Source organism: Schistocerca serialis, chromosome 4, assembly GCF_023864345.2.
Source record: "Schistocerca serialis cubense isolate TAMUIC-IGC-003099 chromosome 4, iqSchSeri2.2, whole genome shotgun sequence".
Taxonomy (NCBI): domain Eukaryota; kingdom Metazoa; phylum Arthropoda; class Insecta; order Orthoptera; family Acrididae; genus Schistocerca; species Schistocerca serialis.
In genome coordinates, this window is record NC_064641.1 from 663,224,580 (window position 1) to 663,296,668 (window position 72,089).

General features: G+C 41.3%; 1 protein-coding gene across 2 annotated transcripts; it reads left to right on the forward strand.

The window, feature by feature from the left end:
- Nucleotides 1-16,026: 16,026 nt before the first annotated feature.
- On the forward strand, nucleotides 16,027-53,162 carry LOC126473135 (tRNA methyltransferase 10 homolog A). 2 transcript variants are annotated; one of them, XM_050099992.1, is made up of 7 exons: nucleotides 16,027-16,545; nucleotides 16,880-17,045; nucleotides 29,562-29,702; nucleotides 36,502-36,645; nucleotides 47,831-47,977; nucleotides 51,259-51,364; nucleotides 51,448-53,162. In XM_050099992.1, the coding sequence occupies exons 1-7, from the start codon at nucleotides 16,241-16,243 to the stop codon at nucleotides 51,990-51,992; spliced, it is 1,554 nt and encodes a 517-aa protein (XP_049955949.1). In that variant the 5' UTR covers nucleotides 16,027-16,240; the 3' UTR covers nucleotides 51,993-53,162. The 2 variants fall into 2 exon arrangements, with proteins under 2 accessions (XP_049955949.1, XP_049955951.1); XM_050099994.1 differs by lacking the exon at nucleotides 29,562-29,702 and having other exon boundaries at nucleotides 16,039-16,545.
- The last annotated feature ends 18,927 nt before the right edge of the window (nucleotides 53,163-72,089 follow it).

Sequence of the window (72,089 nt, forward strand, 5' to 3'; positions counted from 1 at the left end):
GAGATGGCTGGCCGAGAACAGGAAACAATTTCACTTCCGGTACCTCTAATCACAGAGCTTCCACGACATTATACAGCAACGTCAACAGATATGGCTGCAGCAACCATACAGTAAATATCTCTGGAGTGAGCATTCACATGCGCAGAACAGATTTTGTGTTGTCAACACACATTGCCGGCCTGGTCACGTGTTCTCGGGACGTCGTGTGTTTGTCCGTACGTCGACAGATATGTCCGCAGCAACCGTACAGTAAATATCTCTGGAGTGAGCATTCACATGCACAGAACAGATTTTGTGTTGTCAACACACATTGCCGGCCTGGTCACGTGTTCTCGGGACGTCGTGTGTTTGTCCGTATAGCGCCCTGTATATTTCGAATGTCACTACATCCCTAGTACAGACGGATTCTTTTCGTAATGTTTCGTGGATTATTTACATATGTTGTACAGACATTTTAATAGTATACATTTGATACCGGGAATAAACCAGCTACGTAACTTTTAAGGGCAAGTGATATTGCATTCTGTTTCTTTGCGATAGGTGTCACAGTTCAGATGCACTCGATTTTTGGTAGTTTTCGGTATGATACGGCCCTTTATAGTATTACAGAGCCTGATGTACACTTTTGCAGTGATAGTCTTGCAAAACGACTTGACAGTACACTAGTACTTTTGCAAGTGTCCGAAAAACACCGAATTTACCACACATTAGCGATTATACACCTGCCAATTCGTCCTTTTTTCTGCTACTTCTGAGTATTTATTTTCTCGTTTTTGCGACCTAAAGCACAATTTTTCTTACTGCAGTGTTTATTTAACGCATTTTACGTACTCACTCCCAGTTTATTAAATAAATAGTAGACTGAGTAAGAAGGGGGGAAAAAAGGCGATCGGAGAATAAATGTACTGTAAAGCAAATACAGTTGGTTATGTAACAGTCAACCCATATAACACCATTAAGGAAAGTGGAAAGTGACAAAATGAAAGAGTTTAGGGGCATGATTACTAATATTTTACGCTTCTTAATCAAATGGCGAAGAAAATAAATTGAAGGCAAAATACATCAAAGAAGGTGAATGTGTATTTTGATTAGCTACATTATTGTGTTTTTTATTTGATTTGTGCAGAAAATGTATTTAAGCTGAAGGCAGAAAATGGTAGTAGGTGCTGTGGAAAATTAAAAATAGTTGGTATAGCATCTACCTTCAGCCACACTCGTCCAAATTTTTCTCTGTATAAACATTTCTCTTCAAAGTGTTTTGAACATACTTTGGAATATTTCGTGGGGAAAAAATTACTTCTCTTTATTTTGTTGAGCCACATCTTTACTCGTTGCTCATCCTCCGGGAGACTAAAATGTAAATCACACATAATCATTCTCTACAGAATCAAGCCTTAATTATAATGTGTCTCGAAATTTTTAAACATACTACCCATGAAAAGTTGCTATCCCTCCTTTCACATATTTTTCTTTGCATCCGTAGCAACAACAGTAATTCACCATCGCTATTACACTATCAACAAAAGGTGAAAACACAACAAAAACTCTTGATATTATAAACTTCAAACTCTGCGGAAAGCATACACGCACAGCGAAGCCCCGAAAATACGTGACAATCCTGGTTTAATGTTGACAACATGTGCAGAACGCAATGCTCACTCCAGAGATCTTTACTCTATGGCAGCAACACAGCGTACGTACCATACAGACACACAGGACGAGTTGCAACAGTTGTCAAAGGCAGTACAGCAACTGTCATGCCAAGTAGAGACGATAACAGTGCAGCATGAGCAAACGGAAGTTGACGATAAAGAAAAAAATAATCAGAGACGACGGAAAACATTTTCTCAGTCACCAGCTAGGAGCAACAGCCCGAGCCCACATTTTGTTTGTATCACGAGCGCTTTGGTGAACTTGCAACACGATGCTCACCAACGTGCAATTACCCAATCTTCTCGAGCAGCCGGCAATAGGCGAGACTGGCTGCAGGAGTTATGAGGGTGAGTCAAATGAAAACCTTAAACTTGTAATAACAAATCGAAATTTCGCGCTGTTACCCTGTAAGTTGGTAAGCGTGCTACAAACAACGTGCAGAATGGCCTGTAGGTGGCAGCATAGTGCAGATGCACACATACCGTCACAGTATCAGTATAAAGATGGCCACCCCACTTGCGATTTGCACCAGGGAAGAACAGCGTTCTGTTATTCTGTTTTTGCGCGGTGAAGGTGTAAAACCTATTGAAATTCATCGACGAATGAAGGTTCAGTACGGTGAAGCATTTTTGTCGCAGCAGCAAGTCTACAAATGGAGTAGGAAGTTCGCAAATGGTGTGACTTTGCGAGGTGCCGGGGCTATCAGTGTATTTAACACTAAATTCTAGAATCTACGTATGTAAATGATGCTCTAACCCCCCCCCCCCCCCCCCTTATTCTAACTCCGACTTTTGCTGTTGCACAAGGATTAAAAAATATACGCGAACTGACTGTAATCAACCCTGCAAGTGGAGTAGAAAAGAGTTTGGCACCTGCAATAATTTAATTTGATAAATAAGTTAAATAAACGAAGGTTTCATTAACATAGTGAGGAATGACAGGTTTGCTCTACCGATTAACAGAATGAAAGTTCTGTCCAAAATAACAATATGATTTATTAAGACTAAACACAAAATACTAAACCAAAACACATGAAACATTTACAGTACATCAAATTGGCTCAAATTGGATACTCATACAAACACTGTAAAGGTGAAGTTGTCCCTAAACTAGATTGTGAGGTTTAAGACGAAGTGGTATGTGGAGCCAATTCTTTGCTACTCAAATCATAAGAGAGACACACAACTAACACAACATTAATTGCTGGTACTCAAGACAGAACAAAGTTAGAAAAAGACAAACAGGCGCGCTCTGCTGAGCTCTGATTATCACCTAGGAAAATCCCTATCTGCTGGTGCTGCGGACATACATTACCAAACTGTCTTCTTAACTGCCAGAACACGATCTGGCGTACCGTAGGCGATGGCTGATTGCTTCGACGTCCTCGACCGAAAGGCAAGAGCCCACTGCCCACAAGAGCACCCGTACAGGCCGAACACAGAACATTCCCGCCCCCACGACAGTGGCCGTGGTTAAACGTTCCAATCAGCAACTCGAAAACCGGCGGAAAATTCCACCCCATTGCCGGAGCACTACCCTTCCACCAGTGGAGATTCTTGGCGCCAATTTCTGCGCTGATTTTGCTACGTCACGGAGCTATGCCCTGAACAAGCCAATCACAGTTACTATTTTGCAGAAAGCGCGGGAATTTTCCCGCCACAACTGCCTGGGTACACAAGTCATTCCCACGCCTCGCTGGTAGCCCGCCAGAAAGTGTTTTCGCTAAGTTTCTGCGAAGTAACGGAACCTCTAGCCCAGCCGCTACTTCAGGCCCTGGCGGGCGTGTCTCTTGACAATGTCGGCGTCTGGAAAGCATTCACTCGACTGCCTCCCACCCGTCGGCTTAACCCTCTAGAGATCAGCAGATCCCGCCTGTCACCGGACCACCTGGGTGACGAGAGACGCTGCGTGGGAAGTCCGCGTGTGAAGGAATAGCAACTTTCCACCGCATGCAATTAGAGAGGAGAATCGTAAGATAGAAATATGAGAGGGGGCTAATGCCACCTCTCATTGCCCCTACACCATTTTAGATTGTAATTGGTGAGCGGTTGGCTCACTTAGGAGCAAGGTAGTGAGTCAATCGCTCAAGAACAATCTTACAAACTGACTCCACATGCCGCACTCTATAAAAGAATCACTGCAACCGAAAAATGCAGCTCATAGAGGGAGGATTATTTATGATGCAGCCAACTTCACCTTCTTAATATGGAACACTAACACTCACATCACACATCCATACCCAGGGAGTCCCTTCCAAACACTGATTCACACAGACATTCACGCTCTAAATATGGCCCGGGCATGTGAGCCAAATATGGAGCAGTTTATTCTTTACAATCAGAGTTGGAGTGCTCCGCAATTAAATGCCCAAGATTTTACAACAATTTGAATCATGAAACTAACCTGAACTCACTCACACATGATACTATTTAAGTTAACAATCTCTTTGTGAGCTTTCAGAATCTAGTTACAACCTCCGATTCATTCTGTCTCCCTGCAGCAAGAATAACCTTTACAAAATGTTCCCTGAACTGATGGTCCATTCCCAATGACAGTGGTGGTATCTGCTTCAGTTTATGGGGACTTCAGGCACACTGTTTGCATACACACAACAATAAATACAAAATACAAAAATAACATGGTGTGGAGAACAATACAGTAATTTGTAATAAGAATTACAGTGTAAAACACAAACACATACAAGGTATAACATACATTACAAAAACAACACTAGAGAAAGAAATTTAAGAAAAAAAACAAGGTTCATGGGGCATCAAGTTGTGCATGCACATTGCACAAAGTTCACGACTGTGCTGAGAATGAGGCACTAAATCACATTGTTAGAAATATTCGAAGTACTTCACAAATTCGACAGTTCTGACATCTCATAGGGCTAAACGTCGGGTGTTGTTACTATGTTGTTGCAACGGCAATAGGGTCTTCTGGAGCATCTACAGTACTCTGTTGAGATTGCACCAAGACCTACGCATATGATCACGGGAGTACAGTAGGAAGACACAGTGATAGGCTCTCCTCACGTCGATTAATTGTCTCTGAGGTCTATTTGTTGGGATACATCACTAGTCTAGGTCTCTTCTCTCGCTGGACAGTACTTTACGTTTCCCAATATTGCAGTTCGACGAGGGATGATGGCACGTGGAGTGACTCCACAAGTGTGTGAGGTCATCCATACAGGATCGAACTAGGAGCGACGATTGCTAAAACTGCTCTCTAATAGAGAGGAGAAGTTAGAAATGAGACCATACATTTGTTAGTGTGGCACGATACTGCTTTGTGTATGCAGATCGGCCAATGCTAGTGAGTTGTAAAAACCCAAACAGGTGAGTATAGAGCGTCCCTTTCTGTCCTGAGGCACATGAGGCGCAGGTTCTGACACGATATGTGATCTTCTTCGTGTACTCACGACAACGTGGTCTGCCGCAGGGAATCCCTCCAAACGGCTGCCGCGTCTGGAGAGCTAGCAGGCTGTCGCGTGTGGGTCGCGTGTCAGGGTCAACGGCCAGCCTCACTTTCGCTTGTGGCCCGGCGAGGATCCCGCCTAATCCCTCAGGTATACGGCCCGGTGACTGTCAGCTTGCAGGACCGGACGCTCGCCCTCCTGCAGGTAGCCGAAGACCTCTTGTTTTAGCGCTGGCTGGCCTCTGCATTGCCACGATACCCGTCATCTGCACAGTTCTGACAAAAATCTTATGCCTAACTTTTTCCCATGACCTTCTATGTTATAATAAATTTACATAATGACACATTGATGGTCTGTCATTTCAGACATTCTTATTTTACTTTTATAGTTATTTATCTGTAGCTATCATTATAACACCTAATCTAGACATGGAAATAATTTATTTTGATATATGTGTAGAGACCGATCTCAGTATCGTACATGGTGTGTGATAACTGATGCTATGTAATGGATGAACAACTAAATGTGCGGGCCCGCACCAATATTACTATTACTTATATAGATCGACAGTAGACATGCTCAAGAATTAACTACCATATGCCAATGATCTACATTCTATGTCTTCGGAATAAATTATGTTATTATGCAGGCTGAAGTTTTACTGAGCTATAAAGAACATGCAACTATTCTACGTTCGCTCGCCAGTCGTCCCTCCATCTCGGGTCTGTGATTTGATGACCTGAAAAATAACATCCCAACAGGCGCGCGCCAAACACTTGTGGTAGAAAAACCCCCACAATATTAATCTAGTTATTGTTAAATCCTACAGTTTAACTTATCCTAGTATATCGTACCGTTTTTTATTTATTTATTTATTATTTTTTTTTGTTTACCTTATACAATACTCTTACATAATTCCTGTTACGTTGAGATGTCTCGCTGCTCGCCGCTATTGACGACAGTGATGTGCGCGCCATACGACATGGTCTCCGAGTTCTCACTACGCCTCACTGAAACTCCAGAGACTGGGTTAGCCATGGCTATACAGGACAATAAATTTATAGTTGCAACTTCTTTTTCTATGTTATGCAGTATTCGCGATCAAGGCACACCTTTCCAGAGGCAATGTAATATGACCAAGCCAGGACTGGTTCCTGTTGCGGATTGAGTCGCCCAACACACGCCAGCTACAGAGTATGTCACGAATCTCCAAGTATAATTCCTTGGTTATTCATCTGTGACAGTCACGAGCAGCACGCTAAATCCCCAACCTGCACATTGGCATGGTAGGCTTTATGCCCGCATTTCTATCGTCTAGGGCACCATTGGCGTCAAACGCTCACAGGTTCAGCCCGACTTGCAAGACAACGATGCTGGCGCAGCTCTGCAAAAACTATACTGCCTATATTCATCCTCGAAATCACGCAATATGCCACAATCTTGCAGTGCACTGACGCGTGCCTGCAAGCATTGGTATGAACGTCTCACGAACTGGTTGTGGCCGCTATGGAGCGTATCACGACTTCTCAGAACGCTTCTAAGAGCACGTTCTTGTATGCGCCCGTTTGTGCGACATCTCGTCACTCATCTTTATCCCTTAACATGGACACCAGATAGGAAAGGACAAAAACATTGCTCATGGAAAGGTAGAGCCTCTTATCGCAACGACAGAGGAGATCCCGAACATAGACAAAAAAAAGTTAACAGCAGTAAATTCTTATGCGAGAAAACGCAGCGTGTTAATACTTTAACAATCTTAATCTATTAATGCAACGATAATTGTTCCCCGAAGAAAGGTTCATATATTTGCCTATTCTACTATGTACACCACTTAAACTACTATTATTCCACGAACTTCTTTGTGTGAGAGATGTGGTGGAGTCCTATGGACTAGTGCCAATCCCTTGTCAGACCCCCCCTCCTCTGACGTGCCTTAGGATTTGCAGGTCTAATTTCAATCTCCTGGTTCTCCTGTGGTCCTTGATTTCGCTCTCTCCAGTTACGGTCGCTTCGCCGTTCGTTATTCCTCCTGTCCCAGATTCCTTGTCTAGATTGACCCTGTTCCCTGACGTTCTGGTTTCCGTGTCTCTGGTTTCCATAATCTTGAATTGCGTAACCTTGATTTCCGTAACCCTGGTTTCCTAACTGATGAGCGCGATTATGCGATCTGTTGTCGTCTGCCCTTGCTGGCCCGTGGTATTTGTTATTTTGCGCCTTCTTCCTGTCCTTTGCGTCTTGTTTATCGAAGACTACTTCGAGTTCGCGCAATAGACTCTTGAATGCTTCGATGTCAGATCCACACTTGCCGACAAGTGTCTGTTGATACCTAACAGGCAATTTGGAAAAACAAAATTTGATGATTTCTCCCTTGCTATATGGACTATCTAAAAACTGATTCTTCTTGAGTAAATCATCAAAAAATTTGGTTGCGCTCTTATGCCCGGACACTTCCAGTTCAGGACAAAATATTATTTCGTCTTTAATCCTGTCTTGCGTTTCCTTTGACCAGTAGATCCCCAGGAACGCATCAACAAATTCCTGATAAGTCTGACACGTCGCTGCCACACCCCGCATCTTTTCCGCGGCTTGGCCTTGGATGTGTCCACACATGAATTCTAATTTTGCCAGGGTTGGCCATGATGACGGTAATGAATTTGAAAACTGCATCACCCAGCTCTTGGGATGCATCGACCCTCCATTATCTCTGAACTTTTGGAATTTTAGTATCGACAGGAAGTGATTGTGATCAAAATCCTGTCCGATCCTCGCACTGGTGTTGTCACTCGTTTCCGATACTTGCACGTCTGCTGAGTGTCCTGATCTATCTTGCTAATAACTGTGATGTGCTACCTCTGTATCACAGTGGCAGTGGTACTCAGAATTCACTCTCCTAAGTGGGCTACAATTATTGGAGCTATGACTAGGTGTTTCTGCGTGTGCATTGTTAGTTCCGCACTCTGTCACTGGGCTAGAGCACGGCAGGCTTTTCCTCGGAGACACAATTCTGTGTACTCCATTATTGGTATTCGAACGCGCAGTGCTCTTGTGCCCGTTTCGCTCTAGTTTTGCTATCCGACTCTCTACTTCTTTCATTCGTTTCGTGATGTTCGTAACCGCAATATTACCCTGGGTTTTTAAGAACGCTAGGGATTTTGAGTGGGCTTGTGTCGCACGTCGCAAGCGACCTGCGAGTTGAGAAGTTACTTTTGCGATTTTCATTGCCCTGTTGCTGCCGTTCTGGCTAGGCCTGCTACTTTTTGTGCTACCATTGACATTTGTTTTGCTTCTCCACATTCTTTCTTTATTGTTAGTAATTCCCCAAGAATTTCTCCTATATGCGAAATTATTGCCTCAGTGTCCTTCTTACGCTGTTCGTCCGCTTCTTCCTTCTCCTTCTTACGTTGTTTCTCATCTTCTTCCTTCTCCTTCTTACGTTGTTCGTCAGCTTCTTCCTTCTCCTTCTTACGTTGTTTCTCATCTTCTTCCTTCTCCTTCTTACGTTGTTTCTCATCTTCTTCCTTCTCCTTCTTACATTGTTCGTCAGCTTCTTCTTTCATTGATCGTAGGAAGCTCAGTATTGGGTTTACGTCATCTTTTTGATCCTCTTCAAACGTGGGTGATGTAACTCTGGATACCTGGGCGCTAGAGCTCTGACGTGGCCGAGCTAGCCCCTGTCTGCTCTCGTTCGTTTGATTATAAACTTCTGCTACCGTCTCGACCTGTGTGCCTGTCTCTGTTTCATCCTCTACTTCACTATCATAATCACGGCCGCAACGCTGCTCTGAGATCGCGTCCAAATCACCTTCCTCATCAATGACCCTGTCGTCCTGTCCTGCTAAAAATGTGCCCATCTCACCTCCGAACCTATCCCCATCAGTAATGTGCCCCTTATCCATTATAGTATCCACTTTTGTTTTAGCTTCGCTCACTAATAGTCGTGCCTTACTTCTCGTGATCATTCATGAGAAACAAAATTTATCTCAAATACACAGTAAAAATAATCTACTCCCTGTATTTTTACACATAAACATAAAATTTCAACAACGCTGTTCCAACGCTGTAATCACAAACGCAATTTGATGTGGTACAGAAACCGCACACAAATCCGACAAAGTGCGATGTGGTACGGACACCACATCAACGAAACACAAAAACAATGAACAAACCAAAAATATATACACTGAAAACAAAAACTGTAATCATGCGCCGCTACTTAAAACTAAACGCGGAACTACCAGAAAAAAAACTTGGGCATTAATCAATAAAAAAATTAAGCAAAAAAAATTCTGAATGTCCCTACTACTAATAATACTTGCTTATCAACGATTCACAGGAAAGATCCGAGGCTAAGGGTCGCCATATTATGCGAGCTGCCGGGGCTAGCAGTGTATTTAACACTAAATTCTAGAATCTACATATGTAAATGATGCTCTAAACCCCCCCTCCCCCCTATTCTAACTCCGACTTTTGCTGTTGCACAAGGACTAAAAAATATACGCGAACTGACTGTAATCAACCCTGCAAGTGGAGTAGAAAAGAGTTTGGCACCTGCAATAATTTAATTTGATAAATAAGTTAAATAAACGAAGGTTTCATTAACATAGTGAGGAATGATAGGTTTGCTCTACCGATTAACAGAATGAAAGTTCTGTCCAAAATAACAATATGATTTATTAAGACTAAACACAAAATACTAAACCAAAACACATGAAACATTTACAGTACATAAAATTGGCTCAAATTGGATACTCATACAAACAATGTAAAGGTGAAGTTGTCCCTAAACTAGATTGTGAGGTTTAAGACGAAGTGGTATGTGGAGCCGATTCCTTGCTACTCAAATCACAAGAGAGACACACAACTAACACAACATTAATTGCTGGTACTCAAGACAGAACAAAGTTAGAAAAAGACGAACAGGCGCGCTCTGCTGAGCTCTGATTATCACCTAGGAAAATCCCTATCTGCCGGTGCTGCGGACATACATTACCAAACTGTCTTCTTAACTGCCAGAACACGATCTGGCGTACCGTAGGCGATGGCTGGTTGCTTCGACGTCCTCGACCGAAAGGCGAGAGCCCACTGCCCACAAGAGCACCCGTACAGGCCGAACACAGAACATTCCCGCCCCCACGACAGTGGCCGTGGTTAAACGTTCCAATCAGCAACTCGAAAACCGGCGGAAAATTCCACCCCATTGCCGGAGCACTACCATTCCACCAATGGAGATTCTTGGCGCCAATTTCTGCGCTGATTTTGCTACGTCACGGAGCTATGCCCTGAGCAAGCCAATCACAGTTACTATTTTGCAGAAAGCGCGGGAATTTTCCCGCCACAACTGCCTGGGTACACAAGTCATTCCCACGCCTCGCTGGTAGCCCGCCAGAAAGTGTTTTCGCTAAGTTTCTGCGAAGTAACGGAACCTCTAGCCCAGCCGCTACTTCAGGCCCCGGCGGGCGTGTCTCTTGACAATGTCGGCGTCTGGAAAGCATTCACTCGACTGCCTCCCACCCGTCGGCTTAACCCTCTAGAGATCAGCAGATCCCGCCTGTCACCGGACCACCTGGGTGACGAGAGACGCTGCGTGGGAAGTCCGCGTGTGAAGGAATAGCAACTTTCCACCGCATGCAATTAGAGAGGAGAATCGTAAGATAGAAATATGAGAGGGGGCTCATGCCACCTCTCAACTTCAGTGGAAGATGTTCCTCGTCCAGGTCAGGGATAACGAGTTGTGACTCCACAGAACATTGCAGCATTTAAAGCCATAGTGAAGGAAAATCGCCGAGTGACACTGCAGCATGTTTACGGATTAGTCATGGGGCAGCACACCACATTGTGCATGATGCGCTCCAGTTTCACAAAGTGTCTGCAAGATGGGTGCCATGGTAGCTGACTCCTGAAATGAGAGAACGACGTGTTGATGCTTGTGAAGAACTTCTTTGGCGCTTTGAACGAGAAGGTGAGGGCTTCCTTGCAAGAATCGTTACTGGGGACGCAATCTAGGTTCACTTTCCCCAACCGGAAACGAAGAGAGCGATCAAGGAATGGCGCCATTCCTCATCACCAAAACCAAAGAAGTTTCGAACAGAAGCATCAGCAGGGAATGTTATGGTCGCTCTCTTTTGGGATGAAAAAGGCGTCATTTTGGAGCATTATATGCCTAGAGGGACCACTGTTGGGGTGCATCATACACAGATCTCGTAAAAGACCATCTGCGGCCTGCAATCAAATCAAAGCGAGATGCAGGTGTCCTTTTGCAACATGACAATGTACGGCCCCACAGTGCCCGTACAACAGTTGCAACAATCACAGATATGGATTTTGAGTGTCTTCCTCATCCACCATACTCACCAGACCTTGCCCCAGGTGATTTCCATATGTTTGGACCACTCGAAGACGCAATGGAAGGAAAGAAGTTCCATTCTGATGAAGAGCGGTGCGGGAATGGTTGTGCAGACTACCAAAAGAATTTTTTTCTAAAGAAATTTATGCTTTTTGTAAGCACTGGAGGACTTGCATTGAGCGTGGGGGAGATTATGTTGAAAAGTGATACAGCTTTGTACCACTTCTGCACAATAAATAATATGTTAAAAATATTCAAGGTTTTCATTTGACTCACCCTCGTATTTATAGTGCCAATGAAACAATTCATTCTCGTACAGACTCTCTGTGGCAGACAAACTTTCGTGGTGCAAGCTCCTCAAAGACACAGGGTCGAATGCTTCATTATACCCGCACAAGATGTTACGCGTTCGTGTGAAGCCCATGCCCTTACAGTTTTCTGCAGCAAACATCTCGGAGATTAAGACATTTGGTGAAATAACTCTGACGTTAGATTTCGGACTGAGGAAGAGATATCAGTGGCAGTTTATTGTAGCTGATGGAGCAGCACCAATAATAGGAGCAGAGTTCCTCGCGAATTTCAGCTTTCTGCCTGATGTCAGAAATGGCTGTCTAATCGACAATACTTCCGGTTGCAGTACAAGAGGCACCAAAGCACCTTATCCCATGAAGCAGGTGCGAGTAGCATTCGTCACAAATGAGTTTACGCAACTGTTTCAGCACTTTCTCGAGATCGCTACTCCACAATACGAGACGAAAGACGTGAAACACAATACGCAACATTCCATCAAAACCACACCAGGTCCACCAGTGTCTGCATGGCCACGGAAATTACCACCTGACCGCCTAAAAATAGCAAGACAAGAATTTGAGAAATTGTTGAAGGAAAACATGATCTGTCCGTCTGACAGCCCGTGGGCTTCGCCGTTGCGTTTAGTTCCCTAGAAAGATAAAACATGGAGACCTTGTAGCGATTTCCGGCCACTAAACGCAAGGACAATACCAGATAAGTACCCGGTTCCGAATTTACAGGAGTTTAACAATTTGCTAGCGGGATCACATGTATTCAGTTTAGTGGATTGTGCGAGAGCTCATATGCAAATTCCAGTGGCGGCAAAGACGTCCAAAAGACAGCTATAACTACCCCGTTTGGCCTTTTTGAACACATTTATATGCCTTTTGTACTTAAAAATGCAGCCCAGATATGGCAAAGGTTTATCGACGAGGTTTATCGACCCCGGTGAAGGTATGTTCTCGAAACTTCAACAAAAGCCCATACCGAGCTACTGAGTGTCTCTCCTGCAGAGTCTTCCACTGGAGTTTATCTATCTTCTCCGTAACGATTTCGCGATTACTAAATGATCCTGTAATGAAGCACACTGCTCTCCATTGGATCTTCTCTATCTCTTCTATCAACCCTATCTGGTAAGGATCCCACACTAGTGAGAAATATTCAAGCAGTGGGCGAAAAAGTGTACTGTAACCTACTTCCTTTGTTTTCGGATTGCATTTCCTTAGGAATCTTCCAAAGAATCTCAGTCTGGCATCTGCTTTACCGACGATCAACTTTATATGATCCATCCAATTTTAAATCACTCCTAATGCCTACTCCCATATAATTTATGGAATTAACTTCTTCCAGTTGCTGACCTGCTGTATTGTAGCTAAATGATAATGGATCTTTCTTTCTATGTATTCGCAGCACATTACACTTGTGTACATTGAGATTCAATTGCCACTCCCTGCACCATGCTTCAATTCGTTGCAGATCCTCCTGCATTTCAGTACAATTTTCCACTGTTACAACCTCTCGATATACTACAGCATCATCCGCAAAAAGCCTGAGTGAACAAGGCCATTTGTGTATATTGTGAATAGTAACAGTCCTACGACACTCCCCTGCGGCACACCTGAAATCACTCTTACTTCGGCAGACTTCTCTCCATTGAGAATGACATGCTGCATTCTGTTATCTAGGAACTCCTATATCCAATCAAAGAATTGGTCTGATAGTCCACATGCTCTTACTTTGTTCATTAAACAACTGTGGGGAACTGTATCGAACGCCTTGTGGAAGTCAAGAAACACGGCATCTACCTGGGAAACCATGTCTGTGGCCCTCTGAGTCTCGTGGACGAATAGCGCGAGCTGGGTTTCACACAACCATCTTTTTCGAAACCCATGCTGATTCCTACAGAGTAGATTTCTAGTCTCCAGAAAAGTCATTATACTCTAACATAATACGTGTTCCAAAATTCTACAACTGATCGATGTTAGAGATATAGGTCTATAGTTCTGCGCATCTGTTCGACGTCCCTTCTTGAAAACGGGGATGACCTGTGCCCTTTTCCAATCCTTTGGAACGCTACGCTCTTTGAGAGCTACAGTATACCGCTGCAAGAAGGGGGGCAAGTTCCTTCGCGTACTCTGTGTAAAATCGAACTGGTATCCCATCAGGTCCAGTGGCCTTCCCTCTTTTGAGCGACTTTAACTGTTTTTCTATCCCTCTGTCATCTATTTCGATATCTACCATTTTGTCATCTGTGCAACAGTCTAGAGAAGGAACTACAGTGCAGTCTTCCTCTGTGAAACAGCTTTGGAAAGAGACATTTAGTATTTCAGCCTTTAGTTGTCATCCTCTGTTTCAGTACCATTTTGGTCACAGAGTGTCTGGACATTTTGTTTTGATCCACCTACCGCTTTGACATAAGACCAAAATTTCTTAGGATTTTCTGCCAAGTCAGTACATAGAACTTTACTTTCGAATTCATTGAACGCCTCTCACATAGCCCTTCACACACTGCATTTCGGTTCGCGTAATGTTTGTTTGTCTGCAAGGCTTTAGCTATGTTTATGTTTGCTGTGAAGTTCCCTTTGCTTCCGCAGCAGTTTTCTAACTCCGTTGTTGTACCACGGTTGCTCTTTTCCATCTCTTACGATCTTGCTTGGAACATACTCATCTAATGCATACTGTACGATGGTTTTGAACTTTGTCCACTGATCCTCAACGCTATCTGTACTTAAGACAAAACTTTTGTGTTGAGCCGTCAAGTACTCTGAAATCTGCTTTTTGTCACTTTTGCTAAACAGAAAAATCTTCCTACCTTTTATTAATATTTCTATTTACGGCTGAAATCATCGATGCAGTAACCGCTTTATGATCGCTGATTCCCTGTTCTGCGTTAACTGTTTCAAATACTTCAGATCTGTTTGTCACCAGAAGGTCTAATATGTTATAGCCACGAGTCGGTTCTCTGTTTAACTGCTCAAGGTAGTTTTCAGATAATGCACTTTAAAAAAATTCACTGGATTCTTTGTCCCTGCCACCCGTTACAAACGTCTGAGTCTCCCAGTCTATATCCGGCAAATTAAAATCTCCGCCCAGAACTATAACATGTTGGGGAAATCTACTCGAAATATTTTCCAAACTTTCCTTCAGGTGCTCCGCCACAACAGCTGCAGAGCCAGGGGGCCTATAGAGACATCCAATAATCATGTTTGAGACTGCTTTAACCGTGACCTTCACCGAGGATATCGGAGGAAACAGTTTCTCTTGTGCCTCCACCGTCCAGTCAGCAGACATCGCCAGAGCAAGTGCCGCATAGACACACACGAGCAGGTCGGCGGGTACGCTTCAAGTACCCATACGTCCCGGGTGCTCCGCACTTTCAGCAGGGTGGCTGTGTGACGAACAACAGTGATTTCGAGTGGTCGCGCTAAAAGCAGAGACGTTCCAACGCAGCAGAGTATGACTGCGCACAGAACCCCTTTGGTTTCCTGATTATTCTTGGTTTTTTTATTTATCTACTTCGTGTTCTTTTCTGAAATTATTTTGTTAGTTTTTGTGTGATTGATAATTTGATTATGTTTTGTGGATGTAGTGAAACAATAAAAGCCAAGTAACACTCCAAGAATTTCTGCGTTATTTCAGCAATGTATATTAGTAACTTCAATGTAATCTTCAAATTTAGTTCACATGATGTGTTTACCTAACTTCATTAACAAAAACGTTTCCCCACATGACGAAAACTCTGTAATATCGCGAGAAAATCCATCCGCAAACTGTCTGAAATCGACTTAATATCTTGCTGCACATAAAAGTAAAATCGAAACACAGTGCAACTCTTGCAAAACATACTGAGGCCAGTTCCATGTTTGTACACTGAATAGTTTGCCTGCTTGACCGAGTTGAATGAAATGTAACATTGTGCGTGCGTTCTTGTGCCGGACACGGCAGATGACACACACTGAGAATCTTCTTAAAGAAGGAGAGGAGGTAGCGAGAAGAAACTCCCTCGTCAGAGAATATGCTTCAAATTTTTTATTCATACGAAACTGAGAACTTCTTCAGAGAATGTTCTTTCGCTCTGAGAATCTTCTCCGGAGGATGCTTCCTTTTTTATTCATACTACTCTATGTTGACAATGGCCCTATACAAATTCACTTGATTGTTGGGTCCGATGTGTGTTTGCTGTCCTGTAAATATTGGCCAAAGTTGGTGCTAGAGTCGGCACCAATGCATGGACGAAGAGTAAGCACTAAGCAGCATTTTGACGTGTGGAAACGCTAACGCGCATGTAAGCTTAGTAATGGGGGAGGTTGAGCACGTGTAAGAAATGCTTGTGGACACCTGCCTTTAGACTGTGGCTTAAATGTTGATCTCCTTCGATTTTAGCATGGATTTGAGTCTCTTTGCTATCTGTGGCCAATGGAATCGATCTTACGTTTTCGATTAGCCTGAACAAATTCGCATCAACGAAAACATGTTGTGATGTTAGTAAATAATTTGTGGTAGGTGGTGAAAAAAAATAGTAATAGCAAAATATGGAAGACAATAAAAAATGCGCCGACATTCAGGATTGCGAATTCTCTGAGCAAAAATTCTCAGAAGTGGAGAATAACCAAGTAAAACGTGAAGCCAATGAAATAGATAACCATGACATTAAGAGATTCAAAATCGAGCAAGACATAAAAATAGGAGATTTAAAAGCCTATGCTCAATCTACAGCGTGTGGTAATGATTTTTCAGTGGATGAGAAAAAAATTATTTGGTCGGACGCCGTATCCAAAAAGAAAATGCGGAAACTTCTCAAGATACAGAAGTGGGAGGAAGTAAAAAAGGAGAGGAGGTAACGAAAATTAAAGAATAGAAACTTATTTATCTATAAATTTTTGCAGATTTGCTCCATTTTCTTAACATTACCTGCGGCACAATGAAAATCGCTGCGGATCTCAAGGCCTTCATGAAAATTTGTTTTTGGTGTGTTCCCTGTCGAATGGTGTTTAGAAACAAGCGATACATAAAGTATCTACTGCTGAAACTTGATTTACCGCACTGCAAGACGTGAAACAATCTAGTTTCGTGAATAATGATACAAATACAGCAGGCCTAGAGACATTTTCTATTTTGTGTCAATGATAGGCTATTTGATGTAGTGAGGACTATTTTCTTGTTGTTCGCAGGGCACAAGAGAAAGAACGTGCGAAAAGGAGAAGAATGCTGGCAAGATTAAATAATATAAGTCTAGGACCATCACGGAGCTTTCTGAAGAAATGTACAATGGCAAATAGTAAATGCAAAGTCCGTGTTGTCATAGACCTGTCATTTGATGATCTGATGTCCGATTCGGTATGTACTGTGGCGTATATTAGATTTAGTAACTAAGAAAAAATCTGTTACAAAATTTGTTGTTGCAGTTCAGAGGAAGTTCGGCAGTGATTACTTCTGTAGTCTCATGACATTGAATCGATTGGTGAATATTTTTTTGGTAATTGGGTTCAAGTGTGGCATCCCTCCCCTCTCCCCACACCAAAATTCTAATGTTTATTCTGTGCCATATTGTAAAGTTTGTAAAGTGGATTGAACATATGTATGTGGATCCGTGATGGGTAAGTGCTGTAGAGTTTAAAACAGATATTTCAATGCTCTGCAGTGTTATTCTAAGATAATTTACCTTCATGTATATTTTATGTGGTGTATTGCATCCGTTACAGGCTTAAATTTTTGTTATATCTGAAGTCTTCAGTGGGAGACCAAACTATAAAGTCCAGTATTGTAGATTTTATTCCAAATGGAACTGTTGGAGAACTTTCGTATGTGCAAAATAGTACTATTTAAAAAATGAAAAATCTCCACATATTCATGTGAGCAGAGTTGTATTGTGTTCTGTGATATGTTTGAAGGCTTACTGTGTAGATTTTTTAAAGTATGACTGTCAAGTGAGGAATGCAAATGTGGAACAGAATATGAGAAAATAAGACTTTTCCGTCCAGTTTTGATCTGTTGATTGAGTAGTGGTCTACCTTAGAAAAGGCATTTGTGTGTCATTGACATACTTTGTTAGTATTACAAAGAGCAAGAGCAAATGATTAACTCTATGGCTCTGTATGTGCCCTATCCTTTGTTATGTTAATTTCATGATCCCTATGTGAGATAAATGGTGGTGGCAGGTACAGAATGGTCCTTCACGTGTTGTCAGGTTCATTAATAAGTGTGCTCACAGAGTATGTTGAAGAAAGTAATAGTTCCATTTTCTGCTAGCAGGTGAAAATATGGTGCTGGAAGCCATCAGAATGTGAAATGTTTCCTGTTTTGATGTCAGTATACTGTTTTGTTGCTTGGCAACATGTGTTGATTTCCTTTGTGAGGTGACTTTTGGTGTACAGGTTTAAGAATGTTGAAATTTTCCATGAAAAATGCATTGCCTATTGAGAAGAAAGATTATGCACTGTTGCTAAAATTGTTCTATCAGAATGGCAGCAACAGTAGTACTGCATTGCGGGAATATCGCCGACAGAAACAACTGTGAAGAGACCCACGTGTCAATAAATGGGCTAAAGAATATGATAAAGAAAGCTGAAAAACTGGTCAATTAGATGGTTCAGCAGGGAGAGGGAGGTGGCCCATTCCCATGGCAGTTGTTGATGAAGTGGCTGTACCTATAATAGACTATATAACAGATGCCTCAAATTCTGCAGCCAGTGCTTGAGCCGTGTCATGGGAATTGCCTCTCACCTGGTCAACAGTTTGAAAGATTTTGTGATGCATTTTACTCTGGTATTTCTGTACAGGACTCAGTATTTGCACCACTGAGTGAGGTGGCGCAGTGGTTAGCACGCTGGACTTGCATTCAGGAGGGCAATGGTTCAATCCCATGTCCGGCCATTCTGATTTAGGTTTTCTGTGATTTCCCTAAATCGCTCCAGGCAAATGCCATGATGGTTCCTTTGAAAGGGCGTGGCCAACTTCCTTCCCCATCTTTCCCTGATCTGATGAGACTAATGACCTCACTGTTTGGTCTCTTCCCCCAAACGACTCAACCATCGGAATGTGCACTAAATGAAGCCCCAAGATAGGCTACAACACTGTCACTTTACCCTTTGTTTTTTGACACCCATGGAAATGGGTGACATGGTTGGGGAATATTCTTCATATGGACGAGGCACATTTTACTCTGCATGGTGCGGTGACTGCACAGAACTGTAGCATATGGGATTCTATGCTGCCACATGATGTGCAAGAACACCCACTGCATGCAGCTTATGTGTAGTGAGGTTTCACAAGCTCCTCCATATTCAGTCTGTTTTTCTTCAAGGAGATGATACCTCTCGAGCCTGTTGGGTGTACAGTGACATCTGCCCATTATAAGGACCTACTTGTATAACATGTGATTCCAGCTTTGCAAGAAGTAAATTGTGACCACGCCACTATTTTCAAGGTAGGAAGGGGTGACACCACATGTCACTTGTGAGGTGAAAGATTTACTTCAAGAAAGTTTGGTAATGACAGCATCATCTCTATGCAGTTTATAGATGTGTGGCCCTCAGGGGCTCAGCCTTCATTTGCTGCGTATGGGCTTGGTGACCCCTGGGTTCTGAACTGGGTACTGGTAAGTATTGTCCTTGATCTTAAAGTGTGCTGTGCGTCAATGGGATGCATGGCTGTTGATGTGGAACAGTTGTTAGCAAGCATTCTGTGGGGAAAGTGCTGCACCTTAGTGTTATAAGGCTTACCTAGGCCTACGGGGCTCTTTCTAGGTATACCCTTATTTCGCTAGCTGCTCGTGGGACCGAGATGGATCCTGCAAAATTTTCTCCTCCTCCTCCTCCCAGTGGAATGGTTGGGCCCCTGGTATGTACCAACAACCAATCATTCAAGAGTCCTCATTTGACAAGTATTCCAGATTCTGGAGTTGTCAAGAGTAGTTCAATAATTAACAACAGAATGCATGCTGCAGGTTATAATGCATTTTTGATAGAAGAGAGGGAACCTTTGAGAAAGTTTCCCTTTTTACATTCAAAAGGGTTTAGAGGGCATCATGGAGACGTTAACATTAGTCAAGTGGTTGCACAATGGGATACAGTTGGTTGAAACCTCCAGTTCCCAACAGTCAATGAACCTGCAGAAAGCGAAAAGCCTTTTGGGAATATGCCATTGAAACTGAGCTCCACACAGCGATTGATTACAGCAAAGGCACTATGACATGCAAAAATCTGGTGGACATTCCCAAAGAAGATAGCACACTGGACTCGCATTCGGGAGGACAACGGTTCAACCCTGTGTCCGCCCAACCTGATTTAGGTTTTCCATTATTTCCCTAAATCACTTCAGGCAAATGCCAGGATGGTTTCTTTGAAAGGGCACAGCCGACTTCCTTCCCCGTCCTTCCCGAATCTGATGAGACTGATGACCTCACAGTTGGTCTCCTCCCCCAAATCAACACAACCCAAACCAAAGAAGAACTGAAAGTTGAGTGGACCATGGATGGTGGTCTCAAAAAATTGGCTCATTTATACTGACTTTCAGCAGCTTGAATCTTCCAGAGCACATCAAAGGAGGTTTACTTCATCTCAGTTGATGCCTTTTGTCCCCAACCCATTGTGCTGTTTTAAATGGCAGCACTTTGGGCACAGTACTCTTGGTTGTAAGGGAGAAGCTCCTTGTCGCCACATTTGCTACCTCCTTTGCTTTTGTTCTCAAACAGCCAGTTCAGAAGACCAATGCTGCGACACAAATGGAGGTTGCTAGTGTCAGCAGTAGTATCTATGTTTGTCAGTGCACTTGTGCTGCTGCAGTTTCTTCAAAGCTCATATGTCCTGCCTGGAACATCAGAAAAGGCCATGGTTGCCAATGTCGTGGAGCTCTCTGCTCCTCTAAAGGTGCAGTCTGGTTAAAGGCCGTGGTTGCCAATGTCGTGGAGCTCCCTGCTCCTCTAAAGGTGCAGTCTGGCTCATTGTCCAGTGCTACCACCAACACCTCCATGATTGTGGCTACGAAACCTCCTCAAAAAAAAAAAAAAGGTCAGTCAAAGGCAAAGAATCAGTTACTGATGGAGACAGGTAGTAAGCAGGCCAACAGTGTCGACTTATCTCTCTATGATGTCTCTCATGTTTCATGTTCAGAGCCGATGGACTTTAATGTCAGCCTGGGGAACTCATTTCACCCCAAAACTGAGCCTCAAGCCACTATGGGTTCCCCTCCCTGGCGGAAAAAACAGGGCAAAAGTGCAATCCAAATGATAAATGTCTCCCATATTACAGTAGAACATTAATGGGTTCAGAACACATGCAGAGGAACTGAAACTCCTAGCACAGAAAATGCCTGCTGTGCTTGTGCTTGCAGGAAACATATTTAAAAACTTCTGGTGGCCCTGTACTATGAGGCTACGCCCTTCATCACAAGGATGTTCTGACTGGGGAAAGGGCTAAGGGACTGGTTGCTGTGTTTGTGAATAACACACCACTCCTCTGCTCCGTCGTTGGTTATTGCCCTACAAAGCGAAAGCTGTTGCAGGTCATGTGGGTCAGTAAATCACTATCTGCTCATTGTGCTTACCTCCACAGGATGTGATGGACACTGGGGCTGTCACAGACCTTATAGAACAACTCCCCTGCCCATTTCTCCTACTAGGGGATTTCATTCCCCATAATGTATTATGGGGCTCGAATTATACTTGCCCTAGGGATTGAGTCTTTGAGAACATCTTGATGTCTCAGGAGCTGTGCATCCTCACCACAGGTAGTTCCACTCATTTCTCGGCTGCTACTGGGTCATCCTTGCCATCAACGTCTCTTCAGCCCTTGCAGACTCTGCTCAGTGGGAAGCAACTGATGACCTTCATTCCAGTGACCATTTCCCACTGTGGATCCACCTACTGGATGGAGCATTACTTGAACACAAGCACTGAAATGGATGGTCAGCAGGGCTAACTGGATGCTGTTCAGCCAGGTAGCTGGCTGTGTTTGAACACGTTTGAACACCGTGACACCATCCAAGAACGGGTGGACCACTTCACACAAACAATCCATCATGTTGCTGACTTACTCATCCCAAAATCATTCGGTCACCTTAGGAGGCAACTTGTACCTTGGTGGACTGATGAGTGCCACTCAGCAATTTGGGTCAGGCATTTGGCTCTTAGAATGTTTAAAAACCACACAACAGCAGAGAACTTAAGAGTCATGAGAGCCAAGGCTCGACGCATAATTAAGGTGAGTAGGAAAAGGTCATGGCAGGTGTTCTTGGACTCCCTCAACCATTCCACTTGCTCTACAAAAGTATGGGAAACCACCAGGATGATTTCCAGTAAATACAGTTGTTTACCAGCAGCAGCAGTGCTGAAGCAAAGGTTTCTTCAGGCAATACCCAGAGACATCACTCAGATGATGGCAGAGCATTTTGCAATGACTCCTGCCAAAGCCAGCCAGGATCTGGCATTCCACCACTAACATATGACTTTTGAGAGGGGCAAGTTGGACTTCAGATTCAACTATTTTGAATCTTACAACCTCCCTCTCTCTATACTGGAGCTGTATTTGGCACTGTCTGAGACTCGTGATGCTGCACCTGGTCATGACCAAATCTGGTACTGCATGCTTCTACATTTGCTAACAGCATAATAGGAAATCCTCTTCAGCTGATTTAATTTGATAGGCAGACGGGCTAGTCCCCCAATTCAGGGAGAGAGGCAGTTCGATCTCTCTCTTCAAACCAGGAAAGGACCGCACATGTCGCCTTAACGAGCTGTGTACGAAAGACCCAGCAGTGAACAGTTAAATGTTGTCTGGTCTGGTCTGGTCTGGTCTGGTGTGGTTGTCAGATATCAGGCAACTCCTTAGCCACTCTTAGTGTGGATTCCGGAGATTTTGGTCCACTGTTGACAACGTGACCCTGCTAGAGGCAGCTATTCAGCAGGCATTTCTACATAAACATCACTGTCTTGGTATATTATTTGAATCAGTACTGCATACGACACTACTTTTAGACGCAGTATACTTGTGCAACTCCATCAATGGGGCTTTTGCGACCACCTCCACATGTTCATATGGTATTTGCTGTCTAAATGGTTGTTTTGGTCATTAGTTTCTGACACACTATTGGATCGTTTTGAGCATGAGAATGGTGTCTCTCAGGGCAGTATTTTAAGTGTTACCCTCTCTGCCATAGCCATAAACAGTATCATGTGTACTTTAAGGAGTCCTGCACAATGTTCCTTATTTGTGAACATTTTGTAATTTTCTGTTCCTCCTCTAGTGTTGCAACAGTGACTCGTCAGTTGCACATTCAGATTCTTTATTAGTCATTGGCCACATGTAGTGGAATGGGCTTTACATTGATGTACAGTAGCATATGTTATATTAACCCTTTTAGTGCCAAATACGATCTGATCGTGATCCAGATTTTCGGCGAAAAATGCCAGTAACGATCTGATCGTGATGCCTTTCTCATTCATTTTTTCCGCGCTTGAAGGCAAAGTTGTTAGTATTTCCTAGCGAATGAGAAAGGCATCACGATCAGATCGTTACTGGCATTTTTCGCCGAAAATCTGGATCATGATCACATCGTATTTGGCACTAAAAGGGTTAATTATTGTTCACATTGGATGTACAAATAATTTATCCTATATTAATCAGTGTTACAGAATTGTAATTCTAAGCTCAATTTCTACAATACAAGTATCCAAGAATCCTCTTAAACTGTAGAATGGATTGTTTACCATCTTCCTTTTAAAATTATTGAAAGGTGTATTCATTGCAGAATGTGGCAATTTATTAAAAAAATTCAAACAGCTCACTTTGTGAGAGTTACCGGTTTTGTCAGCCTACGTCTAGGAATGTCAATACTTGTTTTATTTTTGATGTGTTATGTTGTTTTTTGTTTATATTAGTGATGCATAGCTGTAAGGATTTACCACTCTCATTATTTTGGTCTTAGTGAATAAATGGTGTTAGTGTTCCCTTGGACCAACCTTAGACACTATTCTTAGTACGTTTTTGTGAATCAGTAATGTATAACTAACATGAGTGACCCCATACAACAGCCCGTAGGGTATGAAAGTTGGAAAAAATCTGAAGTGAGCTATCCTAAGATATTCATTTCTGACTATATCAGAAAATTTCCACATGAAATAGGACACCCTTGATATCTTTCCGCAGACATGATTAGTATGGAGTTGCCAGTTTTATTTGGAATCAGTATATATTTCAGCCAGTTTTATGGATTTTGCTTCCATGTCTTTAGCAGCAGGCTTTGAGTTGCCTCTGGATTGCACAGTCATTTCTTAGATGTGAACCAGTTTAGTGTTAAGAAGAGTGAGTCCTGTTATTTCTGTCGTAACCTTAGCCTAACTCAATCTGTGGTGATTAATGTCACCCTCATAGCAGAAAACTGACTGAAGCCCAACATAAAGTGGTAGATGTTAATTGCAGAGAGATCATATTCTTATTTTCAAATGCAATAAATATCTGATTAACAGTTTCAGCGACTGCAAAAAAACATGGTGAAACCCATGCAGTCTACAACAAAGAAGGTTATGATTTTCAAAATAGTTTCTAAGCTGTGTGTGAAAAATTGCTTAAAATATTTTGGAAAATATTGTAACAATAGACACTGGCCTGTAGTTCTCAGAGAGATGCTTGTCCTCCTTTTTGTATATAGGTACAGCATTTGAAATTTTGAGCTGTTCTGAGAAAACTCCAAATTCAAGGCACTTACTCACAATAAAAGCAAGTGGTTTGGAAATAAGGTGTATTGTTCTTTTTATTGTGTAGTTAGATAGTAGCAGTCCATGCTTTTTGTGTCTAAATTTTATATTAGTAGTATATAAAAACAAAGATGAGGTGACTTACCGAACAAAAGCGCTGGCAGGTCGATAGACACACAAACAAACACAAACATACACACAAAATTCAAGCTTTCGCAACAAACTGTTGCCTCATCAGGAAAGAGGGAAGGAGAGGGGAAGACGAAAGGAAGTGGGTTTTAAGGGAGAGGGTAAGGAGTCATTCCAATCCCGGGAGCGGAAAGACTTACCTTAGGGGGAAAAAAGGACAGGTATACACTCACACACACGCACATATCCATCCACACATACAGACACAAGCAGACATATTTAAATATGTCTGCTTGTGTCTGTATGTGTGGATGGATATGTGCGTGTGTGTGAGTGTATACCTGTCCTTTTTTCCCCCTAAGGTAAGTCTTTCCGCTCCCGGGATTGGAATGACTCCTTACCCTCTCCCTTAAAACCCACTTCCTTTCGTCTTCCCCTCTCCTTCCCTCTTTCCTGATGAGGCAACAGTTTGTTGCGAAAGCTTGAATTTTGTGTGTATGTTTGTGTTTGTTTGTGTGTCTATCGACCTGCCAGCGCTTTTGTTCGGTAAGTCACCTCATCTTTGTTTTTATATATAATTTTTCCCACGTGGAATGTTTCCTTCCATTATATTTTTATATTAGTAGTTACTACATCTTTGGGTGTGACAACATCCCAATGGAGTTCATGTACTGTAGGAAGCTGATCAGCAAGTATATCAGTTGCTGTTGTCTTTGACTGTATACAAGGGTTGTTTTTTAAGTAAACGCCATTTTTATTTAAAAAAAAAGATACAAATACTTTTGTAAAAAAACTTTTATTTTCTGATTCTACACACTTTTACCTATTTTTCTACATAGTTGCCTTGTTTATTTATGCACTTGTCATACCGTACAACTAAGTTTTTAATTCCCTCTTCAAAGAATTCGGCCACCTGCTCCGACAGCCAAGAGTTCACGGCCGCTTTCACTTCATCGTCGTCATTGATGCACTGCCCGCCAAGATGGTGTTTCAGGTACCGGAAAAGGTGGAAATCGCTATGAGCAAGGTCGGGGCTGTATGGTGCATGGTCCAAAACTTCCTAGCCAAAAGAATCAATCAAATCCCGAGTCTTTTGAGAGGTGTGAGGCGTAGCATTATCGTGCAGGAGCAAAACTCCTTTTGTCAGCATGCTGCGCCTTTTGTTTTGAATTGCTCTGCGGAGCTTCTTTAGAGTTGCACAGTAGGCATCTGAGTTGATTGTCGTTCCTCGTGGCATAAAGTCCACTAGCAAAACACCGCGCCGGTCCCAGAACACAGTTGCCATAATCTTGCGCTTTGACAGTGTCTGTTTGGCTTTGACCTTGACAGGTGAGGTTGTGTGTCGCCATTCCATCGATTGTCGCTGGCTTTCGGGAGTGATATGGGATACCCATGTTTCATCTCCAGTGACAATTTGACTCAACATGTCATCCCCTTCTTCCTCGTAATGAATCAAAAAGTCCAATGAAGTGGCAAATCTCTTCCTTGTGTGGTCCTCTGTGAGGAGTCTGGGTACCCACCGAGAACACAGTTTCTTAAAGTTTAGGTTTTCTGACACAATTTTGTACAAAACCAATCTTGAAACTTGTGGAAATTCCAAAGAAAGAGAGGAAATTTTGAATCTTCTGTCCTCACGAATCTTTGTTTCGACTGCAGCCACCAAATCATCAGTGATCACAGAGGGCCGGCCTGAGCGTTCTTCGTCATGGACGTTCTGACGGCCATTTTTAAACTCTCTAACCCATTGACGCACTTTACCTTCACTCATTGCATTCAAGCCATAAACTTCTGTTAACTGACAATGAATTTCTGCAGCTGATAGGCTTCTCGCGGTCAAAAAACGTATCACTGACCGTATCTCACACGCGGCAGGCGATTCAATAATCGTAAACATTATAAAGTATCACAGCGATGGGTACACGGCAGCTATAGAGCTGCAACTTGCATCAGTGTGAACGGGAAGGATGCCGGCAAGTAGCGCGGTGGCTTGTTGCGGCGTCCGCGCGAACAACGGGACTGTACGTGCGGATGGCCCTTACTTAAAAAACAACCCTCGTAATTTCAGATCTTAATTCATTTTCTACAGTAGTAAAGTATTTATTGAGCTCTTCTGGCTCAAGCAAAACACCTTTAGTTTGTGTTGAAGTGGATTCTTGTTTTGTAATATCCCAGGCAGTTAGTTGGAGCTCATTTTATGTAATTTTCGTAGGCAACTTGTTTGGCAGGTTTAAGTTTGGCTTTATAATGTTTTTCACATTTCAGGTAAGCTTTATAAAATATATCATACTGCCCTGTGCAACATTTGCAATTACCTTTACACATTTAGTACAGTGAAAGTATTTTTTCCCTGATACTAGCAAGATCATCAGTGTACTATTTAAGCTTTTTACCTTTTTTGTTTGGTTTGGAACTGTTTCTTTTCAGTGGTGAGCAAGAGTTCCATAAATCAATATGTGTCTTCAAGAAATTATTAAAGTGAGTTACAACAGTTGATTTATCAACATCATAGTCATAAACAAAGTCCCAGTTTGTGTTTCTAAGGCAGTCTGGGAAGAATTAAATACATTCCTCTTTCTGACCTCTAACCCATGTCAAGCTTGGCCTCTTGTTTGTTGTCATGTATTCATTATCTGGCTGTGCATAGTGATATGTGAGGAGTAGTGGATCGTGATCTGCAAAGCATTCATCTGCTATACTAACAGAGTATAAATGTTATGAGAAAAGATCTTATGAGAAATTATCTGTAATATTGTCCAAACAGCCATTCTCAACTGCTGGGCTATTGTTAGTACAATATAAATTTAAAGATCTGGGTAAGTTTAAAAATGTTTTTGAGTTGGGCTCATCTGAGCCAGATAACTCTATGTTGAAGTAACCACATACTGCAACATTTGTTTTGAGTTTTAAGATTTTTCTTATCATTTGTTCAAATTTCTCAAAAAATAAATTAACGTCACCATTTAGAGATCTAAGCAAACTGGCAATTATGATATTCTGTTTGATGAGTCTACTAAATTCTCTGCTTAATTCAGAGAAGTATGAGATTACATCTATTTTAGAAAATTTTATGTATTGCCTGATAAATATTGCACCTCCCCTCCCCCCATTTTTTCTCCCATTTGTGCACAGTATAGCTGCCAGAATGTATTCATTTGGTATGAAAAATCTACTTTATTTTCTGTAAGCCATTGTTCTGAGATGCACAATATATCACATGTTTTTACCTTACAAAAATGTTTCAACTCTAATAATTTATTCCTAATACTGTGAATGTTGAGTTGCATGAGGGTAAGTAATTTGTATTTTCTTTGCTTTCTCTGTAAATGATTAGGAACATGATTTTTACATGAAGTTGTTATACTCTGTGATGATTCTGGAACTAAACTTTTACAATGTTGTCTAAAAAAGAGACTGGATCTTCCTTGACTGTACACTTTGTTGAACCCATTCTTTTGTTTCAAGTCTTTTCTCAATTATTCTGTAAACTTGATTGCACAAAAAAATGTTTTGCTTTGTAATTTAAATGTGGCCCATGTTTGGAATGCAAAGATCAATCAATATCATCTACATCACATTTATCATTCTGTGAACAAAGCTGTATGATCTGAGTGCTTGTTTTGTATAGTTCTCTGTTGACGCCTGAACTTGTGGTTAAATAGTGTCTGTGGGGTATTGTAGCAACAACTGAATTTTTTGATTGGTTATATTCTAAGAACTTCTTTATATCTGTAATACAGGCATCCACTTAAACACTTAGCATTATTTGCTTTTGGCCGATATCTTCTGGGACAGTGCTCGTTTTTGCTCCTGGTTTCACGATTCCAGTAGCTGCACTGTCACTATTTATGTCCTTAAATACATTGGTTAATTTCATTCCGTGAATATCAGCCAAAAACAGCATATTGTATTTATTACGTCATGGATTTTTGTTTGAAGAGCCACTGTCATTAGCTGTCAGTTTAGTTTTCCGTTGTTTTGAAAAGTGTTCATTACCATCATTATTAATACTGCAGTCAGTACCTGTGCTGCTTTTGTGACTATGTTTGCCCTGGCTTTTTGTCACTGGTGATACACACATTATTCCCGTACACACATTATTCTTCTAGGTCTTATTTGAAGCACTAGAATTCTTGTTCAGAATAACAAGCTTGTTATTATTGGCTTTTTTGTCACATGAGAGTCACTTGAACACGGTACACCACTTGTGTGTTGATCACTCTGTGTTGTTAGTTTTTTCTTTACTTCTTCGAATTTCTTTGTGTGGTCTTCATATTTGGAATGTGCTGTAGCCATTTCTCCTTTTAGTGTGTTAATTTCTCCTTCTTGTATGATGCCAAAAGAACTTTGATATTGCTTACAGCTAAGCACTATGTAGATAGTTTTTCTGTTACTATTTTGTGTTTCTTTAAGAGTTCGTGTTCAGAGTGTATTACTGCGAGATCTTCTTTTACTGTGTTTATTTCCTTTGAATTTGAGATTTATTTTCACCCAATAACATGATACCAACACTTGCATTTTGTGCATAAAATACCTCTTACTACCTTTTTGGAGCTCATATTACATATGGAATGACTACATAATAACAAAACTGAGAGATGATCTTTGTCACTATCCTTACTCGGAGCCATGTTTTTTTATGCAACTTGCAGTGCAGAGATTAGAGGAGTGGGCTGCAAAGACAGGTTTTCAGTTTTCTGCAGGTAAGTCAGGTAAGTGTGGTGGTGGTGGTGGTGTGTGTGTGTGTGTGTGTGTGTGTGTGTGTGTGTGTGTTCATTTTAATCATTCTTGTTATATTTTTAATTTACTGACTTGTATATGAGGGACACAGCTCTACATTTTAAAGACTCAGTGAGTTTTCTGGGCCTCAGTTTTGATTCCAAGCAGTCGTTGTTGCCACACCTCAGAGACCTGAAAGCCAGAACCCAGAGGGCTCTGACAGGGTGTGTCTACTCCAGTTGTGTAGGTGTTTCATGCATTCACATCTAGACTATGAGTGCACTGTGTGTGGGTCAGCGAGGCTTTTTTACCTGCAGATCATTGACACTATCCACCACGAGGGGAATGGGCTGGCCGTGGGTGCTTATAGACCCAGTCCCATCGCCAGCCTTTGTGCTGAGGCTGTGGGGAACCACCACTCACGATCTGGCAACAGCTGCTCATGTTGCGTCAGCCATGTAAGTTCCTTGCAGCTCTGGAACATCTTTCCTCCAGTCATCCATGAGCAACAATGCTCTTTTGGATCTGCATGCAGCATGTGCTGGAGTCACTTTGTGTGGAGCAAGTACAACCCAAAATCCAGGCTTTTAATTGCATGCCACTCTGGTTACTGCAGATGCCCCGACTAATTTTAGATTTAGGGCAGCACAGGGGAGGTTTCACACCTGCATATGTTTTCAATACATTATTTTATGACATTTCAACTGAGCGTCACAACTCTTCAGTTGTCTTTATGGATGGGTCCAAACAGGGGTACTTCATTGGTTTCTCCGTTGTTTCCCTTGTCATGTCCTTAAGGTCCGATTGCCTTGAGGCTTTTCTGTCTTTGACACAGAATTGTGTGATCTTGTGGGCACTGGAATAGATGAGATGTGTTTAGAGTGCTAAATTCCTTGTGTTACGATTCTCTTGAGTGTCCCTCACTCTCTACAATGCTTGTACCCAGCAGATAAAGTCCAGAATATCCAGGATGCCCTTGTCCAACTATAACAGCTGGGAAAGGAGATGCCTTTCTGTTAGGTACCATGGCACATGAGTATTGTTGGGAATGAAAGGGCTGATGTAGCAGCTAAGGAGGCATGTCCTGATCCTCAGTTATTTCAGCGTGCCCTCCCCCTGCATCCTATCACCTTGCTGTTGAGGTACAGAGTCATGTGTTGGTGGGAAGACGAGTGGCTGAAAGTCACAGATAATCAGCAGCATCTGTAAAGCCCACAAAGTGGCTGTGAAGATGGGATGAGATCCTCCTTATTCGTCTTCGCATTGGCCACAGTCCTCTGACACATGGCTTCTTGTTTCAGTGGTAGGATCTTACAGTGTGTGATGCTTGTGGCATGCAGACCACCATGCAACACATTTTACTGGCCTGTGTTTTATTTTCAGACCAGAGGGCAGCAGCAGATTTTTCTTGGTAAAGTAAGTTTAGTCTAGCTCTTGCTCCATGTCATGGACAGAGTTGTTTGTGCATTAATTATCAGTGTTATTTTTGATGTGTACAACTGACTGTAAATATACTCACATGGTGTAGTTAAAATCCTCATTGTTTGGATCAGCTGTTTACAGTCAGCTCAGCTACTATTTTTGGTTATTATTCTTATGGCTCTTTTCTGTAGTTGTGTATTTGTTCCCCAGAAAGCAATTGAGTGTACATACGAATAGCATGCAACTAAAAGACACTGGCTGTTACACACTGATGACATTCTGTTTGCAAGTGTATTTGCATGTTCACAGCACCTCCCATGAGAATCAGTCTCCATTCCTAGAAATTTTCTGTTACATATTCTGTAGTGGTGCTATTTCCATTCAATTTGAGAGTGTTATTTTTCCTCTGCAAACTGAAATTCATGGCATTTGTTTGCTTTATGTTCAGTGTCACTTTACCACATGTTAACCAATTGTAAATTTCCTTGAGGGTTTCATTTGCTTTCTCTGCAGGGTTTTCTCTTGTTTTCTCAGTGAGTGTATAGTCTAGAAGTGAATCTTTCTTACTGACAGCTCACTAGCATTGTACCGTTGCCTATTGACAGCAAATAACCAGCCAACGAGGGCCTGCACTTGAGCAGGAAGCTCAAGTCATGTTGCAACTCTGTCTATTGTTCTCATAGCATAGGCCATAGTGTACGAGACTGCTGAACCATTAGCTTGGGTTCAACCTTTACCATCGTTTCAAATCCAATTTTTGTATCGCTCTCTCATTTGACTTTAGGAATCCAAATGGAGAACACATTCGGTGACACTGACTCTGGCAGGTTGCTTGAATTCGCGTGTGCAACAGCCTGATTGGCTAATTTCAGTGCTAATTAACTCGGGCATGGCGCAATGCATTGAATTATTTTCTTAACAATTATTTCTCAGCACAGCCTACCCTGCAACACCCTACAAACTTTTCACACTGTTTCTGACTACCATGTATATAGCTCATAAGAGAGTAGAACATCCTACTCTTTCTAAATTACTTGTGTCACTTCAAAAGATGATCTTTCATTGCATACAGTGCTGAAAGACATAGGTTTCATCTGCTATTCATTATTCAACGGTCGAAAAATATTAATAGTAAGATGTAGTTGCTGGGTGGTGCAGATTCCTGCATGTTGTTGATGCTTATGTTTGTGCTGCTAGGTAATGTGCATAGTAGCGACCATGTGCAGAGTGCCGCAAGCCATGTTTGGCAGCATTGCCAATACCTGCCTGAAATGCCAAAACCAATCACTTGTCTCATGGACTGTTATATTGCAGTTATCAACAAAGATAATTTTTTTCTCCATGTCTAACACTATTGGGAATGTCATTGGAGTATACAAGGAACAGTATTGGCCCTAATATGATACCCTGAGGAAGTCTTGGTTCTGGTAAGTGTTTTACTAAAAGTTTAGGCTCTACCCTGTCTGCTAGGTATGATCAGCTACACTTCTTATTCCTAATGTTTCTAGCGTATTTAGAATAATCTTATGGTCAGCAGCAGCAAAAGGTGTGGAAACATCATAAAATATGCCCGTGACACAATTATCTTTGTCAAGAGCATGAAGTACTACTTTTTTGAATTCTTTTTTAGCTGATTCTGTACTGCTGCCACTTCAGAAACCAAACTGTGATTCACTTGAAAGGTTGTATTTATTCAAGTAATTCATTAATCTGTCTTTCATAATTGATCCTGTTATTGTTGAGAATGAGGCAACAGGGAAATGCGCAGGTAGTTTCAGTGTCTTCTTTCCTTAGTGGAGGTGCAACTCATGCCTGTTTTAAATACTATGAACATTTTCCTGATGTTCTTGTTACAGTTATTATGTCTGTTAAGGGAGCATGTATACAATGTATGCATTGTTTCAGTGCTCACACTGGTACTACATTCAAAACTACTTACTTTTTATTTATTAGGTTTTGTGCAATTTTACTGACTTCATTCTCTGTGGTTGATAGTAATGTCATTGTACTTGGTGCATAAATACATAGAGTTGACACATTGGTTTTTGCGGACTTTTGTTGTAATTTCTTTGTCGTAATTTGCTAAGTGATGTGGGTAATTTATCCCTTTTTCTTGTCAGTATGTTATTACACCTCTCTTTGTTTCCTTTTTAATGAGTTCCCACACTGCATTCCCATTCTACCCTGCATTGTATAATTATGCCATTAGTTGACCTTTTTTTTTGCAGCAGTCAGCACTATCTTTTTGTGACTGTGACATAAATTTAAGAATGATGGCTCATCACGACTCTTTTCATGGAACTAAGGTAGGCCCAGTTAAGGGTTTGGTTGGACTTCTTAATACCTGCTGTTATCCATTTGTTTTTGTGAGACATTAATGCTAATGTGGATGAATACTTTTGAAAATGTCTTTTTGAAGTTCAGTTTAAATAAAGTTCAGAACTTAGAGAATTTCACATTGACATTTGTCTCTCTATACAAGTCATCTCAACTAATGATTGCTAGTTTTCCTGAAAAATTTTGTGTTTTGATTTATAATAAAGTCTTTAGTAGACTTGCAGTTCAAGGAATTTTTCCATACCTGGTTTCACTGTTATTATATGGCAGAAATGGTCTGATAATCCCAGATTTTATTACAGCTACACCACCTTTTTACCTGTCCATGTTTGTGGTCCGATGGTCAATTAATTATGTAAATGTAGCAGTAACCCATGTTGCACTGTGAGCCAACAGGGGCATGTCATAACTTAAAGGCTTTTTATAAGGGTGCTAGTAGTATCATTTATGATATTTGTGTTTAATGTTTGTGTTTCCATACAAAATTATGTTGACTTTTGTAACTAAGGGTTAATCTGGAACTTTGTTAATTTATTGATAAAAGTGTCCACATTATCACTGGGTGACTGAAACACACAGAACGATTAATTTCTTGGCGAGGTCAAGCTCCGCTAATTTGATAGCTGATATTTCAAAGTATTTGTCATCACATTCTGTACCAGTGACATGTCATGATTTAAATTTTGTTCCTTTTCTGCTAGAAATGCATGGTCCTCCATTCTTTGAACTAGTCATATAGGAGAAGAGTCTGCCATTGCATACAAAGGTAATATGTGTTGGACAGCTGTGTCTCAATTTCAAATTGCTGCATTTTATTCTTTTTATTGATTGCTTGTTTTGATGAAGTATTATTGTCTGTGAAATGTCCCATTGTATTTATCGTATAGTTTAGTTCTCTTTATGATATATAGTATGTTTGTGACTTATTGTTTTAAAATGTATCTTGTGAGGGATTATTTCAGGATTTTTGAGACTGCTGGAGATACTCTTGGGCAGGGTAACATAATGTCTGTTTTTTTTTTTTTTTTTTTTTTTTTTTTTTTTTTTTTTTTTCTAAAAAAAGACCTACATCTCCTACTCATTACAACAGGTATTTGACCATGCGTGACCTTAGATCCACCCCTTTGCTTTCATGAATCAGTTATACCAGTCTTTGTTTCACAGTCCTGTTTAGGTGTAGACCACACCTAGTGAAACTCCATCTATTGAGAGCCCCGACTGGTATCAGAGCAACATGCACAAAGTCATAAACCCACATTAATCCACCTCACAGCTCCATTAACGCATGGCCAACCATGACGTTGGAACAGCTCAACAAAGTGTAAATTGGTGCCATGGTCGGGGAAGCTATTTTGTTTAGCTGCACATCTGTGTCACAAGCCTCATCCCTGTCCAAACCGTTTGCCACACAACTCTCTATCACTACAGGGTCCTCTTTTGAAAAATCCATACATAAAGCCCCTAAGTCCTCTATCACTTCACTTAGCCCTGCATTGAATTTGAAAATGTTGGTGACCTGGGATGCTGCCTCTAAGCTTTCCTGCAACTGAGGGCCTGCACTTCAAACAAACACTGCTGTAACCTCTGCATTCGCAAGGGGTGTGCAGTGTTTTCTGCAAGGTTGAATGAACATAAACAAAACTTGTTTTGCTGTAAATCCTCTGCAGTTCAGCAGTGTAGCTCTACATACCTATTTTATGGTTTGTCACTTACATTTTTTTATTTGTTACCTGCCGTCTCTCCCCTGAAGATTTATCAAAGGTACAGTAATTTGTTTCCTGTATGTTACCCTTGAGTGACTCATATTAGTTACGGTCTTTATGTAGGATGGTTTTCACAGTCCAGTGTTGCACCCCGTTCAAGTGTATTGTGGACAGGAAGGAAACCAGTGCCGCACACCTACACTCCCAGTTACAGACATTTTAATCAAACTGTACCTGTAATTGCTTACTTCTGTGGCTGTTGTCACAGTCAATAAAATTCTTCTGACTACACTGTCAATATGTAAAATTCTCCAATATTTCGGCCATTGTTGCAAATGACATTCCTCAGAGTATTTTTGCCAACTACTGAATGAGAATCCACGAATATATAAGATGTAAAACTTTTCTCACTCCGCAGTTAACAAAAACATGTTGAGGAAGGCTATTTACAACAATGGTCAAAATGTTGGAGAATTTTACGTATTGACAGTGCACTCACATATCACAAAAAATTTTATTGACAGAAAATGAACCTGATGTGGTTCAGAGAAATGTAATATTTAATTATACAGGGTGTGATTCAAAAGTTTCAGGACTTAATTCAGAACTAGAAATTTGTTGGATGTTTAAGCACTGTGGACTAAAATTCTTCAAAATATGATCCTTCAGCATCAACATAGCACTGCCAGTGCATCTTCCCCTGTTCGTAGCCCTTCTGGAAGGCCTCTTGCGTCATGCTGTCAAGGGCTGTCATCGAAGCCTGTTGGATGGCATCGATGGAGCCGAATCACTTCCCTTTTAGGCCTGTCTTGATTCGGGGGAGAGGAAAAAGTCACTTGGAGCCAAGATGGGGCTGTAGGGTGGCTGCGGCAGTGTTGTCACGTTGAACTTGACCAAAACTTCGGCGGCAGCGCGCAACATGTGAGCGGGCGCATTGTTATAGTGGAGAATCCAATCGCCCTTGATCGCCGGGCAGATGCGGTGAACTCGATCCCTCAAGCAGCAGAGCACTCCAGTGTAAAAGTCACCTGTGACAGTCCATCCACGAGCAACAAACTCCTTGTGAATCACTCCTTTACCAAAAAAAGAAAACAATCAGCAGTCTTTGTCTTCAACATTCCCACAGCCATCTTTGAAACGTTTGTGCCATGTGAAAACCATTGCACGGGACAGGGCTTCTTTCCTAAAGGCCTCTTGAATCATACCGAGAGCCTCCGTGGTGGTTTCGTTCAGTCGCATGCAAAACCTAATCGCATAACGCTGCTCCAAGTGCTGCTACATTTTCACCTCTCCCAATTTTCGACCGAGGTCAGTGACATGCACTCACGCTTCAACCAATGCGGACTCTCCAGGTCTCTGGAGGCAACTGCCACAGCATCAGTTCGTTCCCTGAGACCCCCCACCACTTCCTCCACCCGACAGAACCGGTCCGCTTGCGCTCCCCTATCTGAAACACCTTGTACTGCCTGCTTTTGGATCTAGGTGATTTATGATTAAAATCCATAGATAGCTCAGGTAAATTTTGCAGCTACTTTTTTAAGTCTCTGTTATAAGTCTGTCACAGTATTTTAAATGGATGGAAGAGAGAAGCAACACAGATTTAGTTGGTATTACTTGTTGCGCATGGAATGGTAAAGACTGTGTTATTTCAAATGAATATGTCCTGTATTTGTGTTGGGTTTATACAGATCATTGTTGCTAAGGTTTAAATACAATTTTCATTCGTGTGACTACAGCAAACATAACTAACATTTCAGTGATTAAAACAAATCAGTTGTTTATGTTTATTTTACAGGATATGAGCAAATGTGTTAAACAAATGCTGCATTGCTACAGTTTAAACAGGAGAGCAGAAAATCCTATGCAACTGTACTTCACAAATTTTAATGGAAAAGTGGCGCAGGAAATGGAAAAACACGATGGCTATAGAAACTGGGATGTATGTATTACCTTTTAACAACAAAGTTAAAGTAGAAAGTGAAAAAGCAAAGTGTATATCACATGACTACTTAAAATTAAATTTGTGGTTTTGAGCTCTCTTGGACCTGGAGGAAAAAGGAGAAAAAAGATGCATTATTGTAGTAAATGATAAAGTAAATTACCTGCTATTTGTGGCAAATTGAATCTGTTACTAACCCTAATCCTTGTAGCTGGTAGAGTCTGCTGGAGGAAATCACAGAGCCAAATATATTTTCAGTCCATTTCCTCATATGAAACGTGAGGTTCCTAGTGCTACAATGATGTTCGATAGGTAATTGTGCAGCATACTGTCCCTATCTTTGGTTATGTAATTGCTAGAACACTGTATGTAATACTTGCCATCAGGCCATGGCGCACAACATTTTGAATATTCTGCCAATGACAACTGTGCGGGCCGGCCATCAGAGGCCGCCTGCAGTGGGCCACATGACTTGTACACGTGGCATGCCATCTGCCGCACTGTCTACTGGAGCCCTCCTCTTTATAAGTGCAATGCAGCAGGCAGTTGCTCTCACATTGTGTTCATACTTATTGTTAGCAACTGCTTGTATCAGTACCTGGATTGTTTGTGTGTGTGTGTGTGTGTGTGTGTGTGTGTGTGTGTGTGTTCTCAGCTGTTGTACGCTTGTGGAAGAAGAATAAATTTTGGTTCACTGTGGCCATGTTGTTGTTTGTGTCATACAGTACAGTACAGTAATACTTCTACTGAAACATCCAGGTTGACCTTATTGGCTTTTCAAGTTTCGTCGTTGTATTTGCTATCACTTTCATTGTTAGGCATATAGTGCTTGATGTGGGCTTGATTGTGACTGCATTGTTCCTTTAAATAAATAAAAATGTAACTCTGTTGTTAATGATGAATTATGCTCATAACCCAGATCTTGAGCACTTCTGAATGACACAGTTTGGGAGTTTATTTTTCTTTCAGTGCATTTCTTCATCATTGACTGTGTTTGGTCATGTTATTCCATATATATATATATATATAAAAACAAAGATGAGGTGACTTACCGAACAAAAGGTCTTTAAATATGTCTGCTTGTGTCTGTATGTGTGGATGGATATGTGTGTGTGTGCGAGTGTATACCTGTCCTTTTTTCCCCCTAAGGTAAGTCTTTCCGCTCCCGGGATTGGAATGACTCCTTACCCTCTCCCTTAAAACCCACTTCCTTTCGTCTTCCCCTCTCCTTCCCTCTTTCCTGATGAGGCAACAGTCTGTTGCAAAAGCTTGAATTTTGTGTGTATGTTTGTGTTTGTTTGTGTGTCTATCGACCTGCCAGCGCTTTTGTTCGGTAAGTCACCTCATCTTTGTTTTTATATATAATTTTTCCCACGTGGAATGTTTCCATGCGCAGTCTTAACTGTCTGAAGAGCACTCAAATAACAACTGCCAGTGTGTTCTGCTCTGTGAATATGAGATGTAGGTCACCTTTAGACCATATTAAATTCCAGTTGCTTGTGTCAAAATGTGAGGAAACATTTGCTCGCAAGTGGCTAAGTAATTAAAAGGTCTTCATGGAGCTGAAGAATGACTGTGGTTTAAAGTGATACAAAAGAGATTTTCCCCAACGAAAGGTTAAAGAATCAATGTTATCACAACTGAAGTGCTACTGTCAGGATTTACAGAGGCACCAAACATTAATGGGATACCAGAGACGCATATATAAGGCTAACCCCATAGCTGGTGTGGTCAGATCAACTATGAGGGTTGGAACTTAAATAGTGGCAACTATTTATTCATGACCGGTACAAAAGAGTTATTTGTTTGCACCTGTTACTGTCCTTCAAAGTAGTCACCATCGTTGTGTAGAACCCGTTACCAGTGATGTGGAAGGTGTAGTATACTGTTAGCAGAGCCTGTTCTGTTGATGGTGCGAATGGCGCGGTCTACCACCTGTAGAATCTCTGTAACAGTTCTGAAGCGAATGCCATTAAATGGTTCCTTCATCTTCGGAATCAAATCAAAGTCGCAAGGACTTAAGTCCGGGGTGTATGGTGGATGATACAGTACTTCCCATCGACCGATCAGAGCAGCTGCGGCTTGTGCTGTATGAACCCGTGCATTGTCGTGCAATATGATGGGTGGGTTGCTCAGAAAGTACAGCCACTTCTTTCGCAAAGCAGGTGATGCTCCAAAAACGAACAGTAGTACTGTGCATTGACAGTGTGCTGTGGAGGAACGTAATGCATTAGGATAACACCATCACAGCCGTACACGAGAATCACCATAACTTTCATCATACTGGGGCTCTGACGCACTTTCGACTTTCGCGGCGACCCATAATGATGCCGTTTGTTGGATTGGAGTTTCAGTTTTGGCTCGTACAATGTGCCACATGTCTCATCCAATGTTACGATACGGTGTAAGAAAGCTTCTCCTTTGCGCTCATAGCCCTCCAACTGCATCTGAGCAGTGTCGCAATGCATCCATTTCTCCATTTCCGTCAAGTCATGTGGAACCCATCGTGGGCATGCCCAGGGGTCCCTTCAGGATGTGAAGCACAGTTGTATGCGTTGATCCGGTTTCGTGGGCAAGCCCATGAGTCGTGTGGTGTCAGTCACTGTCCACTATCACGGCAACAGCATGCTAGGACAAGCAGCCTGATGCATGTCTGCCACAGTTTTCCGACCTTCGTTGAAGGCTTTTACCCAATGTGCCACTGTTCTGTATGGCAATGCCGATTCTCCGCATGCCTCATGAAGACCTTGATTACTCTGTTGTGCTGTACAACCTCTGGCACGTTGAATCTTGATCCAACTCTGTTGTTTCTGTTTCAAAAACATAGTGACACCGTTACGTTAGATTGCTCGCTCACAAGTGACTGCTTTTCCCTCAATTGTGCGCACGTCAGTGATGTGGGACGGGCGACTCCATTTGCTCTGAGGTAAGGTAGGTAAGTCAACAATGTGTGCTATCAGCGACAATAGTAGATTCCATTGCATAGTGTCTCCACAGCAGTGTTGCCACTATTTAAGTTCCAAACTACGTACTTACAGTCTGAGGAGACAGGCATCAAAATTACATTGCGTATTTGGTTACACCTAAAGTCACATACTCAACATTTAGTGCACTTTGTTCATTGTATATAGGGACAACGTATTTTATATTCAGGTCTGAGATTCAGCTTTATGTTACATTCTTACTAACCAGAGTACTAATAAGAGACTAAGAGTGTCTCAAGGACATTTCCCATTAAATAAATGTGATATAGCTTAGTTAAATCTGTTGTTGACGTATTTTAATATGTATTAGGATAATGGATTTTTTTGCATCAGTAGTAGCTGATACACTTGTGGAGAGCTTGGAGCAAACAGTATTAAGTTGCTCCATTAAATTTCGGGAATGCAGCCGCATAAATTCTGCTTCTTCTTCTAATATTTCGGCTGTATATCTTTCAGCCATCTTCAGAGAGAGCCGTACGACTGACGCTCCAGCGCTCGCTCCATCCTTTTAAACTCGCGGACCGCGCCACTGCGCATGCGGCCACAGATGAACAAGGCGCCAGTGATGTTGATCGGCGGCAAAGACGTAACATATGCATGAGTTACGTCTGTGGCTGCGCATTCGATCCATGCTGGGAGATCGATGTATTACTGGGAGCTGAACTGTAGCGACGTCTTTGTAAGTTCAATATTGAAAGTGCCGGATTCCATGATCAATCTAATGTGAAACCGCTGTCTCTATTAATTAAATTCTTCGCCAAGCGGATTTCAATGGCCTCTTTTACTATGGAGTCCCAGAAAGATGAAACAGAAGTCAGAATTTCGACATTTTCATATACCATAGAGTGACCTGAACCAATACAATGCTCTGCCACGGCCGATTTACTGGGTTGTAAGAGCCGAGTGTACCTGCGATGTTCCGTACACCTCTCTTGGACTGTACGATTCGTTTGTCCGATATATGAAAGGCCACATTCACATGGTATTTTGTAAACTCCAGGTTTGCGGAGTAGTAAGTCATCTTTAACGGAACCCAGGAGTGCAGCCGTCTTCGCCGGTGGACGAAAAATCACTTTTACTTTATGTTTAGTGAGGATCCGTCCTATTTTGGATGAAAGGCTTCCCACATACGGCAGGACAGCCATGGATTTAAATGTTTCCTCGTCATCTTCTGCATTCCTTACGGACACCTTAGGTTTTATTTGTAGTGCCTTACGTATCTGTTGTGGAGAATACCCATTGTCCTCAAAAACTCTCTTCAAATGTAAAAGTTCGTCTTTTAAACTACTTTCATCAGATATGACGTGTGCTCGGTGTACCAAAGTTCTTAGAACACTACTCGTCTGCGAAGGATGGTGACAGCTATTTGCATGTAAATATAAGTCCGTATGGGTCGGTTTCCGATATACTGCATGACCCAGAGTGCCATCTTCTTTACGCCGAACCAAGACATCCAAAAATGGAAGACATCCCTCGTTTTCCACTTCCATTGTAAACTGAATTTGTCCATGGATGGAATTCAGATGGTTTAAGAAGTCCTGCAATTTGTCCTCGCCATGGGGCCACACTACAAACGTGTCGTCAACGTACCTCCAAAAAACTGTAGGCTTCAAACTAGCAGACTCCAGGGCCTTCTCCTCGAAATCCTCCATAAATAAATTGGCCACCAAGGGTGACAAAGGACTACCCATGGCAACACCGTCAGTCTGTTCAAAAAAGTCGTTATTAAATAAAAAGTATGTGGAGGTCATCACATGGTGAAACAAAGCTAAAATCTCCTTATCAAAACTTTTTCCAATGAGATCTAAAGATTCAGAGAGAGGTACCTTAGTAAATAGCGACACTACATCAAAGCTGACTAATAGATCAGAGGTGTTCAGTTTCAAAGATTTTAATTTGCCAATGAAATCTGCAGAGTTCCTTATATGATGATCACATTTTCCCACAAGCGGCCTCAATAGTGACGCCAGGTGCTTGGCACAATCATAGTTGGGAGAACCAATATTGCTCACGATAGGACGTAGAGGAACGTCTTTCTTACGGATCTTTGGGAGACCATAAAGCCTTGGAGGCACTGCACCACTTGGTTTCAGTCTTCGTATGACTTCCGATGGAAATGGGGAGGCATTCAAAAGCGACGCCGTCTTCCTTACCACCTTGTTGGTGGGGTCCTTACTGATCTTCCGGTACATACTATCATTCAGTAAGCTGTATATCTTATCATGGTAGTCGTCACGGGACATTAAAACAGTGGCATTACCTTTATCAGCAGGGAGAACCACCGTTTCGGTATCTTGGCGGAGCATACGGAATCGTACAGTCCAAGAGAGGTGTACGGAACATCGCAGGTACACTCGGCTCTTACAACCCAGTAAATCGGCCGTGGCAGAGCATTGTATTGATTCAGGTCACTCTATGGTATATGAAAATGTCGAAATTCTGACTTCTGTTTCATCTTTCTGGGACTCCGTAGTAAAAGAGGCCATTGAAATCCGCTTGGCGAAGAATTTAATTAATAGAGACAGCGGTTTCACATTAGATAGATCATGGAATCCGGCACTTTCAATATTGAACTTACAAAGACGTCGCTACAGTTCAGCTCCCAGTAATACATCGATCTCCCAGCATGGATCGAATGCGCAGCCACAGACGTAACTCATGCATATGTTACGTCTTTGCCGCCGATCAACATCACTGGCACCTTGTTCATCTGTGGCCGCATGCGCAGTGGCGCGGTCCGCGAGTTTAAAAGGATGGAGCGAGCGCTGGAGCGTCAGTCGTACGGCTCTCTCTGAAGATGGCTGAAAGATATACAGCCGAAATATTAGAAGAAGAAGCAGAATTTATGCGGCTGCATTCCCGAAATTTAATGGAGCAGTCTTTGCGCCGCGAAAACCTGAAGATTCACATCAGTATTAAGTTCTTTGCCACCATGTCTGTGCTATTGGAAGATTCATTGATGGTATGTTCACTAACTTGATGGAACACATCTGCAGAGGCTTCACCAACCTATCATCAGCCTGCTTAAAAATGTACAGTTCATGCTTGAAACAGAGAGGAAAAGTGTAATTATATTTTTGGGCCTTTAAAGATTTGATAACAACATTTTTGTTGGCTGGGTGAATATTCTTACCCATTTAATTGACACCACGATGAAAATATGAAGAGATCAGAATGATTCAAGCCTAAGCCTTACTGTTTTACTTCCTCAGCATTTTCTGAAATTTGTTATTAAACAATGATAGGTCTTTTCTGTCCTTAGTCCATTTACTCAACACATACTTCTCCAGAGCACCATTTTCAATCAGTTTAAACTTTGCCCATATTCCCCCCTTAGTTCCAGTATGATGGATGTAGAGGAATTGTGGGCAAAGTTTAAACTGACTGTAAATGACACTCTGGAGAGGTATGTGTCGAGGAAGTAATGATGGAAACGAGTTATAATCTTGGACATCAGTAACATAGTTCAGTTGAGTTTCATAGCATTAGAATTTGTTATGTTGCAGCCTATTTAGGAAAAAAGTAAAACAGGCAGAAAAGCTGTTGAATAACATGTTTTAATTAGTAGTTCAGGATGTCAACTGAAAGCTATAAAAGCTAAATATAGTGTTTAGAGGAGTAATTTAACAACTTATTAATAATTGTGTTGATAAAATTAAAGTGAATTAATCAGAAGCTTATTCTAGTGAAGTATTTCAGTTGTGTGGGGTTTGTACATACAACTGTACTGTATTGGGAGTAAAACTGGTCAATACCAGTAAGCCAGGGAAATTGAAATAAAAAAGGAAGTTACAGAAATTACTTGATAAATTAGTGGTTGGAGAAGATATATTTTGAATAGATGATGAAATGAATCATTAAAAAAACCCTCTGTATTTTTGGAAGCAGATTATAGCTTAAATTGAAAGATATACAGTACTCACTAATGTGGTTATAAAAATGTCTAGAGTATAATGTATGAAGTGCATAGTTTATTAGAGGAAGCAAGTATGCTGAAGTGAATAAATAGTAACAAGACAGGAGGTTTAAAATAGTGCTACCTCTCACCTATCGGTACACACGTGACAGCATGCACTATCTGATATGTTCCTAATTGGTGCGCATAAAAACGGGATTCTTCTGGGGTTCATACTTCAGGTTCAGTTGGTGATGGAAAGGTAAGATCAAGTGTTTTGTATAGCTCTAGGGTCTGGGAACATTTATATACCCAACAGAAGGTTTTTCTTAATATCAGTATTACATTACAGGGTCAAAGTTTGAATATTACACACTTCCTCCTGCTTAGGCAAAGGGAGCAAAAAAAAACTTTTTTTTTTCTTTTGATACAAAAAATGAGCCACAGAGCCCATGATGTCTATGACAGTAAATACCTGAAAATTTTGTGATACATCCCAATCGCGAACAATCTGGTAAATTTTCTTGGTATTCTTAGCCATTTTCGAGATACGGAGGTTCAAAGTTTCCCTGCTTGTACATGTAAAATACGCATGTTAAATCCAGTGTGAGGCAAAAACATAGTTCATATAGTGACCTAGCATGGAGAAATATGCTGTAAAGTGGCTCCGTTATCATAAGAAGGGTTCAGGAAATCCCATGTTGTAGTACTGAAGCACATGTAAAATTTTTGTGCGTGTAAAATCTGGTCTGAGGTGCAAAATTATACAGTTTTTTACTATTTCAGTTTCACATAAGTAAACTATCAAAATTTTATTGACCAATAATTGTTTTTTCATACGAATGAGATGCCCTGCTTGTGGCACGGAAAGAATGGAATCAGCGGAAAAGTATTCCTGTCGAAAGCAAAACAGACGAATATGCTCCTGTTTAAAAGACCCTGACTGAAAAGTGGGGTACCAGCTGCATCATTTTACCTTACTCTGCACTTTTTAAAATTGTCCCAAATATTTTGGGATGTGGACATATTCATGCATTTTTATGCTGAGAAAGGAGGAGACAGTGGCAGTGGGAAAGAGACAGAAAAGTAATAAACATTGGAAGAGAGTTGACAGTGGTTGTGGTATAGAAAGAGCGAAGGAGACAATGGCAGTATGAGAGAAAGAGAAGAAGACAGTGGCAGTGGAAGATAGTAGTTGACAGTGACAGAACAATGCTATGAAGGAGACAGTGTCAGTGAACATGAGTGATGTGGGAGTGAGTGAATGCTTGTCATTTTATAAGCTTACTCCTTACTGTGTGACAACAATTTTAGTTATTTTCTCCACATTCTTTTATTTTAATATGTGTAAGGATGCTGATAACCACGATGCTAAGCATCTGTCAGCTAAAACACACACACACACACGCACACACACACACACACACACACACACACACTGCCAGAGAGAGAAGAATAAAGAGAAGAAAAAAATTGGAAGTGAATGAGAGCCAATGGTAATCAGAGACAGAGTCTACGACAGTGGCAACAAGGAAGAGAGAGATAAGTGACAATGAGGAGAGACAGCAGCAGTGGGAAAAAATGAATGAGGAAGTTCAGTCAGACAGAGAAAGAGGGAGACAGTGACAATGAGAGGAAACTGTAGTAATGGAACGGAATGAAAGAGACTGTGGCAGTAAGACAGGAGACAGTGACAGTTAGAGTGACAATGAGTTGGGCTGAATGAGTGAGTGAGAATGGGCAAGTGGGAGGCGGGTCTACTGTCGGTAGACAGTAGACAATAGATACCATTGAAAAATGAAAATCCTATTCTCAGCTTTTAAAATTGTTAGTTTTTCCCTCTTAGAGGAAAGAGAGATTTCTGGGAAAGGGGCGGGGGGGGGGGGGGGGGGGGGGGGGAGATGGAGGTCAGGGCAGTTTACTGAGACCCTTGATTGAGAGGAGAATTCACAACAGATGAGTCCCTCTAAACCAATGACTGCCTAACCATTGATTGTGAGCTACTAGCAGCTCCAAGGACATTTTCAGTAGCCTGTGGTAATGCCCAGGTTGGATAACATGAATTGCTTCACTGAGCTCAGACCATGCTCAGGACAGCAGGTGCTTATTGCTCCCCCACTACTGCCATTGTCAGTGAAGAGTACTACATTGTCGGCCTCATAGTTGATTGTATATGTGTGAGGTCTTGCACCTTATGTTTTTCGTGTGTGTATCAGACAGTTGCTAATGTGGATAGCTTGATTTGGCATAGATATTAAGCTAGATTTGTTCTAAAGATGGTATGTTCAAGGAAAAAACCATAAACCTTTTAACTTTCATTTGGAATGGGAAACTTTATTTTTTTTACCAAGTGAAGGACAAATGTGTGTGTTTACTATGCTATGCAAGTGTATCAGTTGGGAAGAAAGGGAACATCAAATGTCACTTCAAAACCATTCACTCAAGGACTGAAAAGGGTTTTCTGCTGGATTGTGCTCCAAGGAAAGAAAATGCAAGGCATCTAAAATGCAAACTTTATGCTAAACAATCAACTTCTGTAAAACCATTAGACAAGAATAAAAAAGCAACTGAGGCATCATTCTGAATTTCAAAAATTATTTCACTCTGTGTAATACACCAGCAGTCGCTGTGTGGAAAGTGTTTAAGAATGAACAGTGTAATGAAAACAATCATAAAAGCTGTGAACAAAGTTAGAGCTCAGGCAATTCAGAGATGTTTCATCATCGGACTGACTGATGAACTAGATTTCCACTGTTGTGATCAACTGCTTCATGTGAAAGTTTGTTGGCATAGTGGAGGTAGAATTTTACAGCACTTAAAGAGTTGCTTTTTGCCTTAGGTAAATTTTTGAAAGACTGAGACCAATTCTTCTGTGAACTAGAAAATCTGGTTTCAATTATTTATTACTCATTTCATAACAAAGCATTTCAATTCTATCAAATTTGAAGCTTGTAATGTGTAAGAATTGTGATTTATTATTTGATTGTTTTATACCTTTTTTCACTGCACAACAGCTTAGCTTGTAATTATTAGTGTATTTTATTCCCATACAGTACTAAAATTTATATCTATTAGCATCTATAAGTACTTCTCTTGTGTATAATTATGACTTGTTCCATACCCATGCATTTCTCTTGCATACTGGATCAATGGAATATAAATAAATAAATAAAAAAATAAAAAGATTTTGGTTTTCTCACAGACATCACGGAAAAGTTTATATCCTTAACTTCCAGCTTCGAGCTAAGGATAAAGATATTAGCAGAAAAGTTTCAGATGTCGCTTCATTCTCAAAAAAGCTGGAACTTTGGGAAAAAATCTTATCCAAAGTGAATACAAACACTTTACCTGTTTGAAACAAATGTTTGACAAGCAAGGTTCTTCAATGCCTCCATCCTGCAGCAAACTATGAAAAGTCAATTCAACAAACACTTCTAAGATTTCAAAAGCATTTCGATTGTAGCACAGTCTGTCAAATTGTAGAAGAGTTCTTTACTTGGGTCATGGAGCATTTTGATTTTCAAGGAGACATTGCTGCGGTTGAGTTGGGACTGATTGATTTTCAAAATGATTTATCTTTAAAATTACTTTATGCAAGCTCTGAAAATATTTGGCCTCTTGTTTTTAAAGAAAAATACCCAATATGCAAGCTCTGAAAATATTTGGCCTCTTGTTTTTAAAGAAAAATACCCAATTTTGATCCAGCTTGGTCTCAAAGTGAAGGAAATTTTCATGTTTACATATCTGTCTGAAGTTTCTTTTTCCATTATGAAAGTTATAAAAAACAGCTATGGAAACAGGCTGACTGATGAACACTTGGAGAACTGTATTCAAATGGCAGTCACTATTTACTCTCCAAACATAAAAAAACTTCTCATTACATTTAATAAGCTTGATGATAAAAAGACATTCTTTTTCTTGTAGTTTAGTTAAAATTAATTTCATGTTTTCTGGAAATGAAACATTATAGGCAATTGTCAGATTTTCCCAAACAAGTTATTATTTCTGTCCTAGTTTCATTTGGTGGCTCACAGTAAGACTTCAGACCGGTGCAGCAACTCACAAGCTACATAAGTCTGGTGACTACTGCCATATAAACTACAGGTCTAAGTAAACTGCCTTTCTTTCCCAGCAATCCTAAACCTATCCCTCTTTCCTCCCTGAGGAAGCAGTTAACAGTGTGGAGTAGTTTGTTACTCATTACGTGTATTATTATGTATTAATAGATTTGTATGTGATCATTATTATCATAGGTTTGTTGTGTAGCTGTTGATAATATCATGACTAAATTGATATCTCTGAACAGATCTATTTTCACAGTGACAGTTACACTGAAATCTTTAATAAGAGTGAACTAGTATACCTTACAAGTGAATCTGATAACATAATTACTGAATTGGAGGATGATAAAGTGTACATAATTGGTGGATTGGTGGACCACAATGCTCACAAGGTATTTAAGTTTCTATTTTACTAATAAAAAATACAATAACTTTTAGAATTTTATAAGAAATATGTAGATTGTCATTTTCTTCTAGAGATGCACTTTTTCTTTCTTTTTGACATAGGTTGTTGGCTACTGAAAATTAATAACTTTCGAAAATGTGTTTTTGGCTTTATTTAATATTCTATTTGAACATTATGTTTGAAATAATGTTTTGATAATATTGTTTTCATTACAAACAGAATTCAGTACTTAAATCATTTTATTCATATCACACTTTTGACAATATTCATGATGATTTTCTTATAATTTTTGATAAATGTACTCATGTATTTTTTTTTTTTTTTTTTTTTTTTTTTTTTACATTTCCTCCTAAATCACTGGATAGATTTCAACCTATTTCATCTAGGTTACATTGCATGACTGGCATATTGTGCAGGTAGTATTGGAATGGCACGGCTGAGTAGAGAGAGGGGAAAGAGGAATTGAAAGTCAGATAGGGGAGTAGGAGATGAACAGAGAAAGAGAGAGTAGGAAGATATGGACTGAGAGGGTGAGGAGGGTATGGACAGAAAGAGGGGAAGGAGAAGATGGACGGAGAGACGAGACGGGAGGGGAGGGGAGGGGAGGGGAGAAAGTGATGGACAGAGGTAGGCAGAGGGGGAGAAAGTGATGGACAGAGAGAGGAAGGGGGAGGAGATGCTCAGGGGGAGGGAAAGAGGAAGTGAATAGAGGAAGGGAGGGGGTAGTGTAGGAGGCAGATGGGAGATGGAGAGGGGTAGTGGGCAGCTGGAAAAGGAAGAGGGGCATAGGAGATGGACAGAGATGCGGGGAGGAGACAATATGTCCAATATGTATGAGATACACATACTGGATTGATTTCAAGCATACTTGGTTCATGTATTATTTACTACCTGCAAAGAAATAGCGTGTGAGTAAGAATACCTACCTTCCATGGAGTAAGGGTGGGTATGAAAATGGGATAGCGTACAAGTATGAATCAGGAATGTGGAACAACTTCAGCCAAATTTTGTACATAGATGATTCACTATATGCATAAAAATACTTTGTAAGTAATGACTCCTACTTAGCATATGTAGATGGATGAGGAGATATGACATGAAAAAATATTTGACAATGACCAACATTAGTGTGGAATCCATGGCTTTTGGGTTTGATGGAGGCTCTTTGGTGACAGTGTTGACGATATTTCACTCCTCACTCCTTGGTGTGTGTGTGTGTGTGTGTGTGTGTGTGTGTGTGTGTGTGTGTGTGTGTGAGAGAGAGAGAGAGAGAGAGAGAGAGAGAGAGAGAGAGGGAGGGAGGGAGAGAGGAAGGGGGTGGGGGGAGAACTGGGAAGGGGGTACAAAGAGACATGTCAGCCCACCTCTGCTCTGCCTGAAGTAATTTCAACACAACTGGGCTTATGTATAGATATTTATTTATGAAAACCTTCATGTAAATTTCCAGTTTTACGCAATACTGTCTTTAAACATTCACTGTAGAGAAACTACTCTGCCAATTACTGAACTGCCGTCATTGTTTTAACACGCTAAAGTCACATCCCAGTAGTGCCATCTAATTGCCATTTGTAAAAAACTTAAAAGTTGATCCTTGTAACAGCTGAAATGTTATGTCTACTAACATTACTTTGTTTCCTTTATACCCTTGTTCAGTTATTCTCTTACGTAATTTTCATTGTATCTTTCACATCCTCTAGAAGACATTTCAAAACGTTTTGTTTAACTTAACATTTTATATCCTGTTCCCATTATTTTTTGGTTTCTCTTTAAAGGTTGGCTTGTTCCATGTGTGGTTTTCTTTTGATTTGTTATTGTCAAACAAGCAATGTCTTTTTTGTATGCATAAGTAATTTTGTTAAATATGTCTCCTTTTGCCTGTGTCTGTAAAATTTTAATTTTGTAAGATGCAGAACTTGTTGATTAGGATTTGTTTATTACTGTCTATATCTTATGTTTAGTCTGTTTTACAACTCCTATCCTGTATACTCTCATTTTTGGATCGGCCAAGTCCATTTGTTCGTTTTCTGCTGGAACATGTGTTAGGAACATAAGTTGTTTCTTTTGGCAAATTATATTTACATATGACCTTTTTGTAATTTTTGGTGTCTTGCTGAAGAACCGTTCTTTGATTTTGACTTACTTTTGCTACAGAATCTGCCGTTATCCTCTTGTAAAGTGTTTTGCTACTATTTAGTACTTTCTGTAACTCTACATGAATACCTTCTCATTAGAATGTGAGGACATTGCTGCCTAGATTGGAACATAGGCGTAAATTATTTCCACTAAGTATGGTTCCTTTGGTTTTGAATCAAGCAATAATATACTGTCTGAGGCTCCTTCCGTATCTGTAATATAGGTTTTGCTTTTCTTGTTTACAGTAAAGATTAAATCTAAATTTCCTCCTAAGTGTGTTGCAAAACATGTGCCCCAATTTTAATTCTATGTGGTCTTTGTTTTTCCACTCCACTTCTGCTAGTGCTGCTGTACCTCATTTGATATTATTTCTCTCCTCTTCCAACTCCACTATGCTGTCTTCATATCCTAACGTTCCACATTTTATTGATCCTAACCAAATAGTAGTAGAATCAGTTTAAAGCATAATCTCCCTGTTATTGTCTATTTAGTCAAACTTTATGCAGTAAGATGAAGTTTTTGGTGTATTTGGCTGTCCCCAGTAACTGAAGCCATTGTCATAGTTCTATCTCTCCACTACACTCGATATTAATTCTCCTGGTATGAATTATTGCAGTCCCTGGAGCTCAGATTTGGCATTAGAGCCTCTAACAATTATCTTTCAGGGCCTGAAGAGTTCTATGAGATATGTGAACAATTCTAAAACATAGCAAAGCTATACTCACAACATTCTCAGAGCAGGTCTCAGTGCATGGGATCAACTTGAGCAGTTTGTTTGCTGATCACATGCCCATGGTGATCTCAACTCAGTCTGATCTGCAGTACATTTAATCAGTATGATAGCCAAGTTTGGCTCACCATGCTACCTGCAGTTTGGATTGGTGAGTAGTCATCCATGTTTGTTCACCATACGGCTTTCCAACAGGGTTGCTATCTTACAGGTTCTAACAGCTACTGTGTGAACATCTGGACTAGGTGGCTCCTTTTAGTCTTCACTAAGTTATAAAGAAGGCCTGTCCTCCCTGTTCTTAGTGGTTTCACCTTTTCTGCCATTTCTGATGATATATTTCTTTCTGTTTGATACATAACCATTCCCATTTTCCTTCTCAGCTATTCAGGAACTTCCTGTTTCAGGGCGTGTGTTACAGAGTGGCTGTGGACCAAAATATTAGCCATGGACAACTTCCTATTGAAGAGTTCTTGGAAATGAAGACAAGGAAAGTACTGACAGTCGATCACGGTAAGAATGTGTGAATTATCCTGTGAAATAAGAAATGTGTTACTGTGTGAATGAATGTAACAACAGCAATTCTTATTTTTCAGTTTTTGAGATTCTGCTAGGTGTTAGTAGTGGCATGAGTTGGAAAGAAGCATTTTTGAAAGTATTACCTCCAAGAAAAGGTGCTAAAGAGAAAGATATTAATGAGATTAACGATATTCTCACAGAACCTGACAAAAATGTTAAAACTGAAGAAGAAAAACAAACTGATGTGAAAATACCTATGGCCACAGAACCTGACAAAAATATTAAAACTGAAGGAGAAAACGAAACTGATGTGAAAATACCACATAAAACTGAAACTATGGTCACAGAAGCTGACAAGAATGTTAAAACTGAAGGAGAAAACCACACTGATGTGAAAATACCTCTTAAAATTGAAACTCATGGAGAAGACCAAGAAGATGTGAGAAAAACTGACACAAATTTTGAAATAGATGGAGAAAAACAAACAGATGTGAAAAGACCTTGTGAAAATGTTGAAATGTATGGAGAAGATAAACAGATGGGGGAAAAAACTGACAAAAATCTTGAAACAGATGGAGAAAAGCAAGCAAAAGCAAAGTCTGACAGTGTTACTGTAGAATAAAATGTATGATCAGATAAAAATCGGTGCATCCATTTCCTTTATTGGAGAAGTAACTAAAATGTGAACTGCAGAAGAATTTATGTACTACTTTGTTTACATTATGTTATTAGAAATTTTCACCTAATTTGAGCATATTGGCTGTGGAATTTTGAAACAATCATAATCTCTTATGATTTAGTGTTGCAAACAAAAGTGTTGGATCATAATGGATGAACTACTACAATGTATCAGAATGTAATGGATGAACCACTTGTTCACAGTGAGCAAAGAAACTAAGAAAAATAAGAAATGTGATGCTTTATAAGTGTGTGGAAAAATCTAGACTGCAATATGACTGTTGTAATAGAGATGGATCAATGCTAACCAATTAGGACAGACACAGTCCTTCCTCAAAGCTAAAACCACACACACACACACACACACACACACACACACACACACACACAAATATATATATATATATCTGTGGTGGGGATCTGAAAAGTGACATTTTCCAAATGTTTAGCATTCTAAAGTAATTTCTGCTTAGTCAGTTCTACTCTACTATGTAATGGGTATTGATCTATTCTCATACATGTACCCATCTACTATGTAATGAGTATTGATCTATTCTCATACAAGTACCCATATGTTGCACATTGACCTCTTTTGTTTGCTAAGCAGTGATCTATTCTCATAAACAGAATGAGAAGGTGTTATTTTTTGAGGGCTTCAGAAGGATTGGATGTGTAATATTACCCATTCATCTTGCTTTGTTCTGGGTTATACAATTTTTTTTCTGTTACCGGTACTGTTGGAGTCCTTGCTACTCTGTACCATTTTCTAGGTTACAATCATGTACTGCAATGACTGTGACACTTAACGGACAAGCAGTTTTAAAATATCCAGCTGCAATCAATAATGTCAGCCTGTAACTATGTCTCAGTTTTATTATATATGACTGTGGATGGTATGATATATTACATCTGCACATTGTGTACATACATGAAATATTAAAAGCATTGTATTGTGGCAGAAATTTTTTATGAGGTGAAAGATTACAAAGCTTATGTATTGTGACAGAATTTTTTTATGAGGTGAAAGATTACAAAGCTTGTGTATCCAAATTTTTAGTTGCAACTAAGCATATTTAGCAAGTAATAAATGAAAGTATAATGACTGGTTTACTGACTTTATTTTTATCATTGCAAAATTCTGATAAACATTTCACATTTATCATATCCTTTCTGGATTACAGTTTTCAGTAAACTCAAAGAAGTTTCCATACTAATTTGCTTATTGAAAGTGACAAATTAAATTAGAGCTTAACTATTTGCAACTGCTTTTAAGTGACGAGATGTCTATGTGTGATCTTTTAGACAGGCTACATTTATACTTTGCAAACCATTGTGAAGTGCATGGTCTTTTCCCATTCGATTCACTTGGGGAGCATGGAATGAATGTCTGCATAAGCACCTCTGTGCATGCTTGTGTTACTTAAATCTTCTCTTTGTCTAAAATTTATTACACACAGGTATTTCTGTGACCTAACTGCTTGCAATTGACTCGTTGATAGTGGAGTCACGGATTATAAATTTTTGCGAAGATGCTGAGTCGCAGGTAGGCACAACAGAAAGATTGTCACAAAATGAGCCTTCGGCCAACAAGGTCTTTGTCAAAATAGGATAAAACACACACACACACACACACACACACACACACACACACACACACACACACACACAACCATAGTTACTGGCAGCTGAAGCCAGATTACGAGCGAGCAGCAGCACATGATGGGAGAGGCAAATGAGTGGGGGTAAGGAGGAGGCTGAGGCGGGGAGTGGGAGGGATAGCAGTGTAGGGGTGGGGTATGGTACAGAACTTCTAGTGGGAGCATGCAGGGAAGAGGTAGAGAGGGTAGGGCAGCTAAATTTACTTGTGGGGTTATACAGAGGGCAGGGAAGAGTGGAGAGTAGTGGAAAGGAGAGAAGAAAAAAGACTGGGTGCGTTGATGGAACAGAAGGCTGTGTAGTGCTGCAATAGGAAAAGGGAAGGGGCTAGATGGGTGAGGACAATGACTATCACAGGTTGAGGCAAGGAGGGTTACGTGAATGTAGGATATATTGCAGGGAGAGTTCCCACCTGCACGTTTCAGAAAAGCTCTTGTTGAGTGGAAGGATTGAGATAGCACAGGCTGTGAAGCGGTCATTGAAATGAAGATTGTCTTGGTGGGCAGCGTGCTCAGCAACAGGGTGGTCCAGTTCTTCTTAGCCACAGTTTGTCGGTAGCCATTCATGCGGACAGACAGCTTGTTGGTTGTCATGCCCACACAGAATGCTGCACAGTGTTTGCAGCTTAGCTTGTAAATCACGAATGATTTTACAGGTAGCCCTGCCTTTGATGGGAAAGGTGATGTTTATGACTGGACTGGAGTAGATGGTGGTAGAGTATGTATGGGACAAGCCTTTCGTCTACAGTATAAACCCACTTTTACGTTCCCGGAATTAATTTTTTCCCATTGTTTAATACATGTTTTTATTGCTCCCATCAAATTTCCTATGTCCACAATGGTAATTCACACCCGATTTTGCGTCAACATATTTATAATTTTCCCATGATTTATGCTTTATGAAAAAATGTTCCTGGAAAAAATACTGACGCAAAATGATGCTGGCATGATGTTGGCTGTCAAGTAGTGTTTAAAAACATTATGTGGCTAAGTTTCTTGACACCAGGGAGCTCTACTTAGCGGATTTAAACTGGTAAACCTGTAAAAATTGGAACAGTTCATGCTGCTGCCAAATTCTACTCTGCATGGTGGCTGATAGGAGTAACTAGATTTGTACCAATAAAGATTAAAGAAATCAGGACCAATCACAACCATTTCCAAACTGTCTATACAGTGCATGCACAGTTTTGTGATTGTTGTAATCATCAGCACATCTCTGTCAAACCATATTTAGTGTGTTTCGTCTTTTGGCCTCTTGTAGCACTAGTTGACACCTTCATTCAGTTTGCATTGCTCAAATGTTTTTCGTTTGAACACAGTGCGAATTACATATATTCTCATGCTGACCGAAACATGTTTTAAGGGTTTATTCTCATTGTTAGATGCAATATTTACAAAAGTATTGTTTGTGACGTTACACGAAAACAATGTGAGTAATAGTTTGTGTGTGTGTGTGTGTGTGTGTGTGTGTGTGTGTGTGGTTTTCTACATAACTAAGCACAGTACCAGATAACCTCAAAAAGATGACTACAGTTCAAGAGACACAGAACAACACATATGCAAACACCACACAAAATAATTATGTAAATATTTGCACTTGATATCGAGAACAAATTCTCGAAACTCACTGTGCTAAACATGGGAAAATATGTAACTGATGCAGTGTTTCATTATTTAAATTATGAGTGACAGCTACAGGTGTTTAAAAACATCAATTATGATTTCTGAAAGTCAGTCAAACGTTTCTGCATCCCAATTATCAGTTCCCATTATATCAGCAGTTTTTATTAGATAATAAACAAGTCCCTAAGAAGTTTTTGATGCCTATTATGCACACATACATTAAGTTTGAAAATGCAAGGGGGTATCCTGTACATAACTTTTACATCTTAAAACGTTACTTCCCACATTTTATATTTTCGCTCATTTTACACCATTTTTTTTAAGTCCCTTGAAAAGTATAAAAGTGGGGTTTCACTGTAGGGTTATTACAGGGATATGAACCATGAGGCAATGGGTTGCAAGTAGGGATTGTGTACATATATTGTTATCCCATCCTGGATTCTCCATTGTTTGATTATCACATTTTCGTGAATTGTAAAGTGCAGAGTATATATCTTTGAATGTTTCAAGCAAGTGGCCAATATTTGCACAACTTTCAAATATAACCAAGATGTAAATGGATATTTGTGCAGCTTTTTTCAGATAATACCTCATTATACATACTTGCATCATGTGCAAAACATCTGAAGTTACTGTTAATGTTGCCTGCCTGGTCATTTATATGCAACATGAACTACAAGTTTCCCAAGAAACTTCAGTGGGGCACACCTATCTAAGATAACATGCTTCATTCTCCACACTGAGAAAGCTTCATTTTAGCCACAGATTTTGTGTGACAAAATGTTATTGTTCTTGTATTAATAATTGTTTGCACATTACTGAGCCAATGGATGTCAACAAATATTGTATCTACCTAATTGTCTTGCTCTACGGCATTCAATATGTGATGTGAGAGAAAGGCAAATTGTGTTTTGCGTGACCAATGTTTCCTTAATACATGCTGGTTGGCGTGGTGTGTGTGTCATTCTTTTGAAAACACCTCATTATTTTTGAGTTCACAATATGTTCTAAGACTTGCGACAGACGGATGTCAATGATATTGTCACATTAAAACCACAATCAAATCCAAATCCGAAGGCAGGGTCATCAGTGAGGTACAATACTTGGAACTGAAGGCACGTTTATTCTTACATCAGTGTGGAGCTAGAACAGAACTGACTTCCAGTACAGAGTGCAGCTATTTGTACAAAAATCAGATATTCCAAAATGTTGGTATTTATGCAAACAGTGAATATTCCAGAGTACACAAACATGACAAAACATAAGATATTTTAATAACCTTCCAGAAATGATAATACTGTATAGCAAATGATTACTGGTGATCGTGTTAGAGCTGGTGATGCCAGCTAACCACTACACCAAACTACATGTGCAACAGCTCTTAGCATTGCTCCCTCTCCTGGAGTACCAGCAGCCTGATGTTTCAGAAGCTTCACAATCTTCACGATCTTTGAGTGGGTCTTCAGTTTCATTGAACATCCCATTGTCAATCTTCATCTCAGGACTGTAGTATGGCTTCATATGGAGGGTGCTTTTGTTTTCTTGATGAAGAGTCATAATCCTTGACTTCCTATATGACATCCCACAAGCAATGAAGGACATAGTATGGTCCAAAGTATTAACTTTTCCTAAAGTTCCATTTTCCACTCAGGTGTAAAAATCGATACCAAGTCTCCTGAGCTGTATTTCACTGGTCAGTGCTTGGCATTATAGCACACTTGGTCTTTTCTTGGGCATCCAGGGTCCACATGCAAGCCAGCTACCTAGCTTCTTCACTCATGGTGATGAGGTGTTTAATTTTAGTCTCCCTTAGTATTGTCTGATTAATATGGGACAGTGCATCAATTGTTATTTTGATCTTATGACCATGGAGCAAAAAGAATGATAGTGTGAAGTATGTAGTCTCTTGCTTCACTGTGTTGTAAGCGAATTTCACGATGAGTAGTACTGTATCTACCAGAGTCTTATTAAAGCATTCTGTGAGACCATTCATCTGAAGACAGTAGACAGTTTTCACCCTGTAGGTGATCTCATAACATACAATTACTTCTTATACTAGTCTCATCTGGAAAACTTAATGATGATGAGAGATCATCACAAGAGGTGTACCATGCTTCAAAATGATTTCTTCTACAATGAGATTTGCAATTTCTGGAGCTTTGGCAGTCAGCACAGAACAGTGTTGCATGTTCCAGATGAGGTAGTCAGTGCAGGTCGATAACCATTTGTCAACTTTGGGAGCCTTCTGACACTGACATTCTTTACAATAGCTCACATAGTGTCTATTGGATCAGAAGAGACCCCACCAGGGATACCTGTGTAATTCTATGTAGAGTCTTCATGAAACCCAGGTGACCAGATGTAGGACTGTTGTCGAAATAAAGGTAGTTGGATGTAGATGTGGTATGACGAACTACCATTTCCATCCCACTGGTTCATAGTTCTTCGTATAAAATGTTCTGTTTGTTAATTAGTATTCTCCTTTACTCAATTCATCCTCCTTCAAGGTTTCTATGGTTTTCAGGACCTTCTCTGTTCAGCAGCAGTGTCATTTAGTGCAGCAGGGACTGAGATCATCCAAGCAGCTGTGTTCCACCTGAAGATTCCTTGAAAGGCAATAAGTGTCCTTGTGTTAGGTTCTGCATTTGTATACCACTGTGACATTGTACTCTTTAGGCCTCAGTTGTAGAATTCATCTCTGCCTTGGCGGTACTCTGAAAGCATAGGCTATTGCCTCTCAATTTTCTCTAGAACTGCATCTGTACAGTAACCCCTAGCATCAGCTTGGAGTTCTGACTCAAAATTGTCATCATACAAAGCTACGACTGAAGATTTTAGTGCTTCCTTAAGCAGAAGGAAAGGTCTTTCGTGAAGCTCATTCCAGGAATATTTGGTGTCTCCTTAAAGTACTTCTTGCGATGGATGTACCTTGGTACAGAAGTCCTTTATGAGTTGCCGATAGTACAAGTGCATTCCAAGAAACGTCTGACATCACTATTCTGCAAGGAGTTGAGAAATCTGCGACATTTTATTTTCTCTGGATCGGGGTGGGCTCCATCACCATCCATTAGGTGCCTCAAGATTTTTATTTCTTAAGCGATGAAGAAACAGAATGAGATTTTCACTCTGCAGCAGAATGTGCACTGATATGAAACTTCCTGGCAGATTAAAACTGTGTGCTGGACTGAGACTCGAGCTCGGGACCTTTTCCTTTTGCAGGCAAGCGCTCTATGCTGCCAATGGAGAAATACTTTTTTTGGATTCAGGCAGAGGTCTGCAGTCTGAGCACACTTAAAGACAGGTGTCAAGTGGCTTAGATGTTCTTCAAATGTCTTAGAAAATAGCGACAGTATCATCCCAATAGCAAAGATCCATCATACATTTAAGGTGTCAAAGTAGGTTGTTCATTGTGTGTTCGAAGATGGCTGGACCTTTTACACAATCCAAACAGCATAACTTTGAACTCCTACAGACCATCAGGTTTATGAGTGCAGTATTTTCTACATCAGTCTCATTAACCTAGATTTGCCAGTAGCTTGTCAGCATATCCATAGTTGATAAGTGCTTTTCTCTTTTCAAGCAGTCACTGGTAGTTGACACAAAAACACCATGTGTCACCCACTTCTTCTCAGGGACCACAGGGAAAGACCAAGGGCTCATTCAGCGAGCAATACCCTATACAAGGGCTGGTTAACTGGTAGACAATTCCCAGTGTCCATACAGTATTTTACCATGGGCCGCTTGGTCTGTTTTTTTTCTCCACTCTGGATTTGAAAGTATCTGAAAATAGGTGTAGGACAGCTAATAGTTGCCGACATTGTTCCTTAGTGAGGCCAGGTCCTATAGACAGCTCAGTAGTATCTTCCTTCCCAGTATTATTTGTAGGGGTAGTGGAGCATGATTCCTTTATTGATGGCAGTGTTCTGCCCATCCAGGACTGGTTCCTGGCCCCTCTGCACATACTGTTAAGGATGAGTTATGGTTGCTTGTGACTGTTAGTGGTCAGAAGTTCTCATTGATCACCTACAATGCTTATGATTTTTGCTACCATGTAGATTTCTATTGTGATCCTGAGTAGGTTTTTGCAGTTGAGAGAAGCTTCACAGTTTAACTGAGTATCTCAATTGATGACTGGAACTCGTCTCATTGATGACAATAGGATGATGTCGTCCCCAACAGCAAACAACCACCCAGAGCAATCATTGTTATGTGTGCTTGTTGGAACAGCTTTTTCAGTCTGGAGTTCTGACCTTCTATGGTGTATGACTACTTTGATGCCTGCAAGAGGTCCCAACTGAGAATAACTTTATGACTACACCCTGTCAAAATGACAAATTCGAGGGATTGCTGCATTCTGTGATTGATAGATATTTTTCAGTACTTTTTCCTGTCAGCTGGAAGTTCCTGTTTGCAACTTTCAGTGCAATTGCTTTTGTATTACGGAACATATTATTCTTTAGCTGATGACAATAAACATTTGTCATTACAGAAAATGAAGACCCTGAGTCAATTAGCGCCTGGACAGGTTGGCCATCAAAGATGATGTCAGTGAGATTTCCTGACGACTTGGTGACTGTTGTCCATGGAGGAGGTTTACATCTACATACATTTTGTGCAAGCTGCCATACGCTGTATGGTGGAGGGTACTATGTACCACTGTTGGTCATTCCCTTTCTTATTCCAGTTGCAAATGGAGTGGGGGGAAAAACGACTTTCTATAAGCCTTCAAACAAGTCCTATTTTCTCTTTGTCTTCATGGTCCTTAAGCAAAATATATGTTGGTGACTGTAAAATCATTTTGCAGTCAGCTGCAAATGCTTGTTCTCAAAATTTTCTCAATAGTGTTTCATGAAAAGAACATCATCTTCCTGCATAAATTCCCATTTTAGGTCACAAAGCATCTCCACAACACCTGCATATTGGTAGAATCTACTGGTAACAAATCTAGAAACATGCTTCTGAACTGCTTCGTTGTCATCCTTTCATCTGACATGGTGGGCATCCCAAACACTCAGGTAATACTTAAGAATGGGTCACCCAAGTGTTCCACACACAGTGTCCTTTGTGCATAAGCTACACTTTCCTAAAACTCTCCCAATAAAAAGAAGACGACCATTTGCCTTCCCTGCTACCATCCTAATTTACTTCTTCCATTTCATATCACATTGCAGTGTTACACCTAGATGTTTAGTCAGTGTGACTTCGTTAAGCTGCATGACACTAATAGTGTATTTCAACATTACATGATTGTTTTTCCTACTCATCTACATTAACTTACATTTTTCTATGTTTAGAAAAAGGTACCATTCATCACACTGAATAGAAATTCTGTCCTGTATCCTTTTACAGTCAGAGAATGATGACACTGTTCAGTGTAGGCTCTTACAGTATCATTGGCAAAGAGGTGCAGATTGGTGTCCACCCTATCCGTCAGATCATTTCTTTATATGGGATGAGTCACGTAAGATGTGATGCCCCTGTTATTTTGTGAATGGTTCCAGGTATCAAAATGAGGTTTTCGACAAACCATAATACACTAAGGGGCATGTACTTAGATATGTGATAAAGCGCCTGAACTTTTATGATGATTGAGATACTGAAGCAAATAAGATTTTTTTAAAAATAGAATGATATGCTTGTTTAATGGCATCTGAAAGTACTTGAAAAGATGAGTACAGTGATATAATACTTGTTAACATTGAGGTTGAAATTCTTTGTAAAAGAACCCAAGAAATATTCTAAAACTGAAAGGCAAGTCGGCCAGACTCAACTATTGCACTAACTTCTCTTCATTGGTGTACATGCCTGCATGCAATGAATGTTGAAGCAGAAATGACCTGGCAGTAGATGATATAGTTTCTGCTAGGCAGAAAAATAAATGATCAGAAAGCTTGATACAGTGAAGTAGCCTGGTGTTTTGCAGTGCAATAGTTGAGTCTGGCCAACTTGCCTTTCAGTTTTAGAATATTTCTTGGGTTCTTTTACAAAGAATTTCAACCTCAACGTTAAAAAGCATTATATCATTGTACTCATCTTTCCAACTGCTTTCAGATGCTGTTAAAACAAAGTATATCATTCAATTTGAAAAAATCACGCTTGCTTTAATATTTAAATCAATACAAGAGTTAAGGCTATCACATTCCAAAGTATGTGCCCCATTGTTTGTTACCATGTGCCAAAAATATCATTTCGAAATCTGGAACCATTCATGAAATAAAAGGGGTGTTATGTCCTATGTGACTCACCCTGTATAGAGAATAAGAGTGGTTCTACCGCACTTCTGGGGGTACTCCTGATGATACCTTCGTCTCGAACACTCATTGCTGGTGACAGTGTTCTGGGTTCCATTACTCACAAAGTCTTTGAACCACTCACGTACCTGGAAACTTATTCCATATGCTTGGGCTTTTGTTAACAGTCTGTAGTGGCACACTGAGTCAAACATCTTCCTGAAATCTAGGAATTTGGAATCATTTCCATTGATGGTCATCTCATATGTGATCGGAGGCTTTCCTGGCATATGTGTTGTTCCCAGGGTTCTCTGGTGTCCAGCCGGATGCGATCGTTGAAGTCCTAAGGTCCGTCAGTCGGACCGTCGGCACAGGGAATTGAAGCCTGACTGACGGACATAAATAACAATGACAATGAGCACACAGACCATTCCATCTGAACCACCTGATGATGGCGGAAAGGTTATTTGCCGAAATTTCATGGGTCTTCAATGATCGCATCCGGCTGGACACCCAAGAGCCCTGGAAACAATGATGAGCGTCTCGTTTGGTTTTCCTAAATTTGAGGGTTAGGTGAATGCCTGGTACCTTTGTTCAGTGACAGAGAATGGCTGCGATGTGTTGGAAAGCAATCTCGCCTGTGTTACAGTGATTTACTTCGACCCACTATAGTCATCTGCAAGTGACTGGCATGGACTGTTGTGATAATTGGCATCTTGCAGCATGATAATCATCAAACACTTGTCTTCTCTGTTTACGGTATTGTGCAATATGTCCAGGACATCCAAAGTGAAGACATACCAGCTTGTAGTCCATCCTCCAAATATTAGATTTTTTGTGGGATGATGTACTTATTGGAGAAGTAGGTTGTACTTGCATTGGTCAGATGATGGGCTGTCATTTGTTGGTTGTAGCATAAGTCCGAGCTTTGTGATATCTTTGAGTAGTGGTGGAATTTGGTGCTAAGATTTTATTTGATTTGATTTTGACAGGAAAGCTAAAACAGCTTAGGTCTAAACCGCCACTGCCTGCACCAAAACAGAGTTCATTGTGCGGTATTGCTCCTTGTGTATCTAGTAAAGCCAACCAATGCCCTTAAATAGCGCAAGGAGCCGCTTTACCAGTTTTTTGTTAGACGCAGTTTCTTCAGGTCTAGTTGTCCCAAAGATTCTGTATCTTTTGCTCTCCAATGCCATGCATTCGAAGATTAGGTGTGATGCAGTTTCTTCACCCTCATCACAGATCCTACATTTAGGGTCTTCTTCCGTTATACCCATTGTGTGTAGGTGTTTTTTGAAATTCCCGTGGCCAGTCATCAGTCCAGTCATGAGTATGATCTCTTTCCTGTTCAACCCCAGGATTACAGAGCTTCTTTTAAAACATGGCTTGGGCATCATTACCTTACCATGTTTTTGTTTATGGACCTTGTTCCAACATTCTACATGCTGTTTCCTGAGCCAGTTCTGTAGTTGTAGTTAGATCATAGCCTTAGTGATTGTCAGGACAGGTTCCTTTCCAATAAATGGAGTGGTTGCCCCCGTCCTGGCCAATCTGTCGGTTTGTTCATTGCCACAGATCCCTGAGTGGCCAGGGACCGACACTAGGTTTACCCTATTGCTTCCCCCTATTTCCACCAGATTCCTGTGGCATTCTACAACAATCTTAGATCTTGTTGCAGGAGCTGCCAGTGATTTGAGGGCTGCCTGGCTGTCTGAATAGATGTTGATGCTATGGTGATTGTAGCACCTACACTTATTCTCCTCCACACATGCCCTGATTGCATTAATTTCAGCTTGGAATACAGAGGCCAGTTCTCCTGGAGAGGTGATGCCCTCCAGTCTTTGCTGAACCCCGCACATGCCTGCCCCAACGCCTTGGCTGATTTCGACCCATTGGTGAACCAAACAATGTCCTCCGTACAGTGTCGAACAGTTTTTTCCCACTGCTCCCTCCTTCCAATTATTATATTGTAAGGCTTGTTGAAGCAGTTGGGAGTTATTATATAGCCTACAGGCATTTCCCCAGCCATTCCTATGTTTACCTCACTCACTAATATAGTGTATGATTCTGGATATCCCAATGAGATCTAGTTCTTGCCAGTTTTAAGTCTGTATGCTCCAGCTGCTGCCTCCATCGTGACCGAAATGTGTAGTGGAGGCATGTCTAGCATGGTTTCCATCCCAGCAGTTGGTGTGCTGCTAATTCTGCCTGTTATGACTAAGCAGGCCAATCTCTGCACCTTAGCAAGCTCCTTAGCTGCAACCCGCTGTTCTACCTTCTTCCACCACACTACGGCCCCGTAGGGAATCCTAGGTCTAACCACTGTGGTGTATATCCGGTACATACCTCTGGGGCTTCGGCCCGAGTTTTTACCACAAGCCCTTCTGGTTCCCACTAGAGTATTTTTTGCCTTGGTGCAGATGCTCTTAATGTGGGGGGTCTACGTTAGTTTCTCATCTAAGGTTACCCCTAGATATTTCACTATCCCCTTCACAGGTAGAGTTTCATTGAAGAGCTTTAGATTCCAATTTGAGTGTTGGCTATATGCCTCTTCACAAATGTCACCACAACAGTCTTCTTAGGATTAACCCTCAGATCCTGTTTAATGCACTAATTTTGCACAATGTCCAATCCTCATTGTGCCATATTTCTGACTGTCAGTAAATTTGCCAAGTATTACTATGACAAGGTCATCTGTGTATCCTTGGCAGAAGCATTGTATAGAATTTAGTTCCTTGATGAGTTCGTTCACCACTAGATTCCACCTTCCTTCCCTTAAGGATCGCCCTGATCCACCTACTTATAGCGGTCCCTAGATCACGCACACCTGCTGCCCTTACCATGGAATCGAAGGTCATGTTATTGAAGGCCCCGTCGATATCCAGGAAGTTGCAGAGAGCTATTTCTTTGAAGTGAAGTGCTTTCTCCACCTTCCCAATGAGTTGGTGGAGAGCTGTCTCACATAATTTACTTGGTTGATATGCGTGTTTGTTTGAATGTAGGGGTGCCCTAATTAGCCTCCTCTCCCCAAAGTATACATTAACCAGTTTTTCAAATGTTTTGAGAATAAAGGAGAACAGACTGATTGGTCTCGTATTCTTGGCCTTGGTATGATCAATTCTCCCTGGCTTTGGAATGAGGACAGCCTTCACTGCCCTCCAAACATTGGTAATGATTCCTACTGCTAGGCTAACCCTGAATAACCTGCATAGGACTCTTATGAGTTTCTCTCCTGCCTGTTGCAGGAGAGCTGGAAAAAATTCCATCTGGGCCAGGGGACTTGAATGGTTGGAATATTCCCACCACCCACTGGATTTTATTAAAGTCCACACACTCCTTGGCCGATTCCCTGTCCTCTCTTAGAGTTCCTGGGAACCATTGTCTCTCCGGGATCACATTCTGGTCTGTGTTGTCCGGCAGAGCATACTGAAAGTGATATTTGAGGGGCAGTTCCAACATCTCAAGTACTGTCTTTGTATATTCTCCACCCTCCTTCCTCAACGTACTTCCTGGATTGATTTGTACTCTAGTGAGGATTCTGTGAAGTCTGGCTTGAGCAGCCGTGCACTCCACTTCCTCACAGAATGCCTTCCAGGATGTCTTCGTTGCTTGTCTGATTGCAAGGTTGTAGTTGACAGGGGTCTCACGATACTTAGCCCATTGTCCTTTATGTCTCACAATGTTAAACAGTCATTGTACCTGTTTTCTTTGAATTTATAAGTTATTATTCCACCAAGGCACACTCCTGTTTGTGCATTTCTTGGTGATTGTGCAATTGTCCTGATGTGAGGTCACTATGGCAGAGGAAACAGCCTCTGCTACTTCCTCAAACTCTACTGTATTCCTTACTGAGGTTTTAATTTCTGATAAGTCTAAGTCAAGGTCCCTCCTAAATGTCTCCCAGTCTGTTTTCCTGGGATTCCTATAGGTCATGGTCTGTGATTCCCATTCCAACCTTGAATTTAATGTACATGTGGTTGATGAGGATGGCTCTAACACTACATGCCATTGTTTGACATATTTACCCATCATCATGGGACCAAAAGTTATATCAATTACTTCTTCCCTTCTCCTATTCCTGAATATAGGTTCATTTCCCCTATTCATGACCTCCAAGTTGTTAGCTAAAAGAAATTCAAGAAGGTACTCACCTCTACTGTTGGTGTCCTAGCTGCCCCACACCAGGTTGTGGCCACTGGCATCGCATCCCACCAGCAGTTGGTCACCTTGCCGATGGCAAGCCTCTACCAGTCTCCTCGCCTGCAAAGGAGGAGGAGAGCTGTCTTCGTAAGGAAGGTATGCTGAGGCCAAAATAATTTCCCTCGTGATACCTTCCGCACATTGCTGCATTTCAATGGCCACTAGGTCCCTGGAGCAGAAATCCATCATTGGTGTGAAAGAAATTCCATTTCTGGCATAAATCAGCTTATCTCCAGTGCCACTGAGGCCCGATACACCCCCTTTATATAAGTAGGGTTCGTGTATCAGGGCCATGTTGACTTCCTGCCTCCCCAGGCAGCGTCTCAGGGCAGCAGAGGCCCCTTTACTGTGCTGCAGATTAATCTCCAGTCTCTGCCTTGCTGCCATTATTGCCTTTGAGGTCTTTGAGAACCCTGATGGTGACCTACATGAACCCTAAAAACAATTCCAGGTTCTGCTCTCGCATCACCTTCAGGGACTTCCCTCTGACCTCCACCAACAGGATTCGTCCTTCTGGTACAACCTTCTGGTTGATCACTCTCCAGTCTTCTGTTGAGACTTTTGGGTTCTGAGCCCCTGTTTTCTCAAAGTCTTAGTAGAGACATCCTTAAGAATCTTTGCTACCCATAGTGACACCTTTGCGGTGTTTAGAAGTTCCACTGCCGTCTTGACCAGCAGCTTCGCATCTTCCCTCGGGGATATCATGGGCACCTTGTCCTTAAGCCATTCCACCGTGTGCACCCCCTCACAAGAGACAAAAATGAGAGCACCACGATCTAGATAGACCCTCTTGAAGTTGGGTCCTGGACCTGGACCTGGACCTGCATCTCCCCCCCCCCCCCCCCCCCCCCCCCCCTCCCCTCCAAGCTTTTCAAAGAGGGCCATCTGTACAGATTCCTCCTGCTGTGAGATGATGGCCACCAGTGGATAGCATTTCTGGATAACTGCCATCTTAAAAACTGAGACTGCTGTACTATAGGTCTGTTTCACTATTTCTTGCCTCGGTTTCTTCTGGGCTCGCTTATCCAGGGAGGAGGGAGTCTTAGATTCCTCCCTTATCCTCTTGCTGCCTGTCTTCGATGTTGTGGGGGTCTGCATATCCTCTTCAACCTGAGACAATTTTTTCTTGGGGTCTTAGCTTCAAGTCCCTTTAACTCCCTCCATTTGTCTTTAGGAAGCCATTCTTTCCCTTCCTTTTTCCTTTGTCCCCTGAGTAGCTTCCTCCTTTAGGCCCCAGACAAGGCTTTAATCTTTATCTGGTTTGGTTACATTTCCCATTCCTGGCTCAGGTCTAGACCCTGATTCAGTAGTGGGAATGCCTTCCATCAGTCCTGACCCTGATGTTTGGGTGTCAGGTCTCAGTTTGCCACTCAGTTTGTTGTTCTTTATTTTCTTTAATCGTGTCCATTTTGGTCCCATGAGATTTGGGAATCTACACGGTCCACACCATGAATTCCCTGCATGGTGTAAGGCTACTTACTCAGGAAGGTCACCCGGTATCCCTGTGGCTCCATTTGCGACACATCTTCCCATGTGCCACGCACCCCATGGCACAGATCGCATCACACTTTGGGTTGGGAAAGGGAATTGGGTAGGACTAGGAGTGGATAGGGAAGATGGGACATTGTGGGACACACTTAGTCTGATCCATCGGCTGAGGCCTTTCTGGCAGTAGGTCCTCTACTTTTGGCATAGCCCTCAGCTTCATGTGGATATGCAAGCCTCTCCACCCGCATGGACAGTGCTTAGTTAAGGTGGTGTCCCCCAGAGAGGTCGTGCTAAGACTGATACACCCTTTCTTCAACATTCTCTGTCCATGCAGGATACGATAGCTGATGCACAGTGACCAATTTTTGGTCCAAAGCACTCAGCGAATTCGCTCATTTGTTCAGAAGGTGAGGCCAACAATATTTTCACCTTTTGGCCAGTTGGTGATGACAGAATCAAGGTGCACGCCCTGCTATCTGTCTCAATGATTTGATAGAAACTGTTTGGTCAAAAATTTCACTGTTGTGTTACTTATATCTATATGTTTGGCTCATGTTGATGAGCCCATCATTTCATTAATGGTTATTGTGATATTTACATGGAAGTAAGACAATGCGTGAAATTCAAAAAAACTTTGAAATAGAAATTGGTATTGCTATGATTTTGCATTTGGTGTATATTACATAATATGTTGCTGTGTATGAAACTTAACTAACATATCGAATTTTTCTTTAGTCTTTCTTGGAGGTCTCTGACTCAACAATCTCAAGAAAATTGATCTGATGTAGCACACTCATTTGCAGTTGCGCTGCTTCATTGTTATGCCAGAGTGAAACGTCCACAAAATTCCTCATATGTCATAAATGGCTTCAGACACGGAAATGAGATTTTTGGTAAATGATAGTATGCAGAGAGGAGGGTATTTTGGCGTATGGTTATTACGCAAAACTTCATTATCTGCTGTGTTAGCCCACTAAGTACAGACTTCTTTGATGAAGTAATGTAATTTTTAGGTGTCATTGATAGCTGGTCAAATGGGAAATGCTATGGGTTTTGGTGCAACATAAGTAAAGACATTACATGTTTATTTTATACCAAAGGTGCACTATTTCACAAGATATTGACCTTAGTTTTCCTCAGATCCTCACTTAATAATCTTCATAAACCAAAGTTTCAGAATTATCTTGCAACTGCATCGGCACAACATGTTAGTGAGGTGAGACGGTATAAACTCTGTTCAGTTTTGGCAAAATAAGGAAATTTTAAGATGTCAACAAGAGAAATATGTAAGTTTTACTCAAAATTCGCCTCTAATGATGCTTCTCTGAAAGTTAGAAATGGTTAATAAGCCAGGCGAAAATAAATTGCTGCATTTTCAGTGGAACTCCTTTTAGATAGTAACCAAAGCAGTGGTGGCAGCAGATAGTTTTGAATAGTCACCATCCAAGTGAGGGCATCTAGGGGTTGTGCTCAGTATTTACAAAAATGGGAGTACAGGCTTCAGTTTAGAAAGACACTTCCCTTCCAGCACATGGCATTTCCCCTACAGTGCCTGCCCACAACCTCCACTGCTACTGCTCTCCCAAGTGTGCCCTGCCTACTGCGCATCTACCAGCCATGGTATTCTGTGTGGACTGTACCTCCTGTCTTATCAGATCAACATTTGTGGCTGGCATCTCTTTTGCACTTAGTCTGGCATTTTTGGCTGTTATTCACTGCTGCATCATTACCCTTAGTAGCTGGTGCCTGAGAGTGAGCTCGTGGTGATCTGTCACAGTTGCCGTAGGGACCACATTCAGGAATTGGTCATTCTTCATTCATCAGACTCTCTTCTGTTACATTTCACTGGCTCCACTGTATGAATTTCTCTATCATCAAGACATCCTTTACCAGATGAGCTCGGTACATGTCTTCTGCAACTCCTTTAATCTAGTGTGAGATTTCATTGGCTTCTGTCATTCAGGTTCATTATATAGCACAGGGCAAAACATTCTTTACATATGACTATGTTGTTTCCCGATGACATTGGATCCTGTTCTTCAATTGTTCTGCTGCTAAGCAGTCATGCTGCTGATCATCGCCAAACCTTTACTTCAGTTTGGCCTGAAAATTGTCCCACATATTGATTTTCTCTTCATTGTTCTGAGTCATCCATGTAAAAGTACTATTTGCCATCATGTCATCTCATGTGTTGCACATGGCAACTTGGGTGAGTCTTTTCAGCCATTTCGCTGGGTCCTAGTCAGTGCTCCAGAAAACAGTGACGGATGCATGATGTGCAGCTGACTGATGCTGTTTTGGAATCCATCCATCCTTTGAATATATGGATCTCATGGACGGTATACTGCTATTGTTCCATTTCCTGTCCATGTAGGTGCTGGCTTTTACATTTCGAAATATAAACTTTTATAGCTGGCAGTGTCGCAGTTAATAAAATGTACTGAGATGATGTGCTATGGTCAAGAGGATGTCACATTTAAACCCACTGTTTTGTCCCCATCTGCAGAGGACTTTATTAAGGGGGATTGTAGCTTCTTAGAGTGTCCTTTCATTAAGGATGTTACTGAGTGCATAGGGAAAAATCTTGGGGGGGAGAGAGAGAGAGAGAGAGAGAGAGAGAGAGAGAGAGAGAGAGAGAGAGAGAGAGCCCACATCGCGATAACTTACAGACCCCCCCCCAGAAAATGCGAGAGCCCCTAAACTTGGCTAAGGATGCTTGCCAACTGCTGGAGAAAACAGAAATTTTCAGAATTCTGTGTAGTTGTAGGGAGGGACACATGGGTACTACAAAAAGAACAGTCAAAAGGTGACTAGAAAAGTGCAAGGGCAATTGCATAAAGGAGGAGGGGGGGGGGGGGGATGGGAAATTGACAGATCAGCTGTTGCGGAACATGCTTTGCAGGCAAGGCAAGAGACCACCACATTCATTTTGATAGGACTCAATTACTGGCAGCTGCAAGAGAATACCATGAAAGGCTATGTAGAGAGGCCATAGAGATTGTAAAACGCCCAGGAATTTCAATAGAAAGGAGGGGGATGTGAAATTGAATGACATCTGGGTTCCGGTGCTGAAGAAGTATAACAGTCTTCCACCACAGGGTGATAGTAACAGCAGACGACGGTGATTGACAACAGGTTTACAAAACATGTTACTTCACATCACTTCACTGAAGCATGTGTAAATGGAATTTTGCTGCAGTCAGTAGTGAGCCAGATGTGAAATGGACACTGAAGAAGCTACAATACCCCTTGAAAATCTCCTCTGTAGGTGGGGACGAAACATTGGGTTTAAATGTGAAATCCATTCGACCACAGCATAACAGCCCAGAACATTTTATTAATTGTGGCTTTTACACTGCCTAATTGGAACCACAGTGATGTACAATCATGCTCATAAATTAAGGATAATGCTGATACATTGTGAAACAATGCTCTGGTGGGTGATTTGCGGGTTTAAATCACCTTGGGGTATGACCATGCAGTGCATTTGACCTGCGGTTGTCGCACAGTGCCGCTGGCACAAGTCCACATATGCAGAGTTGTGTTGGTGCATGTCAGAGTATGGTGCAGCGAGTACGTGTGCAGACGTTTTCAAGTGAGGGGTACAATACTAGGGCGACTGGAGGCTGGTCAAAAACAGCAGGTCGTAGCACGGGCCCTCCGTGTGCCACAGACTGTGATCTCACAATTATGGCAACGATTCCAGCAGACAGGAAACATGTCCAGGTGCTACAGTACGGGAGGTCCACAGTGTACAACACCACAAGAAGGCCGATATCTCACCATCAGTGCCCACAGACGGCCACGGAGTACTACAGGTAGCCTTGCTCGGGACCTTACCGCAGCCACTGGAACAGTTGTCTGCAGACACACAGTCTACACACAACTGAACAGACATGGTTTATTTGCCCGGGGACCTGCAAGGTGCATTTCACTGATCCCTGGTCACAGGAGAGCCCATAAAGCCTGGTATCAAGGACACAGTACATGGTCATTGGAACAGTGGTCCCAGGTTATCTTTACAGATGAGTCCAGGTATAGTCTGAACAGTGATTCTTGCCGGGTTTTCATCTGGAATGAACCAGGAACTAGATACCAACCCCTTAATGTCCTTGAAAGGGACCTGTATGGAGGTTGTAGTTTGATAGTGTGGGATGGGATTATGATTGGTGCACGTACACCCCTGCATGTCTTTGACAGAGAACTGTAACAGGTCAGGTGTATCGGGACATTATTTTGCACCAGTATGTCCGCCTTTTCAGGTGTGCAGTGGGTCCTACCTTCCTCCTGATGGATGGTAACGCACGGCCCCACCGAGCTGCCATTGTGGAGGAGTATCTTGAAACAGAAGATATCGGGTGAATGGAATGGAGTGGCGTGCCTGTTCTCCAAACCTAAACCCCATCGAGCATGTCTGGGATGCTCTCAGTCGACGTATCGCTGCATGTCTTCAAACCCCTACGACACTTCAGGAGCTCCGACAGGCACTGATGCAAGAATGGGATGCCATACCCCAGCAGCTGCTCGACCAACTGATCCAGAGTATGCCAACTCTTTGAGCGGCCTGTGTACATGTGCATGGTGATCATATCCCATATTGATGTCGGGGTACGTGTGCAGGAAACAGTGGTGTTTTGTAGCATATATGTTTAGGTACGGTTTTTTCAACTTATCACCAATACCGTGGACTTACATATCTGTGTCATGTGTGTTCCCTACATGCATATGCTATTAACGCCAGTCTTGTGTAGTGCCACGTTGTGTGGCACCACATTCTGCAATTATCCTTAATTTATGAGCATGAGCATGAGTGTAGATGTTTCGAAGTACTTGGCATCTCCAACC

What these genes read in the sequence shown, in the direction of transcription:
- LOC126473135 (XM_050099992.1), top strand. Translation starts at nt 16,241, where the DNA reads ATGGAAGACAATAAAAAATGCGCCGACATTCAGGATTGCGAATTCTCT. An exon ending in ATGATCTGATGTCCGATTCG is followed by an intron (nt 17,046 to 29,561) that starts GTATGTACTGTG and finishes TTTTACCTGCAG; the next exon opens with ATCATTGACACTATCCACCA. An exon ending in AGTACTGACAGTCGATCACG is followed by an intron (nt 51,365 to 51,447) that starts GTAAGAATGTGT and finishes CTTATTTTTCAG; the next exon opens with TTTTTGAGATTCTGCTAGGT.